The sequence below is a fragment of the Parasteatoda tepidariorum genome, chromosome 4, assembly GCF_982258835.1.
Source record: "Parasteatoda tepidariorum strain Cologne lab strain chromosome 4, Ptep-v5.0, whole genome shotgun sequence".
In the NCBI taxonomy this organism is placed as follows: Eukaryota; Metazoa; Arthropoda; class Arachnida; order Araneae; family Theridiidae; genus Parasteatoda; species Parasteatoda tepidariorum.
Window position 1 is genome coordinate 67,766,447 of NC_141758.1, and position 55,970 is coordinate 67,822,416.

Consider the following 55,970-nt stretch of genomic DNA (forward strand, 5'->3'; position numbering starts at 1 on the left):
TTATCATCTGAAATGATTGCCATTCTTCAGCCAATTTCAATTTTTAACTGGACCATTATTTTACGGGACTATAAAGTTTCAGTATAACAGAATTTTTAAGAGATGTTTTGTTTAGTACAACAATGTTTGCATTGTCAACGTCACTCACGCCAATGTGTTCCCAAACTTAATTGACCTTTCATTTTGATCATCGGTTGATGCTGCTGTATACATAAAGTTAAATAGTGTAAGTCTTAACCGATTTCCAGACATTCTTTTCTAGCTTTGAAGAAAGAAATTTAAATCGTCAACCTTATTGCATAATAACTTTCTACAAATCCTTTGCGTTCCGAAATCAAACTAAAGTCACAATTTTTGAGCGAAAATTCGAATTTGTCCTTTAGAGTAAGATCAATAAATTGATCACGTGGTATACCTTTTAATAAAAGAACGAATGCCATATGATGCAAAAACACTAAAAATGATATAACATATTTTTTATATTTTTCTGAAACTAATTAGGTAAAAATATCTATTTTATGTGAGAAAAAAATTTTGATTATTAAAATCACTTATAAAAACCGATACGATTTGCCTTCTAAATAAATTCAAATTCAATGTAATTTAACCTTCTGTTTCAAAGTAGACAAAGTATTTACAAATTAGAATTTTGTATACACAATATTTACATTTGTTAAGGTCAGTCACATCAATTTGTTTCCTAATCCCTAATTCAAAAGGAGCGTAAAATTGCTCTTTTCTGACTGATAGCATTTTTTTTATACATAAATTAACGCGTTATGTAAGTCAAGATCGTAAATTGTACATTTTGATTAGCTGTTAGTGCTGCCATCCATATAAAGTTAAATAGTGTAGATCTAAATCATTTTTTTCCTAGCCTTGAAGGTAGAAATCTGCATCAACCATGTAGTAAAATAATTTACTACAAATCTTTTGCTTTCCAAATTTGAATGTGATGATCAACGAAGCGGCAGATTATTCACTTTGACATCCGAACAAGAATCTTCGAAAATAAATTGATAACCTTGTGTAATCCGACTGTTCTACTGGCATTCGTGACAATATGTTGAAGTTTCTAAGACATAGGTGGCATCAAGGTCGCCCGAAAGATAGGTTTCGTACCGAAAACAATACTTTAATAAGACAGTTCTCTTTTTTACGCGAGAAAGTGCAATAAAACACCGTGAAGCAGGTCAAAATAATTCTCAACTGCTGTCATATGGGTATAAAAATATGGTCTGAAGTTTAGGGGAGGTGGTTATATATTTATACACCTATAAAAGCTATATTGGATGGCTTAAGTTATCAGTACACTGATCAGAAAGGTTTTAGTTTGGTAGAAAATAATCATGGGGAAATTGGTAAGTGATTGTCTCACATTTTGCTCAGGGGAAATTTTGGACTATTTCAAAAAAGACAACAATAGCTCAAATTTCATGAGAACTTAATCTTAGAGTATTAAAATAAAAAGAAATTTAAACAATGAATCATAAATTAAGTTTAATTTAACCGGGCGTAGATCTAAAAAATAAATAAATAAATTGATTAACAATTTGAATAGAAAATTGAATTAATATCTAGGTATAATGAATTGTAGTTTAATACTTATATGAATTCTCCTCCACTACAGTAATGTTACTTTAATATAAATTGAAAAAGCTCTAAATAAATAAAATTAGGAAAGAAAAATTGCAAATAAGTATAAAAATTGTGTCAACACATAAATTCAACTTCAAAGAAAACTTAATAACAATCTGTTTTGACAAAAAGTTTCACGTATATTTTGAAATTAACTAGTTATAATTTAATCCTTATTCATTTTGCTTTCATCTTGAAAAATAAATAACTTGCATCGTAAGTTTCAAATAATGAACTAAAGTTACTGTTATTCGACTTATTATGTTTGTATACTGAGTTCAAAGTGAGTTAGGTACCAACTTTTTATACTGTATGTAAAATATTGAATAAGGAAATCATCTTGATAAGCAATAACTTATAAGTTAGATATTTTTGTCCTAATAATGCATAATATTTTTTCATTGTATTATACAACTGGTTATATTCATGATAAGAAAATATATTTTATTTTATAATTTTGTAAGTTTAAATAACACAGAAAGTAAAGTAGGCATTGTATTTAGAAAATTTAACTTTTGGTGCAATGATTATCTTTTTTAATTTATGCATGCTTTAAGGTTCAAAGATTAGATTTTAAATATGCTTATTACCCAGTGCTATTTATGAAATTAAGTTACTAATTATATTATCTTATGTGTCTTTTTACTATTTTTTTTTGTATATTGATGCAATTTTTATCCCTCATATAGCAATCTGTTCCGATTTTTAATCCATTTGTTTTAAACTACATCAAAATTACACAATGGATATGCTCTTTCTATGTGTTAATTTAAACAATAGTATGAAACATAAATAATTATTTTTATATGAGTTACTTTTAAACAGAAAAAAAATGTGGAAATTATATTTCAGAAAAGCTTTAAATGTTACGAAAACTAGAAATTTTTTCTCTCCAAATAATCCCTGAAACTTTATTATTAAATTTTCAAAGCGTAATAAAATTAACTTTTCTGCAAAAATTATCAAAATGTTTTTGAAATGACCAAAATTATATTTTCAGAATATTTTTCATATTATGATTTTCTTAGGGGCATTTCAGTTTATAATTGTGATGTTTTATGCTATATGGCTTATTAAATGCTCCGTTTTTTATTTCACTTCCCCTTTTAATATTTATTATCTTGAGTAAAAAAGTGACTAAGAATGCAAAATGTCTATTCATGCCCTTCAGTAATAAAAATGATAAGTTTTTATTTTATTTTTACTTCTTTTTTATTAACATTTTTAAAACTTGTTCAAAATGTTATCTTGGTTAAACTGTATATTTCAACAAATACGCTGTTGGAATTATATAACTTGCTTCAACTTTTACGAAGTAAAATTTGAATAAATCTTTAATGTATGAACCATTGTTGCGACTAGTTTTATTATGAACTTTATATGCATTTTAAAGTTATAACTTTAAAATTCTTCCCTACAAGTTTCGTTTGCACAGCGATTTTATGCTTTTGTTACGCATATTTAAACTAGAAATCTGAATTAATCACCATTGACACGGCACTTCCGGACGGAAGAAATCTGGACGGATCATTTGACGGAAGAAATCTGGATTCTCTCTGACAACGGAAGTGCAATATAATATTTTCAAAATTGGAAACTTGTTAGGAACCAAAAGGAAATTAAAATTATAGAGAAATTCATGACTCTGTTTGGTTCTTCTGTGCTTCACCTGCAATAGATTCTGTCCCATGTGAATTTAAAACATAAGGATGTTGTTGATGGGCCAGCCAAATATGACAATTCCATGATTCAGGCTAACGCTGAACCACTGACGTACCTTGAATTGTACCAGATAAGTAAGACTTCCATAAAAAACCTCTTGAAAACAACCACCATCACATTGGTATCTTAGTGGGAGTCCTGGTGCTTCAAATAGTTTTAAAGGTTGCAGATGAGATCAGATTACTTTAGCTCGATTGTCCACTGGAAGCTTAAAGCCCTCATATTTCCTGTGGTCCTAAGGATTAAAGGAGAACGAGCCCATGGATTTGATCTGATTTAGATCAGAGGGATGCGTGTCATCATCATCATCAAACTAGAAAGAAAATAAAATCCTTGATGTATAAGGGAAAAAGTACATCGAGAAAAAAAATATGGCTAAAAATACTAAAATATGACAAAATTTACCGTGTTTCTGTCTCCATGGGAACGACAAAAAGCTCCGTAATTTTTACAGAAACGAAAAGTTACTTTTCTGATTTGCATTTTTCACTAAATGTGTGGTAATAAGAACTATAATTTTTAAAACCAGAATTTCCGATAAGCCATTACCATATCAGTTGAAAAATTACCAAATGAATGGTTTAAATTTCATATATTTTGGTTTTATTAACCAGAATTATGTTTTTATTTTATTTACTTATTTAAATTTTTTTTTTATACTCGAAACGCTACTGTTATACAGTACGGTAGTTTTTTGAAACTTCTTTTTTCTCCGTGTAGTTTTACTTTAGGCAATAACTGTTTCATATAAAAAGAAGTTATGCATAATTTTTATATAAAGTAGTTAATATAAAGAGTTACTCAAGTCAAAAGGTGAACATCACTGTTTGCAGTTGATAATAATTTTTTCATAATTATAATATTGTTTAATAACTTTTTAAAAATAATAATTTTTGAAGTTGTAATATCGCTTGACAAATGTATTTTATAACTCAATGGAATACTTTTTGATTCGTATGAACAGTTCCTAAGATATAGCAAAACGTAATTAAAGGATGAAATTAAAATTTAAAGAGCATAAACATTCGATCGATCTCCTAACTAAACTATTGAAATGATGTTTTCCAAATTTCTGCCCCAACTTCGTTCTTTGCAGTACGTGAAAAAAAATAATGTTCATTTAGAAAGAATATGCTCGTGTGTCTGATTTCATAATTTTACCTACAGGCAGCATATTTGAATTTCAGTGTGCGTAATAATGAACTGTTGGTAACGAATGTGTGATTGTGAAAACAACTTTGTGAAAATTCAATCATCAGATCAAAATTCATAGAAGGTGATTATTTTCTTTTCAACTAAGTAGAGAAGAACGTTCCTAAAAGAATCAGAAAAATTTTTCATTTTATTTTTTGAAACGTAAAATTTTTCTTTTTATTGATATCAAAATTAAAACAAACTTTTCATTTACGTTACAGAAAAGTCGTACTATTGAGTTACTTTCAAGCACATAGTGAAAATAAGTATGGCCGTGTTTCTGGCTCTAAGGGAACACCAAAAGGCTCAGTAATTTTCACCAAAGTAATTTGGTTAGGATTTTGGTAAAATTTACAATAAAATATAATTTTATAATGCGTGATAAAATTTGGTAATTATGGTAAAATTTGGTACTTTTTCATAGTACCTAAGGCCATATCATAAAAACCATTTATTTGGTTAAATTTACTTTTCAGTTTTGTATTTTATGGTAGTAAGAACTATAATAGTTAAAACTAGAAACTTTCGGTAAGCTGTTAGCGGTCAGGTTATCGTCCTATTAGTAAATTTGATTATGATAGCATACCTACAAACAACGTTGTCAGAGAAATGCACTCAAATCTAGCATTCATAAAATATGGCGATATAGTAGTGGACTTTTAGTATTTAAAACTTTTAATTATAGTAATAGTTTCTTTAAAAAATCTTTTTTTTTATCATATAGTGATTATCTCTAAAACTTTTTCTAATGATACAGATATCGATGTAAGGATGAACAAGTCTCATTGTTATATTATAATTAGAAAAAGATGCTACAGTTTGCAAACGCAAATAATTATTTGCTGCTAATTTATTGGTAAAATTTCAAAACTCTAAAACTATTGTAACGTTATGTTGACTATGAATGAAAGAATATCATAGTAATTTGACTATTAATTATTAAAAAAGCAAAAAAAAAAAAAGCTTTGGGTGTTACAATTTTTCAGAACAGCAAGCAAAGTGTTGTCTTCACTATAATTGAATAGTAATCCTTTTCTAAGAAATTGTTAAATTATAATTGCCGTAATAACATTTAATGTGTGCAATGTGTTATTATAAATGTAACACATTAATTTCTAATTAATATTGATGCTTAAATTAATTATAATTTTACAAAATGATTAATTATTATTTTTCGAATTTGCGCGCGCAAAGTTATGTTCGCAAAATTCCGGCAGCAAAGATTTGACTCAATACCACTAATAATATCAAGTGATAACTTTTTTAAATGTACGTAATGTATGTTTCTGGAATGATATTTTCATTTCAGTCTCTTATTTGATAAGAACTAAGCTATTATTTTAATGTTGTAGCGAGATAATATGAATTAAATTCTTGGATGAACTTAATAAATAAATGAATGAATTCAATTAATAAATGGATCAGAGAAAATGTATGAATGTAAATTTGAATAAAATGAAATAGATGAGTGAATGATTAAAAATTCGTGAATAAATAATTTTAAATAAATTATTGCGTCATTTAAATAAATTAATGAATAAGTTAATCACTTAATTAATTAGAAGCATAAACAAAGGTAGGGAAAAAATTATTACATGTTAGGCATGTTTAGTCGTTAGGGAATGCATGCATGAATGTATGAATAACTAAATGAGGCAAATGAAGCAATAAATAATTCAAATAATGACAAAAATAAACGAATAAAAATGATGAGTTAAATTTAAAGTAAGTCAAATTGGTTATTGATGAATGAATGAAAAAATGCTTGGTTAATTATTCACTACCAATTTTGCTTGCTAACTATTTTAAATAATTTTGTTACTATTGAATTTAAAAATTTCTTGGTATTAGCATTTAAGTGACTGCGTCACGGAAAAAAACTATTCAATCCCACAAAATGTACATAATTTACTGGCATTTCTGTTAATTTGTAATGAAGGCGTGATATTAAATTAAATTGAAAGTATACTGAAATAACAAAAAATACATACCTTCTTTCGAATTTAAAACTTAAATGTTATAAATATATTCTTAAAACTATATTCGTTGTAAAACTATTATTAAATACTACAACTTTTTACAAGCAACTCACAAGTGCTTTCAAAAATATGTTCTACGAGGTTTAAGGTAAATAAAATAAAAATTTCAGTAGGAAAAAGAGCAGAAGGGTATAAGATTATGCGTGATCAATAAATTAAAAAAAAATTATTTGAACTTCAAGTTTGTCAACTTTTTGGCCAGATTTTGCACTGACGAATGTTATCGCTTCATAAAATAGATTTTTGAAAAATACTTTGCGAATTATCAATATTTAAATAAAATAAGTAAATTATACCGACAATTTTGTTAACTTTTCAAGGTACTTACATGAACTGATTTTCTTTCTTTAACGTAGAAATTAGAATCAACAATTGTAAATTTCAGAGTCACGAATTAGGCTCAGGTTCAATTTATGCAGGTTTAAGCATTATTCTCTACAATTGCTATTTTTATTAGTAGATAAAATGAAAGAAAGTTCGTGAATAAATTGTAATGAATTTCTGAGTGCCGACTGTTTTGTCCTTGCAATTTTTCTTTTATTATTTCCAAATTTTTCATCACATTTTTACAAAAATGACTCAAGTCAATAAAATGAGTTCTTTAGACTGTCATGTTCAAAAATATAAATATTTCTAAAAATTGTATAAACTGCAATGCAATTATGAACAGACTAATTGTGAATTAATAGAATTCAGTCGTGTAATTTATACACGCAAAAGAAATTGGGAGCCGTTTGAGCATATTACGTTGAGACTGTATTTAACGACTTAATTTATTATTTTAAATTTATTTTCTCTTACTACTCAACGTGTCAAAATTTAGTGGTTAAAGTTAGTTATATTAAATTTTGAATTCTCTCCTTAGGATGTTTTCTTGGAAGAATACATAAACGAAGCAAATAAAAGATTCTAAAATTATTTTCTTTTACTTTTCAACGTATCGTGATTTGGGGGGTTAATATTAGTTATATTTTGAATGCTCTTGTTAAGATCTTTTCCTTAAATAATGCAGAAAAAGAAGTAAATAAAGATTTTAAATATTTATTTTCTTTAAGGATTTAACGTGATGAAAATTAGCGGTAGTAGAGCACTCAAAGTTATTAAGCTTTGAATGTTCTTGTTTAGATATTTTCTTAAAAGAATACAGAAAATGAAGTAAATTAAAGATTTTTAATTTACTTTCTCTTACTACTCAACATGTCAAAGATTAGTGGTTAAAGTTAGTTAGATTAAATTTTGAATGTTCTCCTTAGAACGTTTTTTCGGAAAAACACGTAAACGAAGCAAATAGAAGATTCTAAAATTATTTTCTTTTACTATTCAACGTATCGTGAACTAAGGGTTAATCTTAGTTATTAAATTTTTAATGCTCTTGTTAAGATCTTTTCTAAAAAGGAAACATATAGCTACGTGAATAAAAGATTTTCAATTTACTTTTCTTTTACTATTCAGCGTATCAGAAAGTACAAGCATGATAGTGTTTCAATTTTTTGCTTGTCTGGTTAAAAGGCAAACTGTGATGGTCATAAATTTTTCAACCAGTATGCATTGTTTTCACGATTGAATTAATATCGTTTTGTGAATAAATTTAAAAATATACGTTATTTATAGTGGAAAGTGAATTTTCAAATCTGTTTACTGTAAATAGTAAATGTCACGAATCTTTCCGCTTAACCAATTTCTGAAACAGGTAGCTTTTACTTTTGTCTTTTGTGTTGGAAAATAAGTTTCGATGAAATTGTTAAGGACATTTAAATAAATATTTAAAATTCCTATTTTATATTTAATGCATTTTTTTAAATGGCGTAAAATTTTTTAATAAAATATAATGTTTAATAGCAAACTTTTAGTAAATATTTAATAATCGATGAAATGTCTTTTTAGTTTCATATCCTAATTCTACAAGTTAGTAGAAATTGCTTTTATTTTATTTTTAAAATAATTAAAATTTCATATAATTAGTTGAAACAAAAATGTTTCAACATTATTCGTACTCAAATATAAAATATCGATTAAATGCAAATTTAGTTTCTGCTTATTCAATAGTTAAAAATACTTTTCTTACTTTAAAAAAAAATTAATCCCATCTAAAAATGACTGGACATTTCTCTTTACCTGTTATATTGTTGCAATATTATTATTATACTTACAGTGTATTATTATACCTACTATGTATTCCATTTTATTATTATATGTACTCTATATTTTCTTTAATTATTATATTTACTCTATATTTTCGTTAATTATTATATTCATTTTATATTTTCTTTAAGTATTATATTTACTCTATATTTTCTTAATTATTATATGTACTCTATATTTTCTTTAATTATTTTATTTACTCTATATTTTCTTTAAATATTATATTTACTCTATATTTTATTTAATCATTATATTTAGCATTATTATTTCATTGCAATTTTCAAAAATTATCTGAGTTTGTTGCCAGATTGATCCTGTTCTCAAAAATTTTCTAACTACAAAATAAAGAGGTTTGTTTAAGCACGTACACACAATCTTCAAAATAATATACGATCGTGTGAAGTGTACAAAAAGTGCTTTGCACTATTTTCTAACATGCCCCTCCTTTTTAAAGGAAATCCTGGATTCCTACTTTTGAAATTTCTAATGCGACTAATTAAAATAAATTTTTATTTTCATCTCGAACTTAATAAAATGATAAATACTTAGAAAAATCGGCTCAAAGATGAATCATAATAGGGTGAAAATTTTCTGCAACCCTATTAGATTGAATCCTGTTTCTGTTCAAGATTAACCATAGTATCATGTAATTTAGTATTAGCAATTATGTACAAGAATATTACCATTTACTTCGAACAATTGATTTTGGCGTGAAATTTGGTAATTTAATAGTTTTGTGCGGGTAAATTACCTTTCCGCAAAATATTGTATCGCAATTTTTACAGTAATATTAATTTGATTAGAGTGATGTAGTGATTTTACGGTAACTATTGCTGTAAAATTATGGTATTTCTTTTTATCGTAATTTGATCCGGAATTCTTTTTACGCAGCAGGCATAAATATTGTAATTATGAAAATGAAGGAAAATGAGCCATCAGCCTAATAAAGGGAACCGGTAGCCTACATTGGGTCGCGGAGTTTCCATAAAAACGCAGGAACCAATTTGATAATATTTTTTTAAAATTAAAGTTCCACCTTAATGTAAGTATGCTAACTTCATTAAGTATACTAAACACTAAAAAACGATCACCTGTTGTCAGTAATTATGAAAATAATGGAAGTTACCCAACGAAAGAGCAGGTCCAATGATTGAAACCTTCCATTAATACGGTTAAACTTAACACCATATTAAGGTTGACGCAAGTTTGGATGATAGTAAGGTCCAGTACTCTCCAAAATTTCCAGCATTAAAATTATATTGGTATTAATATACTTTTGTTTTCTAGGCGGTATTATTTGCTCTCGGTGTTCTAATATGTGCAATAGAACAGTCTTCAGGAATGGGAACATATTATTGGACCTACCCTGGAGCGCAAAGTGGAGCTCTTGCCTACCCCGCACCTGTACCATATCAACCATACCAGCAATTCGCACCTTATGCAGCTTTTGTTCCTGTTGATTGTGATGAGAACAAAGTAGCAGATGAAGGCAGCGATAGTGGTAGTAGTAGTAGTAGCAGCAGCAGCAGCAGCAGCGAAGAAAGTGGTGAAGCTCCAGGTAACCACAGCTTGATTATTTGCCATTTTTTTTACTCATTAAAAATATTTTTGGAGCAGTTCAAATACTACGTAAGCAACAAAGAAGGGGAGGAGGATTAATTTTGTTAAGGGTCGGAGGGGTATGAGCAATGTTTATGTAAAACACTAAAACTCACTGATTTTTAGTTTTTTTTAATGTATTTGGAAGCTCTTCCCCTTATTCGCTTCTTTGCGCTCCATTGGCGCAGTCAGTTAAGGTGTCACTCACACTGCTGATTGGAGATCTGGTGATAGTGAGTTCGATCACGGCAGCCGGCAAAACAAACGGAGTCTATGAGCAGAAAAATGCGCGTTAAATCTGTCGTGACTGAAAGTCCTTTTTTGGTTGTGGTGGGAAATTCAAAATGATAACTCAGCTGACAAAATTTTAACTCTGTAGTTGCATTTCAGTACGCAGTAGATCTACCAGAAATTTCTTTTAACTTCAAGTTTAGCAGTTAATAATTCTCAAACTAGTTATTGAATCTCATTTTTTTATTTAATCTAACTCTTTGTACATTTTTCTACAGACAGTCGTAATATAAAGTTTTTTGTTTTAATAGATTTTGAGCTGCAAAACAAATAGTAAAGTAAAACAAAAAAAGGGAGATAAAAATTACAAAAAAACTCATTTAAAATTACAATAGTTTTCTAAAGAATTGGAATTTAAAAAAACCCCCGCTGAATTGAGTTTCTAAAACAATATGGTCCTTTCAGCATGCCTAATTTAAACTCTGTAGTTGCATTCCTGTGGCCAGTAGAGCGGGCCGTGCGGTATTTATTCCAACAAGTTCAACAGTAAATAATTTTTAAACTAATAATTAAATCTTGATTTTTTTTATTTCATCGCAATCCCTGTGCACTTTTGTACACACAATAGTAACATTTCAAGTTTTTAAGTCTTATAAGTTTTTGCATAAAAAACAAAATATAACGTTAAGTTTGTACACCTGAAACAGCGACGGCGGACCTTAAAATTTTTTAACACACACAGAAAAAAGAAATTTTTTTTTTGCAAAGCATTGCAAAAGGAAAACTTTTAATTTTGAAATAAAAAAAAGTGTTTCAAAAAAGGCAAAAGTGGAAAAAGATTTTGACCACAAAATAATAACACAAACGATTCCTAATGACTGAAACAATTTGCAGCAAATGATCTTATGCGTGTAGTTAAATACGCTGAAGTTATAGAAAATGCTGGAGGAATAGACGCAGCAGAAGTTGTTTAAGATTTATATCGAGTTAAGTAAGAAAAATAAGCAATGACAAAAAAGACATGCCTGCAACAACATTGGGCATAATCTAATTAAGTTACTATGCGTAAAATTTAAATCATTTTACGCTTTAATTCTTCTGTTTAAACACATGCTAAAATGAAAAATTTCCCATTCAAAACTTTATAAAAATGAATTAAAAAGTCAATTTTGTTTTATATGAAGCTAAATCTTTTTTTTATATTTTATCATAAAATTTTAAATTAAATTATTACAGTAAAAATTAAGCAGAACACAAAGGGTGTTGCGACTGTTTTATGTAGGCATGAGAAGGATTTGAGATTTGCTTATTTTGCTAACCAGAGACAGGGGAGTTTTTGACCCTTGACCTGCATACTTATGTAATATTTTTACGTTTTTTTTGGTATTTTGAAATCAAATTTTAAAACATTTCGGAATTCCCCCCTTTTCTTTTTGGCTTGGAAATTTACGTTGATGCCAGAAGCTCCCAGGGCTGTAAATTTGATTAGATTAATTTTATTCTAGAAATGTCAAAGTTAGGAGGCAAATAGTCTCTTTGATTAATTAAAGTGAAATAAACTTTTTTAGAAATTTTAGTTTTTTAGCTATGGTTAATTGATCAAGTGGACCACTTTGATTAAATAAGTACATAAAAAGCTCAAATGATGTATATATATATATATATATATATATATATATATATATATATATATATATATATATATATATATATATATATATATATATATATATATATATATATATATATATATATATATATATATATATATATATATATATATATATATATATATATATATATATATATATATATATTATTATTATTATAATATAAAAATATATATTATATAGCAAAATATATATCTTTGAAGATTAAATTTAAATTTTAAATGAATAGCAAAATATTCAAAATTTTTGAATATTATCGGGAAAAATTCAGAGAATCTCAATATTAATCTAATAACGTAAATCTATTAATTAGAGTAATATTAAATACATTGATATTGAGAGTAACAAATTAACATTATAGGTCAATACATTTTATATGATATTTTATAAAAGTATTGTTTGATCAATTGAGCGATACTTCCTTGCTCTGTATGATAGGATGGTAAGGGTCAGTACCCTTGCTTAAAAATTAGTTTTTCCGTCATCTTTTTCTGGAAAATATTGAAAATTGACTCTTTTTATTTTATGTTGCCTTTCTAACTAAGAAATTTTTGCAAAATTCGGAGAGCTTACCAATACGGCTAATTCCCTTTTTGAGAAAAGAGTCCAGTACCCGTAATTGAAGGTGGAATTGAACATCTTGTAATGAACCTCACAGCAAAATTAATAGAGTAGACAGATTATTCATGCAACCAGCTGCCTTCTTTGAGATGGAAAGCTTAGTGCCTTTAATGATATCGACAGTCAGCGAAATAAGTCGAAGTTGAACGTTAAATTGAACTGCCCTTCTTCAAGAAAGAAGTCTACCGTACGTAAAAATATCGTCCTTGTAAAAGATCTTTACGATCATTGGCTGTCAGAGGTCAAATTAAAGGTGATATTTGTAGATACAGATCAGTTTGAAAATAATATACTAGAAATATTCAAACTAACGAGATAAAAGATAAAAGGTAGATAAAAAGTAGCTAATGAAATAATAGATAAAAGGTAGATAAAGGTAGCTTTAGATAAAAGGTTTAGTGCCTTTAATTGTATTGATCATCAGCAAAATAAGTAGAAGTTGAACGTTAAATTGAATGGCCCTTCTTCAAGAAAGAAGTCTACCGAACGTAAAAATATCGTCCTTGAGTAAAGATCTTTACAGTCATTGGCTGTCAGAGGTCAAATTAAAGGTGATATTTATAGATACAGATCAGTTTGAAAATAATATACTAGAAATATTGAAACTAACGAGAAAGCCTAATAGTAAGTATTAAGGCAGTATGTTAGCTTAAGTATTTAATAAATTTTTACTCTTCCGGCCATCAAACAAGTTTTGATGTTTAATAGTTTTGAAGGCTTACAAAGTTACTTTTTTATTCGAATTCAACTAGACTCTTCTTAAACAAAAATTATAAATTGCCAAAAAAATTTTAAACAAAATTTATTACGTTACCAAAACTAGACTTTTTCATCTGATCGAAATAAATTACAGTTATTCTTATATTATTAGGTGGATTTCAAGTATTTTCACATTGCGGTTTATACATTCTTTTTCGAGGTAGATATAGCATCTGACTAAGGTCTAAAAGCTTCCGAGTTCAATTCCAGTCTGCGTTAAAGGACATCTCTCTCGCCTTTCCTCCATATCAATGACCACGAATAAAGCGCAAACAATTTTCTCACTCCTTGTTTGATGACGGCACTAAACTACTTCACCTAGATTCGATAAAAAATAGCCCGAGTTTTAATAACGTCTAGGCTTGAAATTTTTACTAGTAAAGTATATTGCGAGAAAAATTTTTTGAGGACAAACTTGTGTTTTTTAGGGTAATAATAGCTTTACGAGTATGATATAGTTTCATTTTTCTGGTAAATGAATGGAACAGTCACCAGCCATTATCTAGTGATGATAGTTATAGTCAACATAATATTTTTGAGGAAATTCTTTCCATCAAATAATTAAAAATGGTAATTTTTCAATTTCATGAAATAATTGCTTGAAACATTTCCCAGGAAACAGTTTTATCTATGGCGAAAAAATTTTTGTGAAATTTTAGCATATAAACTATTAAATGAATGGTATGAGTAAAAAAACAGTTGAAATAATGCATTGCTTATGAGTATTTTATAAAAAACTGTCAGATAGTGGGGAAAATATAAGGGACATCTAATTAATTATATTCATAGATACTGAATAACTATGTATGAAACATGCTAGCATGTAACAAGAATAAGAGATATAATTGTAAGGAATATAATTGTAAGGAATAATATAAAACCAAACTGTAATATGATATCTGTTGTACTATTATTAATTTAATGTCCTTCATGCACAATATCGAAGGAAAACGGAATACTTTAATAACTTTTGATTTAATAATCCTATTGTAGTATACTAAAATGGAATTTTAATGGTTTAAGAGGTTATTAATGTGCTAGTTTATTTGTGCAGGTGATGCGAATCTACATAACGAAATTACAAACAAAAATGCATTTACTACTCTGATAAAACTTGCCATTTTTTGGTCTGATTTTGTATTTTTGACAGGGGTGATTGTGAGCCCAACAAAAAAATCCCGAAAATTTCTCTAACAAAATCATTAATCACGCTTTTCAAAAAATTAATGTCTTTATAATTTTAAATCATTGATATTTTTAAAACATGAAATTCTAAATAAATTATATGCAGCATAATTTAAAGGAATAATTATGCATAAGTTTACCTTAATCTCTAATCACATTTATTGTTCTACCGGAAAAAAATATTTTCAAATGAAAGAGATGCCAAGTATCAATTCCAGTTCTAATATTTCTATATAAAACATAAAATTTTTTTATTCATAAATGTGACGAATAATTTCCTGAAACTTCTAGACTTTCAATTTAAGGAAACTTCCGGATCGCGTTTACCGAAAAATCAGGAAATCCGGATTTTTTCCGGAGCAGAATCATCTCTGATTTTTGACTCAAAAAATATTGTGGGGTGGGTAGCCACATTCTGAAGGCAAAAATGGTTCGAATAAGTTAGTCAGTGTAGTAATTAAATGTTCATGTCTATTAAAGTTAACTTCCATTATTCGTATTAACATTTAGGTGAAATAAAATATTTTTGAACGCAGTTATAAAAGTTGTTTTTCAAAAGATATCGACACTGATTTAACGAATTCGCTAAAGTAAAATTACCAATAAAAAGTTCAAGTTTTTGATCAAGCAACGATTACTCCACATATTTAATCCAAATCCGCCAAACAAAAGTTATTCTTATTTAGAGGAGGAATGTTTTTGTCTGTTTTCGTAACTGAAATCGTCTGCTTTAATAAACTTGCATTTTTAAGGCTAGGCTTTTGTAGCATTCACCTATCATTAAATTAAAATTCTATCATTAAATTAAAATTTATTAAGGTGTTCTGCTTTTTATTTGCACACTATAAATAAAAATATTTTTGTATTACAACAAAAATATAAATGTCTTTACAGATTCAAGTAGCAGCAGTAGTGAAGAAGAAGCTAAACCAGAAGAAGGTGGTTCAGATGAAGCTCCAGAATCCGGTGAAGAAGCTCCTGAAGGTGAAGGTGGAGAAGAAGGAGGATCTTCCGAAGGATCAGGAGAGTCTAAGAGTGAACCCAGTGAAGGTGAAATTAAACCATATTTGTATATTTCCACACATTAATTTCCAGCCCAATTTAAAAAAAAAAATCTGAGGTTTGAAGGTTGAGGTTATAGATTAAAAACAAATTATTCAAATTTATCAATATTTTTAAAATTAATTTTTTTAATGACACGATAAATTTTTAAAATTAATTTTTTAAAATTATTTTTTTTAATGATGCGATGTGGCCATAGATGGCGCCACTGGAAAACAAGAACAATCGCACCACTTCTGCCCAAACTGGCATACGTCTACTACTACAATGATACGTTAATGGCATACGATGACAATTTTGGTCATGGTTTCCTATGCAATTCTTAATCCTTATGATATGATTATTGGCGAAATAGTTAATTTAAAGAAAAGGAACAGTTTCTTGAAAATGGAAAACCTTTGTGGGTTAATTTTTATATATTTCAAAAGTTATTGTATTGTTTGTACTCATAATAGTATGACGAAAACTAATAATTGTTCGTAATTTTTATTCAGATGAGAAATTTCACTAAATTTTTTTTTTTAAATAAGTATAATAATATTTTGTTTTTTGCTTTAACGTACAGTTTATTAAAATAAATAAGGGGAAATAACAAAGGGCAAAGGGGAATAAATAAAGGACAAAAAAAAGAAAGAAAAGTCACTGCAGTCGAGGGAAAACGATGATGACCGAACGAGGCAAATCAGGGGAGAATGAGCATTCGTATAAATGAAACAATACAGGGTTATTCGTAATTCCCTCCGGGGTTTCGAAGCGTTATAGTAAAAAAAAAAAAAAACGAAGACAAATGTGGCAAAAAAGAAATATGATATTATTCCGAAAATATTCAAGTTTTAATTTAAGCAGTTGCCGGTAGATGGCAGTAACATGTACCACTGAAGCCAGTTGTAGTAAAGGAAAATGGCGTTTACAGGCGGAGGGAATTATGAATTACCCTGTATTCCAGAGCACCAAGATGAGCTGTTTTGTCAGGGGTGGAAATATTTCCTTAGTAATTAATAGATAATAATCGATAGAAGGATATCTATTATAACCCTTAATCTATATTTTTATATCTAATACAATTTTAAATCAAAGTGTGTATTTTCAACTAAACGAATGTTTGATTTTTAATAACTTCGTTTAAATTTTAGGTTACTATAAAAATTGCTTAAATACTTTTTGCCTAAGAGATTATTTGGTAATATTGCCGAAATGTAATATCGAATTTTAAATTGTTATTTTGTATTTATTATCACAGTCATGGTGTGTCATTTCATCCTGATGAACGAGAATGAAAACTTATTCAATTAAAAGATTCCGAACTTGCCGAAGTTTTGGTTCCACGGTTTTAATTTCCGATTCTAATAAAATAAAAATTTTGACTTATGATTTTTTCCAGATTACCTTTGCAGCTTTATCCATAAACTTCGTTTTTAAGTTCTTAAATTTTAGGTTACTATAAAAATTGCTTAAATACTTTTTGCCTAAGAGATTATTTGGTAATATTGCCGAAATGTAATATCGAATTTTAAATTGTTATTTTGTATTTATTATCACAGTCATGGTGTGTCATTTCATCCTGATGAACGAGAATGAAAACTTATTCAATTAAAAGATTCCGAACTTGCCGAAGTTTTGGTTCCACGGTTTTAATTTCCGATTCTAATAAAATAAAAAATTTGACTTATGATTTTTTCCAGATTACCTTTGCAGCTTTATCCATAAACTTCGTTTTTAAGTTCTTAAATTTTAGGTTAATATAAAAATTGCTTAAATACTTTTTGCCTAAGAGATTATTTGGTAATATTGCCGAAATGTAATATCGAATTTTAAATTGTTATTTTGTATTTATTATCACAGTCATGGTGTGTCATTTCATCCTGATGAACGAGAATGAAAACTTATTCAATTAAAAGATTCCGAACTTGCCGAAGTTTTGGTTCCACGGTTTTAATTTCCGATTCTAATAAAATAAAAAATTTGACTTATGATTTTTTCCAGATTACCTTTGCAGCTTTATCCATAAACTTCGTTTTTAAGTTCTTAAATTTTAGGTTACTATAAAAATTGCTTAAATACTTTTTGCCTAAGAGATTATTTGGTAATATTGCCGAAATGTAATATCGAATTTTAAATTGTTATTTTGTATTTATTATCACAGTCATGGTGTGTCATTTCATCCTGATGAACGAGAATGAAAACTTATTCAATTAAAAGATTCCGAACTTGCCGAAGTTTTGGTTCCACGGTTTTAATTTCCGATTCTAATAAAATAAAAATTTTGACTTATGATTTTTTCCAGATTACCTTTGCAGCTTTATCCATAAACTTCGTTTTTAAGTTCTTAAATTTTAGGTTACTATAAAAATTGCTTAAATACTTTTTGCCTAAGAGATTATTTGGTAATATTGCCGAAATGTAATATCGAATTTTAAATTGTTATTTTGTATTTATTATCACAGTCATGGTGTGTCATTTCATCCTGATGAACGAGAATGAAAACTTATTCAATTAAAAGATTCCGAACTTGCCGAAGTTTTGGTTCCACGGTTTTAATTTCCGATTCTAATAAAATAAAAATTTTGACTTATGATTTTTTCCAGATTACCTTTGCAGCTTTATCCATAAACTTCGTTTTTAAGTTCTTAAATTTTAGGTTACTATAAAAATTGCTTAAATACTTTTTGCCTAAGAGATTATTTGGTAATATTGCCGAAATGTAATATCGAATTTTAAATTGTTATTTTGTATTTATTATCACAGTCATGGTGTGTCATTTCATCCTGATGAACGAGAATGAAAACTTATTCAATTAAAAGATTCCGAACTTGCCGAAGTTTTGGTTCCACGGTTTTAATTTCCGATTCTAATAAAATAAAAAATTTGACTTATGATTTTTTCCAGATTACCTTTGCAGCTTTATCCATAAACTTCGTTTTTAAGTTCTTAAATTTTAGGTTACTATAAAAATTGCTTAAATACTTTTTGCCTAAGAGATTATTTGGTAATATTGCCGAAATGTAATATCGAATTTTAAATTGTTATTTTGTATTTATTATCACAGTCATGGTGTGTCATTTCATCCTGATGAACGAGAATGAAAACTTATTCAATTAAAAGATTCCGAACTTACCGAAGTTTTGGTTCCACGGTTTTAATTTCCGATTCTAATAAAATAAAAATTTTGACTTATGATTTTTTCCAGATTACCTTTGCAGCTTTATCCATAAACTTCGTTTTTAAGTTCTTAAATTTTAGGTTACTATAAAAATTGCTTAAATACTTTTTGCCTAAGAGATTATTTGGTAATATTGCCGAAATGTAATATCGAATTTTAAATTGTTATTTTGTATTTATTATCACAGTCATGGTGTGTCATTTCATCCTGATGAACGAGAATGAAAACTTATTCAATTAAAAGATTCCGAACTTGCCGAAGTTTTGGTTCCACGGTTTTAATTTCCGATTCTAATAAAATAAAAATTTTGACTTATGATTTTTTCCAGATTACCTTTGCAGCTTTATCCATAAACTTCGTTTTTAAGTTCTTAAATTTTAGGTTACTATAAAAATTGCTTAAATACTTTTTGCCTAAGAGATTATTTGGTAATATTGCCGAAATGTAATATCGAATTTTAAATTGTTATTTTGTATTTATTATCACAGTCATGGTGTGTCATTTCATCCTGATGAACGAGAATGAAAACTTATTCAATTAAAAGATTCCAAACTTGCCGAAGTTTTGGTTCCACGGTTTTAATTTCCGATTCTAATAAAATAAAAATTTTGACTTATGATTTTTTCCAGATTACCTTTGCAGCTTTATCCATAAACTTCGTTTTTAAGTTCTTGAATTTTAGGTTACTATAAAAACTCGTTAAATTTTTTTTAACCAAAAAGATTATTTAGTAACATTGCTAAAACGTAATTTCAAATTTTAAATTGTTATTTTGTTTTTATTATTTTAATTGCATACGTTAATTTCAACTAAACATCGGTTTGCAAAAAATTGCCATAAAAGTAATTATAATTAACTAAAAAGTAAATATGGCACTTACTTAGCGTTTAATTATTATAAAATGGCAATTAAACTTCATTATCATTATGGTTTTGATTTTTACTCCTACCTTACTCATTGGTGATCCGTTAAATTTCTATATCTATTTTTAATTTTTTTATGGTTTAAATAAAAATATTCGACCTCCATTGTGCATCTTATTTTACTTAACTTATGGCAAGTACTCTGAAAATGCATATTAATAGCGGTTTTACGGTACTCTTTGCATGAATTATACTATGTTTTGAGAAGTAAAAAATATTTTTGAAGCATAAATTAAATTTTTTCTTTTGGGTATCAGGGGGCGGGGGGAGATGGAAAATAAGCACTCGCATTTTCAAAATCTTCACGTTGAATCCGGAAGAAAATTTTTAATAGTTTCAGCGAGTAAAAGCAACGTTCTTCCAGGTAATTTACAAAAAATGCATTTTTTAAATCATAAGTAACTGCCTGTTCTAACTATAACCTGTTCTATAAATAATGTTCTGAAAAATGTTAAGAAGAAACCAAGATAAAAAAAATGATGTGATTATCTATAAATGAAGATAATACATATATCTTTGATTGCCATCAGCATTAAACTCATAAAAGTTATACGTCATGTATTTGAACATTTTTTAATTACGTTAAATTAATGGTTATTTAACAGTAATTTTTAATTATCACCCATTCTTAATATTTTTATCTGTTATTATTTCATTTTCAATTTTAATTATTATTCAAAATTAAGTAAAATATTATTCGTATTACTTAATAATTATTATATTGAGTAATTGCATAGTATTACTCTGTTATGTAACGCATTATTATAAAGATATTTAAAGAACAATTTGTAGTTATAAAACGTAATTTTAATTTACTTTTATAAAGTTATCTTTCTTATTTATAAAATTCTTTTATTTGAACGTATAATCAGCTAATTTTGCAAAAAGTTTGTTTAGAATTAGCTTTTAGAATTAGTTACAGAATTAGCTATATTAGAATAGCTCAATAATCGGAAAAAACAAGATATCAAAAAATAAACAAATAATTAAACAAACTGAATTTTTTTAAATATTTTATAAACGTAGTTGAACAGCCGACTCAATTTTGAGTTAAAGACTACTAATGTTCTTCGCCGTAGTCTTGCAATTTTGAACGAAATCCAGAAGACAAGGAAACTCCTGAATCAAGTACTGGGAGAAATTTACCTTCATGGAGGATTTTTTGATGGAACTAATCCACATTTGCATTACACTGAGAGGAAGACCACGAAAGCCTTCCGTGGTTAGCTTGAAGGCAAGGGGACTCTTACCCATGATCCGTCTACCACTGAGGATATTTTATGTCAGTACTGTAGTCGGTACAAGCTGGGTGCTGAATGCGTTTCGACTAGCCATTCCAGGAATTCGAACCCGGTTAACCTCTGTGGAAGGCGAATGCTCTATCCCCTGAGCCACCACGACTCTCTTATAGTATATGGTAAAAAGGTTATAAGGAATAATGTGGGGTGTTAAATATTTTTACTGAGACAAAAAAAAGTTTTGTTTACCAAGTATTTTTACACTGAAACAAATGAGATCAAATACGAGACAATGTGACGAATTGTGCCGAATTTATAATACGTACAAAAAAGTACAATATTTAACTTGTGCCCTTCTACTCATCTGAAATTGCTATCTACATAAATAAAGAATGGTTACCTATGTATTTTTTACACATAAAAGTATGGGATGAAGCACAAAACTATTTGGAATAATTTAAAAGTCACAAAGGTTTTATGTATAAAAAGTACTATTTTTTTGTCTTGTACCCTGCACACTTTTTAATACTACCATAAAACTGCCTGTACAAATGAGGCATTGTTTCTTGCGTATTTTTTAACGCTTAATTGAGTTAGTGAAGATAAATGAAATTAAAAAAATAGCACATTTTACACATAGAAACCATTCTAATTTTTGAAATATTGTACTTAAAGAATACATATAAAAATATATTTCACTATTCTAGATAGCTAGTAGACAGTAAGATAAAAAGTGTACATAAGTACAAGTCACAATTTGCTTTTTTTATACATAAAATACCATGCAAAATTTGAACTGAAAGCACGTATTTGGATTCATACAATTCAGCATGAAAACAACAAAGAAAACAATACTTAATTTGTTTAGATAGCAAGTTCAGATTCTGAAATAGGTATAAAATGGAATTCCTACAGCTATATTTTTATGCTTAAAACACTTATAATTTTTTAATTACGAATCCTATCATCTCGATATTAGTTTCATGTAATTTAGCGCAAACAACTACATTGAAGACATTACCTTATGTGTCTAAATAGCAACAAACAGGTTTTACTTTGCACTTAATCCCTTTCCTCCTCTCCCATGAAAGCCAGACTTGCAAGATCATGGAAATTTTTTACCATTTACTATAATGAGGGTAGTCAACAGTTGCTGGTTTTAACTAGCTGTTTTTGGATGATCCTTTAAAACCCTATTTTAACTGTGCTATTAAAGAGAACTTACAACATTTTGATATTTGCTTAAAAATTTATTACAATAAACAAGTTAATAGTTTTTGAATGACATCGAATGAATTCAATTTCAAAAATGTTAATCGAGACGAGTTTGCTGCATTTATGTTTCAATTGTTCTAAATAGTTACAGAGACTTTATGCATCGTATTTTATGTTATATTCATTTACAGGAAATGATTTAGAAGCTGGCACAATAAGTTTTCTATTGTGAAAATCTTAAATAGACTTTTATGTGACCATTTACAGATCTTTTATGTCCTAAAAACTGAAGTGATTCCTTTCTCGAGAACAATGTCATTCTTTTGGAGTTATAGATACTTGCATTAAAGTTTAAAACTAGTGTCGCACGCACGCGAATAAATGACACTTTTTCGGTTTTTATGAACCTTCTTAACATAAAAGGGTTCATAAAAGCAGAATCACTCTTCCGAAAAGAGTAACAAAGCATATGCGCTTTGATTTCTCTCTTTCAGACTTAAATTTTAAGCAAATAATGTGAATTTTATTATGCTTTTATTACTTTTTATTTATTTCAATTATATTTTATTTTTGTTGCTTTTGTGTGTGTTTGTCAATGGAATATTGCAATCGAAATTTCGGCCACTTTTTGAAAAGCCATGGTATTCAATTCTTTACCGCAGTGCCGTTCTAGAGGACATTATGAGTTTTAATATTTTACTGACCACTACATGCAGAATTTAATGCATTTTATTGCCAAAGAAATTTATCGTTCGTCAATTTCGCAAATCCTTTCCGACGGACAAGAGTGCTCAAATCTCCTTCAAAGCTTTGTGCCTAATTTCAATGAAAGTTTCAATCGTTTTCTTTCTGCAACAATTATTACTGAAATATTATTGCTGCAGAAAAAAATTTCGCGCTATTTAAAATATCGACTGCTTTCCTACTATCTAGTGAGCTCAAATTTTTACTGAAGTTCTGCGCTGTATAACAATTAAAGTTTTAAGTGCTTTTTAAACGATCTAAGTCACATTTATTGACATTTTTTAGGTCTTTTAAAAGTTCTGCGTCTAAAATTTATTGAAAACATGAGTTTTCGCTAGGAGCTGTAGGGTTTAGTTCGTTTCAGCTTTACTTACACACAGGAAAAAAAATTGCTAAGATTACAGTACTGTATCGTAATGATATTTTTGATTAAAAGAAACCCCCGTTATTTAGGTTATACAACCAAAACATATGGTATTGAAGCCATCCATTTGTTAATTTTTTCATTCATATGGTAACGGTTTTCCGAAAATTATGGTTTTCATAATTATTGTCCGCATTACCGTACAATTAATAATAATAAAAAAAAATACAAAACTGAAAAGTAAATTAAACGGAATAAACGGTATTTGTGCCATGCTCTAAAGTATTATGATAAAATTACTAAAGTTTTCAAATTTACCAAATTTCATCACGTATTATAAAACTATATTTTATTGTTAGTTTTATCAAAATCATTTTCCAAAGCGCTTCGGTGAAAATTATCAAGAGTTTTGGTGCCAGAAACGTAATAAATCTTACCATATTCTGGTAGTTTTGACTTTACTTTTTTCCTCAGTGTATACATTACAATGTAATTAAAATTAATTTTCTTATAATTTTTTTTTCACTCTATGTGTGTCTGATTTTCGTGTTGTTATTTCAGGGGAAAAGAAAAAGAAAAAGGAAGAGAAGCCAGCACCACTTTTCCCACCAGTTACCTACAATTTTCCTGCTAGGCCAGTTCAACAATATGTCTATTCAGCGCCAATCAGCCAATTCATGCCACTCAGAACATATTCTGTTGTTCAACAACAGTCAGCTTACCCAGTTAAAAGTATGAATTCGTACTATGGTGCGGTACCTGTATCGGGAGGATATAATGCACCCGTAGGATATAATGCACCTGTAGGATATAATGCACCTGTAGTTAGTGGACCGATGAATGGACCTACAGTTGTGAAAAGTTATTCCCCAGTCACAAGGCTCCTATCCAGCGCGGTCACAAGAGTTGTACAATCTCCTGTTTCATATGTTCCATCAAATAGCTACACATACTGGAACCCTAGTGGCAATTTGGGGTACTATAAGAAGTAAAAGCACGTTAGGACCAGTGCTTTGATTACAGATTTTTATAAATTGGACTTAAACTGCTTTTAGAATATTGCATTAAAAGAAACGAAAACAAATTGATTTCGGGTTTTTTTTCGAGTTTTTATGAAATATATTTTTTTAATTTTAAAATTAAAGTCAAGTTTAAATTTAGGTTATGTAAATAAATTCATAAATGTGAAACGGTAATAACTTACGTGAAAATCAATGCCTAGTATTTTTTATAGCTACTTTGAAAACATTAAAAAATTGCTTTAAATGTTTTTTTTACATCAAGTTTGTTAACTGAATTAAAAATTCTTAAATATTAAATTATAAAAATTGAAGTTATGATCGTGTTGTGGGAATAAAATGTTTATTCTTTATTTCAAGATAAAATGAATATTCTCACATTATAAAAAGTTTGGTTAATGTGTTCATACAAATTTAATACATTTGTTGTTGCAAAAACCAAGATTAAACTCTAATTTTTATAATGTGTTCGAAAAATTTTCTAAACTAATTTCAGCATAGTAAAATGAGTTGGTTTAGTAATTTTTTCTTTTCTATATTTTATAAAACAATTTAAACTTTTATAGAAAACGTTCAGCACTGCCATTTTACCTGTAACTTAAAATAACAATGTAATGAACATGAAAGAGTTTTTTCTATGAAAAAACAGAGTATTATTGTTCATTAAATAAGAAAAATTTCGTTCAGAAAAGTCCACAAACTATATTTTTTATATTAACTAATAGAACTGTTACAAATAAAAGTACATTTTACTTATTCTACTGCCATTTATCATTTGTTATTCACCCGCTCCATTGATATCTTTTTGTTTTCGCGGTACTATGCATTTAAAACTGCTGTATGAGTGTTTATATTATGCTTTGATGAATGTCAAATGTGAATGTTTTGTTTACTGCATATGATTATTGTTTATTAAAAAAATAAACATAATATCACAAAAAGATATTTTCAATTGTTTCCATTTGTCTCTTTTATTTGATAAGTCATGCAATTATTCACTTCCTAAAAATATTCCTTATACAATTAAGAGGTAGATACTGGTTGTTCTAATAACGGCTGATGATTTAAAAATTCGTTGAAAAAATTGATATAAAATTTAAAAAAAATTGTTCAGTTCGATGCTTTCTGTTTAGAAGAACAATTATTTCTTCTCATTATGTTTAACAGTTAGTCACAATGTTTGTGAACAATTTCACTGCTTAAGCTATAAAACAATATTTCCTATCGCATGTCAAACCATTTCAACAGAAAATACTGTAATGCATCGTTTACTTTTGTCACCAGACAGCGAAACGTAATTGCTCAGATGGTATTAATTTTGAAAACATTGTAATGTAGGATTTAGTTAGCAGTACCCTCTGTTGACGAAACTTGAAACTAATTATGCATGTTGGCTAAAAATATTTCTTACTCTTAAACAGAGCGAACCAAAATTTCTATTAACTTGCGTTTTTCCTATAGGCTATATGACAAAAGATGAATAGATAACACTTTTTTTAGGAATAATATGCTCTACTTATCTACTTATAACTGTACTACTTATAGCAGTATCTTATTTACTTATAGCACACAAGTGCGAACAAAGAGGACAATTTATAAAGAAGTTTTAAAAAAGTTCATAACGGAACTTACAGTTTTCAGACATTACTATAAGGGCCATATTTTAAAATTGTGCCATTCACTGTAGAGTTGCACAATAAATTGGCCTGAAAATAGCAGAGTTCTCAAGTTTTAAAGGAAAAAGAGAGCCAATACTTACATTATAGGGAATAATTCAGAACGAGATTTCACGAAATTGCATTGAAGCGCCTATCTTCAATATTTTCTGTAAAATCCATATTTTAAAATAGTGTTATTAACTTATGAGAAAATTAAAAGTTTTGAGTTAAAATGTGAATAAATTTTTACGCTTCAAGGGTGGTTTAGAAATTTCACGAATTTGTATTTTCAAGTAAAACGTATATACAAGTATATACAAGCAGCATAATTTAGTTTTGTAGGCTTTATAGTGTGTTCTAGTTAGTCTGATGTTTCTCCTTTACACTTTGGGTGACTGGTATTTGTCATTTTCGATAAACAAAATTAATCTTAAACAATTACAAATCAATTACAAACAAATTACAAATCTTAAACAAAAATTAAAATGATTTTTCAGCAAAACTTTCTCGCTAGAAATTCCGATTTTCTTAAACGTTTTGAAATGAATTTTCATACTTTTGCTGAAAATAGCGTCTTTGTAAGACTCCTGGCCCTTTCAAGGTTTCGTTTTGGGGCCTTATTTGGAATACAAAGTTCCTTGCCTTCACAATATTTGCTCACAATTGCTACAAATTTTTTGATTCTGTCATTTAATTTATCTAGATGGTGTTTTTAAGCCTGTCATGTATTTTTCGGCATACATATTTCCTAGCTTTTTAATTTTCTTTCTTTCATAAATTTATATTCATATTTAAAATTTTTTAATCGCTCTTTAAACAAATACATCAGTAAATTTTTATTCGATATCCCAAAATGAGCTAATATGAGATCCTATTTTTTAACTTTCCTTTTATTTCAATATTAGTGCACAATGAGCAAGAAAATAAAATGACCAACCTGAATAACTTTTGATCTAATGATCGGATCTTCTTGTTTTAGGACACAACTTTAATGGTTCGAAGGGACTACCTAAACATGCTAATTTATTAATGCAGACGATATTTTAAGATATGACATTAGACAAAAATGTACTTTCTATGAATAAAATACCAATTTTTCAACAGATTCGGATTACGGCCACCCCCTAAATATTGGGGTAGCCGTAAGAGATCTCCAAAGTTTCGATCTTTTAATATTAATTTCACTTTTTGCGTTTTCCCCCATATCTAGAGAGCCTTTTAAGCGAATTAAAATTTTTTTCGTATACAATGATGAAATTCGTTCATCCAAAGATAATAACCATGCAAAAAATAACTTTTGGTAAATATTTATTATTATTTATTATTTTATTTTATAACAGTTGGAAATATTTTGAATTGAAAGTTATACAAATGTTTACATCATTTGAAAGAGTGTAATTTTGCATGGCAAAATACAAATTCTGAGCAAAATCAGTCGAATAATATCTAAGATATCGAATTTCAACAAAAAGTTGTGTTTTCGAAATTCGACTTCTCAGGAACTATTCGATCGATTTTTCAAAAATTCTGTATTTTGCCCCTCAAACTTGCATTCTTTAAAATGATGTGAACATTACATTCATTACTCTGATTAACTCTTACAGATTAAAGAGCTCTTTAGTTCCCCACCTGATTATCATAACCATTGTAATTTAATACTATCAAAATTGAGATATTAAATTTTAAAGCTCATAAGTTTAAAAAGCAGAGATGAATGTATCGATTCAGCGGGACTGGTGTGAAAATTATTATTCATTAAAGTATGAAACTTTCTTCAATTAAATTTTTAAGTTTTTAATGGACTTAATTTCTTGATAAACCTCTTCTAGTTAATTTGAATCTTTAATTTAATATTATAATCCCAACTGCGTTCTTTTATCTACATTTCAATGTTTAATAAACAACATTGCTACATTTTCAATTACAAGGCCAGTGTTTAAGTAGTATGAACATTTTGAAAAAGATGGAAGATGGAAAGCCCAATACAAATGTTAAAAAAAGAAAAAAAAAAAAGAAATGGTGCTCTAGCTCGGAACTGCTTTCGCATTTTCGTCGGATTAATGCGCAATACGATCTCAGCTTGCTCGCTTATTGGATATAATTTGGAAATATTGAAATGAAAACTTTTATTATACCAATTATCAGTTGTACCAGATAATTCTAAATTGATAGAAATTTCTTAAAATTATAAGTAAATAAATATGGTAAACTCTGTTTAAAATGCCAAATTATATAAAGCGAAATTCCTTCTAAAATACTGTGAACTGTACAGAAATCTACATTAAGTAGAATAAGTCGAAATCTGCTTAACATGTAAACGGAAAATTGGTGAAATATTAAAATAAAGGAAGCAAAAAAATTAAAGAAAATAAAAACATAAGAGAAAGCATTAAAGAAGACACGAAAATATATGAAAATTTATCTTAGAAGAAAAGTTTTCCCGATTTGTCTAATGATTCCTGTTTTTACATAAATGCTTATTTATTTCTGATGACGAAATTTATGCTATTAAATAAACTGATTCATTGAGTTTCACAATATGAACGTCATGAAGAAATAACAGTAACAATGATTAACTTAGAAAGAAGATGGAATATCTGGCGGAAAAAGATGGAAAGCTCGGGGGTTAAATTTTCAACGGTCCTTAGCGACTCGCTTTCTTTTTCCTTTTGACTGTAGTGGGTCGGAAATACAATGCACGCTGTTTCTATTATGAAAAAATTGCTTCTTGGACACAAAAAATATATTGTTTAAAGAAAATGCCAAACAGAAGAAGCTGAATTACAAATTCGTGGCCTGTAGAGCATGGAGAAGTAGTGCCGATGCCTTACGCACCAAATGGTGTGAAGCACCAAATTAAGTAGGTAAATGGCTTCTTCTTCAAACTAAAATACTATTCAATGCAAACTAAAGAACAACATAAGAAAAATGTATTTTACATTGTGTTAATAATAAAAAAAACATTTAATTAAGTAATGATAAAAGTTATAATTACCCTTTCTAAGAGCCTTTCCTTACAAGTTTGTTAAGATTATTTAACCAACAAGCCATAAAAATCTGCGTTTGCGTAAAAATGGAAAACTTTCCATGAAGAAAAGTTTGCTAGTCACCAATCGATTTCATATTAGATCTGTAAAATATTTTTTATAGAATAATTCAGAGAGTACAGGAGTTCTAAAAACCTTTCTTTCACAACATTTAAATTATTTATCGCCAGTGACGGCACATGCCTTTTATTTTTTATACAATAATGACACTATAAATTTTATTTTTAAAATCAAATGTAAGATCTCTTCTTGAATTAAAATGGTCATTCACATTATTTTGAATGAAAAGGAAATATTTTAAATCAGAAACGTTATAAACATATTTTCTTTTTCTAAGGCGATGACAACTTGCGCGTTCAAGAGCTATTTTTACCCATTAATAATGCAGTACAATGCATTTATTTCCATAACTGTCACTTCAACGATTTTTATAAAGTTAAAAAATGAATAAATCTTAATTTTTTTAAAAAGAAATTCAACTGTTTTCAAAAAAATATGCAAGCATTTCTTAAAAAGATTTGAGTGCATAGATAAGCGAAAATTGCAAATTATTCAACATCCATTGAAAAAGAATATTTTGAAACAAAAATGATATCCTTTGTATAATTTGTCCCAGACGCTTAAAATTTGAAGTTACAAGAAGCGTCAAGGTTTTCTAGAAAGTAGGTTCTTCTGTAAAACAATGCTTAAATTCAATATTTTAATCCTCGTTTTTAAAAATTCATATAAAATACCTTGTAGTTGGATAGGAACAATTATAAATTTTTGACGCTGTCAAAAGTTTGAGAATTTATAGTTTAAAATGACTGAATTAATATTTTCTACCTATATAAGACGCGTCAGTTTGCCAGGTAGTCACAGTTAACTGAAATAAGTAGAAATTTCTACTGCTATCGAAAGAAATTCTACATTGGATAAAAATGGGCCAACTGGTAAGCATATTTTGACATATAGATCTGAGACCCGAGGTTTAAATGGTGGCAGAAAATGGAATTCACACTTGTAGGTTAGAATAGTAAATGTAGGTTAGAATAGAGGTTCCCAAATGGCGTTCTGGAAGTTAGGACATTTGTTTTGACAACATTAGGACATTTGTTTTGCAACATTTGAAACCTTTAATTATTGTTAGACCCAGTCAACAATCCATTATTGATTTCTAAATTTGACTGCAATTTGAAATTATTTAAAGTAAAATTCTATTGAAAAATAAATGAATAACTTTTTCAATAAATGTAATTTTTCTGATAATAAAAAATTTCATAAATTAGAAAAAATATTATGCATTTTTAAAACTTTCATTATTATTTTCTATCGCACTTTTCAAATTAAAATAAAATTACCAAATTTCTTAATAAAGAAATGTGCTTCTCTGATACCAATTTTCAACCTTTACAGCAGTTCTTTTCAGTCTTTATTTCAAAGACAACAATATTTCTGCTTGTTTTAATCAATTTTGACTACAAGCATATATTACACCAAAAACAAATTTATAACTAGACTACCATATCTCTCTGAAATAAAACTCTCATTCTTGACAATTCAGCAATCTTTAGGCTGTATTTCCTTAATTTTGAGAATCATTTTGTCACGAAATCACGTGATTTGTGACGAAACGCAAGGTCTTTGTGTGACGAAAATGCTTCCTCAACTCAAAATCTCGTCATAGTGTAGTATGGGTGATTATTAACTAGATCATAGAAATTAGAGCCGACCGGCCTGTGTAGGGGGCAGGGAACTGCCCCTGCATCAGAAAGGTCCTGGGTTCGAATCCCGGGCAAGGCATGGATGTTTCTTTCTCTCTCTCTGTGTTCTATGTCCTTTCTCCTTTGTGTGTGAATGTGACTCGCCCTATAAACGGGTTGTGATTGTGTGAATGGCGTGGCAGAAGTCGAATTCCTGGCCATAGATGGCGCCACTGAAAAACAGGAACAATCGCACCCCCTCTGCCTAAAACAGGCATACGACAAAAAAAAAAAATCGAAACTAGAATAAAGACTAGACGATCGACCAGATATGTGGAACCATGGTCAAGGATTCGACCTCGTACCAGAAAGATCCTCGTTTCAAACCCCGCATCGGGCATGGATGTAATTTATCTCTTTGTTATATCTGCCTTTATTGTGGTGTTGTTGGGTGACATTGGTTCATCTATATGGTGTTCACGATAAAGTGATTATTATAAAAGTTAGAAATATTCAGCACTACGGTGTTTTTACTTTGGAAAAAAATTTAATGAGGAAGTATGTCTTTAAATTTGACGAAATACGTTGTCTCAAAGAAGTGAAGATAGTCATTTTGCCACTTCGATGAAATTATCGCTTGGAGCATGTACCAGGAAACAGTTTCGTCAGAAACAAAGAAAGATTCGTGATATTTGAGTATCCATTTTTTACAGGGTAGATACAGCTCTAAGACTTCGAATTTAATAGTCAAACATAAAACTTAAGATCATATCTCATTGCTCTCATTAAGTATTTAGAAAATTTAGTTTTTTATTAGAAAATACGTTCGTAATTGTCTTTATTTACTTTGTCTATGAAGTTGGGGCTCTGCCAAAAGAAGAAGCCTTGAGAAATTGAATTTTAAAAATACGACATAGTTAAAATTTGATTTCTGAGTATCTGTTTGACCGATTTCATTCAAATTCTGTACTTTGCTATTTAAAATTACATTCTTTAAAATTATGTAAAAAATTTCATACTTTACAGTTATAAATTGTTTCGACTCTTATTTTGAATAAAATAGTAAAAATAATAAATATTTACCAAAAGTTATATTTTTAATGTTATCACCTTTGGATAAACGAACTTTATAGTTGTGTGTAAAAAGTTTTCTATTCGCTTAAAAAGTTCTCGAGATATGGCGAAATATGCATAAAATAAAATTAACATTAAAGGGTACAAACTTTGGATGTCACTCCTGAGCAAACTAGGGGGACCATATTTTCCAGATTGCGGCTATCTTTCATATTTTAGGGTCACAAATCCGAATTCGTCGAAAAAAAGGTATGTTTATTCAGCGAAAGTATGCTTTTTGTGTCTAATTTCATAACTTAAAATATCGTCTGCACTAAATAATTGACATATTTGAGGTCACAGCATCAAACCATTGAGTCTTAGAACGTGAGGATCCAATCATTAGATCAAAAGTTATTTAGGGTGGTCCGTTTTTTATTTTGCGCATTGTACAACTAATTAAATATTTCATTTGCTTAAAACTTGCGTTAAATATTTTTTCTTTCAAATTCTAAATTTAATTAAAATGAATTTATAATTTAATCATTAAAAGACGGCCACATTACTAATTTTTGAAAGAAAACAAAATGCAATTTGAGTGAAATAAAAAGTAACAATGTTTGCATGAACTTGATAATTAAACTACAATAAATTTTAATTACATTAGTACCTAGATTTTGTGTAAGGCTAACTGGTAGAGCATTGTTTTAGATTGAATCGGTTAGAGAATACTGATTAGGTTTGCCTGGACAGCAACAGACAGTGGTATCTTAGAATAAATTGAACACAAATAATAATAATAATAATATATATATATATATATATATACATATATATATATATATATATATATATATATATATATATATATATATATATATATATATATATATATATATATATATATATATATATATATATATATATATATATATATATATATATATATATATATATATATATATATATATATATATATATATATATATATATATATATATATATATATATATATATATATATATATATATATATATATATATATATATATATATATATATATATATATATATTTTATTGATGCAGGTTTTGATTAATTATGCATGTATGATAAAGCCAAACTCTGATATGTTAATGTTTATTATTTTCCCTTGATAAAAAGTAACGTAAAATGTACTAATATTTATTTCTTTGATTCTAATTTTTGCAGTCAATACTCCTATCACTTGGAGTTTTAATATGCGTGGTAGAACATTCTACAGGCATGCCGCCGTATTACTGGAATAATCCCTATATGCAAGGTGCTCTCGGTGCTCCCTATATGCAAGGTGCTCTCGGGGCTCCCTATATGCAAGGTGCTTATCCACCCATGTTTCAGCCTTACGCTCCTCTTGTGGCTATAACAGTAAAATGTGAAGAAGGAAATGAAGAAATTGAAAGTGAGTGGCCCAACATATTTTTGATCTACTAATAGCCGTGTTTTTTTGATTTTCTATTTGAGTTATAACAAACTAAAAATAAGCTGTCGCGATTTAGTTTTTTTTTGCCGTATTTTACTTAAAAATATCGCCATAGCCTAAAGTGATTAATTTTTAATTAGACTTTAAGATTTTTATTCGAATTATATATTCTTGACACATCTATAGTTTGATTTAAAAGTCCAATTTTTAACTTAAAACTATAATTTTTTGCAATTTTTTTTAAAATCTTTGCTTAAAAACATTTATTTAAAAAATTTTTTAGTTTTAAGGTAAGTTAAAATAGTAACCTCTAACATTTCGAAACCTTTAATACCTCAATAGTACGTAGTATTAATTTAAATTGCGAGTTTTGGGCAGTTTTTTTTAAAAAGAAATATTGAATATACTTATTTATTTTAATCATAAAAGTATTCAATAAGATATGAGGCATGTCAATTTAATGAAGGGACAGAAACTGAAAAATAATTACTCTAAAAATTGAGTATTTTTAAGCTGCCTTTTTCTGTTGCGTGCCCTTTCTTATCCATAACTATTCTTCATGAATTTTCTATTACAGAAAACTATGAGCTAAATTATCAAGTGATAATTTTTTTTCACGATTTTCACCCTTTAAATCTACCCGATGCATCAACAAATTTGAAACATGTTCACTCTAATCTTTTAATTCAGAATTGATTTTAGGTCAAGTAACGTTTGACGCGTTAACATTTGCGGGGTGTTATAGGAAATTGTCACAAATTGCAGGCAATGAGGGTATGGATATTTCTTTCATTTGCTAATTACTTAACGTTTAAAAAAGAGTTGTATCATAACTTAAGATACAAATATAAGTACTTATCTTAAAAATATGTCATTGAAGACATATTTATATTATTTCTGAAAAATAAGTTCGAATAATTAAACACTTGAACTATCACATTTTCTTTTCTGAAAAGATGAACCGTCTTTTTAAACAAACGTTAGACACAAATAGGTTGAAATCATCGGTGAAGGAAATGTCAGTACATTCGGCCGAGACAATTTAAGTAGGTGTAGAGTATAACAATCAATGGCCTTTTATCTAGAAAAATAAAAACATTAGCTAATAGAATAACGGGTAAGTGGAAGCCCAACAATGGTTCTTTTCCTTAGAAAATAAAATCAGTTAAAGGAATAGCGGGAAAGGGGCAGCCAGGTTATTAATCCGGTTGTTATTAATAATAACCACGTCACTAATAACCAGCATTCTATATTTTGATTTTTCCTTAATCTATCATCAGACAAAAAGACAACAATTGCAAATAAAACTTATCCCGACTAATAAATTTTTTTTTTTAATGTAAAGTATATTAGAAGTATTATTTATATTTTAAAACTAAACTATTTTGTATCATCAATTATGAAATCACCTTCTCAGGCGAGAATGCCTAGTGAGTCTTTTACCTTCCACCATTTGAGATGAAACAATTTTCGAAAACCGCTTTAAATGGTAACGCCTAATGTAGACATCAATTGATTTTTGTATTTAAAACGATGAGGAAAATTATCCTAAATAACTACAGAGGATATTCCAACAGGGTGACAACCAACTACGTCGAGCAGGAAACGATAGGACGTGACTATTGAAACTTTGCGTTGTGGTGCCAAATTGTCTTTCTAAAAGAATTGAAATTTCATTGAAATTTTATAAAATTTGTTTTTTAATTTTTCATTAAAGATTCAGTATTTACTATGTCGTGACTCATTACATAGTTAGTATATGTTCTTTAACTAGATATTCTAAGAAGAATTATTTCTTTAAAAATGGTTTTCTATTTTTTAACTTGTTTTAATAACACGTTAAAAAATTTTGTTATTTTCAGTTATAATGATAACTATAATTTTTCTTTCAATGAAAATAATTTTGGAGGAAATTTTAAAGAGCTAGCTATTTCTGCTTCATGAAAGCTCTATAAAAAATTGGTGATAATGGTGATAGTAAGTGATAATGAGGAAACTGATAGACAAAATTATAATAAGTAAATGACACCCTCAGAATTAGGTACACCAGGTACACCGAATATTTAATTGCAAGAAATAAATTAAGAAATAATGATTGGATTTAAGTTCAGTTTCAATCTGTGCATAAATACCCTATTAACTATGAGTTCTAAACATTAATAAAACATTGTTCATTCTGAATTATTTGTAAGATATTTGCTTTGGTAGGTTAAGCATGAATTTTTTTTAAAAAATTGAATTTGCTACTCTTTAAATTGAAAAAAATTAATTTTATATAGTTTTGCTTCGAATTTCATAGTATTTCATTTGTTTAGATTTTGAGATCAAGGAAAAAAATCATAAAAGCCGAACGAGGAATAAAAAGAAAGAGGAATTGAAAGAAGGAGAAAAGAAAAAGGGAAAAGAGGAAATGGGAAAAATAGAAGGCAAGGAATACGAGGAAAGGGAAGAAAAACATGAAAAAGAAGAGCCAAAGCAAGAGGGCAAAGAAAAAGAAGAACATAAAGAAGGCGAAGAAAAAGAACTTGTAGAGAAAGGAGAGAAGAAAGAGGAAAAAGGGGAAAAGAAAGAGGAAAAAGGGGAAAAGAAAGAAGAGGAAAAAGGGGAAAACAAAGAAGAGGAAGAAAAAGGGGTGGAAAATAAAGAGAGCGAAGAAAAAGAGGAGGAAAAGAAAGAGAGCAAGGGAGAGGAAAAGGAAAAAAAAGAGAATGAAGAAAAAGAGGGTGGAGAGAAAGAGGGTGAAGTGAAAGAAGGTGAAGAAAATAAAGGTGAGATGAAGGAGGGAGAAGAAAAAGAAGAGGAAAAGAAAGAGAGTGAAAGTAAAGAGGATAAAGAAAAAGAGGGCGAAGAAAAAGAAGGAGAAGGCAAAGAGGGCGAAGAAAAAGATGAAGAAAAGAAAGCAGGTGAGGAAAAAGAAGAGGCGGAAGGTGAAAAACAGGAAAAGAAAGAGGGCCAGGAAAAAGGAGTGGGAGAAAGTGAGGAAGAGGAAAAGAAAGAGAATGAAGAAAAAGAAAGTGAAACGAAAGAGGGTGAAGAGAAAGAGGGTGAAGTGAAAGAAGGGGAAGAAAAAAAAGAGGAAAAGGAACAGGGCGAAGAAAAAGGAGAGGAAAAGAAGGAAAGTGAGGGTAATGAAGAAAAGAAAGAGAGTACGGAAAAGGAAGAGAGTAAAGAGAAAGAGGGAGAAGAAAAAAAAGAGGAAAAGGCAGAGGGTGAAGAAAAAGAGGGCGAAGAAAAAGAGGGCGAAGAAAAAGAGGGTGAGCAAAAAGAGGGTGAGCAAAAAGAGGGTAAGAAAAATGAGAGTGAAGAGAAAGAGGGTGAAGAAAAAGAAGAGGAAAAGAAAGAAGGTGAAGGGGAAGAAGAGGAAAAGAAAGAGAATGAAGAAAAAGAGGAGGGAAAGAAAGAGGGTGAAGAGAAGGGAAATGAACCGAAAGAAGGTGAAGAAAAAGAAGGAGAAGAAAAAGAGGAAGGGAATAAAGAAGAGAAGAAGAAAGAGGGTGAAGAAAAAGAAGGCGAAGAAAAAAAAGAGGAGAAGAAAGAGGATGGAGAAAAAGAAGAGGAAAAGAAAGAGGGTGAAGTGACAGAAGGTGAGGAAAAAGAGGAGGAAGCGAAAGAGGGTGAAAAAAAGGAAGAGGAAAAGAAAGAAAGTGAAGGGAAAGAAGAGGAAAAGAAAGAGAATGAAGAAAAAGAGGAGGGAAAGAAAGAGGGTGAAGCGAAAGGAAATAAATCGAAAGAAGGGGAAGAAAAAGAAGGTGAAGCAAAAGAGGGTGAAGAAAAAGAGGAGGAAAATAAAGAAGAGGAGAATAAAGAAGGCGAAGAAAAAGAAGAGGAGAAGAAAGTGGGTGGAGAACAAGAAGAGGAAAAGAAAGAGGGTGAAGTGACAGAGGGTGAAGAAAAAGAGGAGGAAGCTAAAGAAGGTGAAAAAAAAGAAGAGGAAGAGAAAGAAGGTGAAGGAGAGGAAGAGGAAAAGAAAGAGAATGAAGAAAAAGAGGAGGGAAAGAAAGAGGGTGAAGAGAAAGGAAATGAACCGAAAGAAGGAGAAGAAAAAGAAGGTGAGGCAAAAGAGGGTGAAGAAAAAGAGGAGGAAAATAAAGAAGAGGAGAAAAAAGAGGGCGAAGAAAAAGAAGGCGAAGAAAAAGAAGAGGAGAAGAAAGAGGGCGGAGAAAAAGAAGAGGAAAAGAAAGAGGGTGAAGTGACAGAAGGTGAAAAAAAAGAGGAGGAAGTGAAGGAGGGTGAAAAAAAAGAAGAGGAAAAGAAAGAAGGTGAAGGGGAAGAAGAGGAAAAGAAAGAGAATGAGGAAAAAGAGGAGGGAAAGAAAGAGGGTGAAGAGAAAGGAAATGAACCGAAGGAAGGAGAAGAAAAAGAAGGTGAGGCAAAAGAGGGGGAGGAAAAAGAGGAGGAAAATAAAGAAGAGGAGAAAAAAGAGGGCGAAGAAAAAGAAGAGGAGAAGAAAGAGGGTGGAGAAAAAGAAGAGGAAAAGAAAGAGGGTGAAGTGACAGAAGGTGAAAAAAAAGAGGAGGAAGTGAAGGAGGGTGAAAAAAAAGAAGAGGAAAAGAAAGAAGGTGAAGGGGAAGAAGAGGAAAAGAAAGAGAATGAGGAAAAAGAGGAGGGAAAGAAAGAGGGTGAAGAGAAAGGAAATGAACCGAAAGAAGGACAAGAAAAAGCAGGTGAAGCAAAAGAGGGTGAAGAAAAAGAGGAGGAAAATAAAGAAGAGGAGAAAAAAGAGGGCGAAGAAAAAGAAGGCGAAGAAAAAGAAGAGGAGAAGAAAGAGGGTGGAGAAAAAGAAGAGGAAAAGAAAGAGGGTGAAGTGACAGAAGGTGAAAAAAAAGAGGAGGAAGTGAAGGAGGGTGAAAAAAAAGAAGAGGAAAAGAAAGAAGGTGAAGGGGAAGAAGAGGAAAAGAAAGAGAATGAGGAAAAAGAGGAGGGAAAGAAAGAGGGTGAAGAGAAAGGAAATGAACCGAAAGAAGGAGAAGAAAAAGAAGGTGAGGCAAAAGAGGGTGAAGAAAAAGAGGAGGAAAATAAAGAAGAGGAGAAAAAAGAGGGCGAAGAAAAAGAAGGCGAAGAAAAAGAAGAGGAGAAGAAAGAGGGTGGAGAAAAAGAAGAGGAAAAGAAAGAGGGTGAAGTGACAGAAGGTGAAAAAAAAGAGGAAGAAGTGAAGGAGGGTGAAAAAAAAGAAGAGGAAAAGAAAGAAGGTGAAGGGGAAGAAGAGGAAAAGAAAGAGAATGAGGAAAAAGAGGAGGGAAAGAAAGAGGGTGAAGAGAAAGGAAATGAACCGAAGGAAGGAGAAGAAAAAGAAGGTGAGGCAAAAGAGGGGGAGGAAAAAGAGGAGGAAAATAAAGAAGAGGAGAAAAAAGAGGGCGAAGAAAAAGAAGAGGAGAAGAAAGAGGGTGGAGAAAAAGAAGAGGAAAAGAAAGAGGGTGAAGTGACAGAAGGTGAAAAAAAAGAGGAGGAAGTGAAGGAGGGTGAAAAAAAAGAAGAGGAAAAGAAAGAAGGTGAAGGGGAAGAAGAGGAAAAGAAAGAGAATGAGGAAAAAGAGGAGGGAAAGAAAGAGGGTGAAGAGAAAGGAAATGAACCGAAAGAAGGACAAGAAAAAGCAGGTGAAGCAAAAGAGGGTGAAGAAAAAGAGAAGGAAAATAAAGATGAGGAGAAGAAAGAGGGTAAAGAAAAAGAAGGCGAAGAAAAAGAAGAGGAGAAGAAAGAGGGTGGAGAAAAAGAGGAGGAAAAGAAAGAGGGTGAAGAGAAGGAGAGTGAAGAGAAAGAGGGTGAAGAGAAAGAGGGTGAAGAGAAAGAGGGTGAAGAGAAAGAGGGTGAAGAGAAAGAGGGTGAAGTAAAAGAAGGTGAAACTAAAGAGGGCGAAGAAAAAGAGGAAAAAAGCGAAGAGGAGAAACAAGAGGGTGAAGAAAAAGATGAGAAGAAGAAAGAGAGTGGTGAAAGAGGGGAAAAGAAAGAGGGTGAGGAAAAAGAGGAAGAAAAGAAAGAGGATGAAGAGAAAGGGGGCGAGGACAAAGAAGTAGAAAATAAAGAAGGTGAAGGGGGAGCGAAGGAAGACGAAGAAAAAGAAATCGAAGAGGAAAAGAAAGGCAAAAAAGGAATTAAGAGAAATAAAACCAAAAAAGGTAAGATTTATAATTTCTACTAAATTATTAATTAAAATATAAATTTTCTAAATAAGCGTAACCATAAACATTGTTTTAATGAAAATATACTTAAGTTGAAATGATTGATAAAAATTAATTTTTTAAGCGTATTTTCAGTTTTTATTCTCAGTTTTGATAAGCAAAGATGCGTAACAGTATTAAGAAGCAAAATATTTGTAATGAAAAATAAAATAAAGCAAACATAATTAATGCCTGACAAAACTATTTAAGTTAAAATCTATTTAATTCTCTCTATCTCTATAAAAATAATTGAAGTTAAAGTAGTAGCTAAAGTTAACAACTATCTACTACATTTAAGCTCAATATTGTTTCTGTTTTACCTTACATATTTATATTTTATCCGTTTTTCTCTTCGGGCATGTCTGTGTCTCTTTATTTTAAACATTTACTTACGTATATATCAATGCAACATAGAAATCTTTTCTGCTAATTAAAAACATTTATTTAAATGATTTCTATGCCCAACAAAAGGCAACTAGCTTTTTAGCATCATTTTTAAAAATAACCTGCATAATCAACATCAAAATCTTTAATTTAACCTAAATATAGTTTTTAGTTTTAAGGATCACTTCACTATGTATGCAAAAACATTTATTTTTAATTTATACATAATTATACTTTTTTTCTTTTCAGAGCAAAAGAAGAGGAGAGAAATGTTTCCATTTTTTCCTCCTTTCGCCTATCCCTTCCCAGCTAGACCATTTCAGCAGTACATGTACTCTGCACCAGCAGTACAGCCGTACTCTGCGCCAGCAGTACAGCCGTACTCTGCGCCAGCAGTACAGCCGTACTCTGCGCCAGCAGTACAACCGTACTCTGCGCCAGCAATACAGCAGTACTCTGCCCCAGTAGTACAGCAGTACTCTGCGCCATATATGTCACCATTTGGAGCTTACCCGGAACCCTATCCCATGAAAAGCAGCTATTCTTATTTTTTTAAGTAGAATATAATACCTACAAAAGATTAATAATGACTCTTTAGATGAAGCAAAGTCAACAACTATATATTACTAAAATCAAAGTCTTATTCTAATTTATTAACTAATTTTTTATTGTCTTTGTAAGACTGATAGTACCGATAATTAGTTTTAAATAATAATAATACTTTGATAATTTGTTGCAGTTCTAAGTTTTTTTTAATTTATATGTGAATTTTTAGCTCGTATGTGAGACGTATACAAAAAATATTTCATTATAAATAAATGGAAAAATTATTGTAAAATGAAAAATTTTGAAATGTAAAAATTATTTCATCAAATAATTTGGTCTAGAAAAGGTAAAGGTTTTTAACAAGCCTCCGAGTCAAAATACTCATCGTATCTGTGATTTTTGAAGTAAGAAAAGACTCACGTTTCTTGCATGTTTCTTGTGTGTATGGTTTCAGGATAAAGTTTTTATTATTCTGTAAGTAAATGTTGGTTTATTAAATGAAATTGTTAGTGGAAACTGATTTTTTTTATGTGAAATAAAATATTTATATGAATTGATACAACGTTTTTAGAGACTTGCAATTACTAAAAAAAGTAGACAGTAGTTCAAAGCAGAATAAAATCCCGTTCCTGAATACCGATACTGCTTTAAAATTAGGTTCTTGATTTAAGTAGACATTATTCACTAGCATACTATCAAAAAGCATACTATCAGAAATAGTATGCTTTTTTCAATTTTTTGTTCAACAGTTTAAAGAAACAGAAAATGACAGTGTAACACTTAAAAATAAATCTCTTGTAAGAATTTTGTAACGCTGTTTAGAAAATGATAAAAATAAATACACTCATGGACAAAAAAAAATTAGCGCACCTTAGCTTGGTACAATAAAATCATGATAATAAAAATATTTTAAAACCCATTTTTGAGCTACTTTAGTTTATATTCTTCAACCTTTCTTTAATTTTTCGAAATTTTACAGATAAAAAGAAAAACACGTTTCAAGTAAAATGAAAATGTATCATTAAAAATATTAATTACAAAAGCAAATAGCTTTAAGACATGAAAAAAACATTTAAAATTCGTATCCTTCTAATAAATTTATCTTTTGATTTAGGAAGCGCAATTACTGTTATTGATTACATTTAAGTACATTCAAATTCAATTCACAACTGGTGACTTTCAATATTTGGGCTTGGAGTGAAATAGTGATAAGCCACAGTTTTTCCACAGGTAGATTTAAAAGAAAAAATCAACTCTGCACCTTAGTACTGTTTTCAGATAGATTCATTACAAGTATACAGAAATTTTATTTGGTAATACCAGATTACTCAAGAAATCTGATTGCCTAGATGAAAATCGTGATGATTTTTCCTAAGAACTCTTCCATGAATAATATGAAAATATATTATTATATTGCTTCAATATATTATAAAATATATTGTTATCTTGCTATGAATAATATATTATTATATTGTTTCAAGTTCTTAATTTGTATTGGAGGCATGCGTTACTCATGATCGAATAAATTATGAACAACTATAGAATAAAAATATTTGGCCTTTTCTTCATGACCGTAATTCAAAGAGTGTAAGCCACGATAAAAAAGATAATTATTAGTTTCCTTAGAAACATAACTGTTGGAAAAAAACTACATTTAACAATAAACTAAAAATTTAATATGTCGTTTTATTTTTGTTGATTTCCACTTTTGAACTATTGAAATTGAGTTTTCACTAAACTATTAATCAAATCACAGAGAAATGCGAAGAAAGTAAAATCAGCATTTAGGGGTCCAAACTTTGGAGCGTTTTCCTAAACAAAATATTGGGACCATAATTCCCAGATTGCGGCTACCTCCTATATTTTCAGGGTCAGAAATCCGAATGCTTTCAAAAAAAGGTATGCTTTTTCATAGAAAGTACGTTTTTGTATCTGATTTCGTAACTTAAAATATCGTCTGCACTTATTAATCAGCATATTTGAGATCATCCCCACGAGCCATTAAGATTGGATCCTAGAACGTGAAAATCCGATCAATAAAATCAAAAGTTATTCAGTGTGGACCATTTTTTTGCGCACTGTACATCATACCAATAAATAAACTGACATTCATAAAAACAATTTAACGTAAAATTCTCGGCTCAATGGGATTTTAGTTCGTAAAATAAATTTTCGACTGGTCATTTGTAATGTTTAATATACAGCTTTATTTCCGCTAACATAGCAACTTTTGGTGTCAATGCTTGAAAATATTAAAGTTCACCTCAATAGCGTATGCTACCACTATACATAGTGATATTCGAATAAACTATTCATATCCAAAAAGAGTAAAGAATGTACAAATTTAATAAATTAATTTTTAAACTGTCTCTCATAAAGTTAAAAATATAAATATGTATTCATAAATTAAATTCTGGAAAAAAAATTAAAGCTCAGTTCGGGACTTCGGGAATAAATGATATCTTCAAAAAAGGACATTCGTATAATTCATTTATGTTAAAAAGTGTAAGTTTAGAGGTGCAAATTTGCAAAATTACTTTCTAACCTGTTTTTTATAACATTAGACAAGCAGTTACACTGTAAAAAATTTCAGATCAAATTACTGTAAAAGGCACAGGCACTCAGGGTGTACCATAAAATTCACTTTAACCGGATTATGTTACGTAACAAAAAATATGATATAAAGTAATATGATATAAAGTAATTTATGATATAAAGTAATTTATGATATAAAGTAATTTATGATATAAAGTAATTAATAATTTTCTTAAAATCACAGAATCACTCTAATTAAATAATTATTACAGTAAAAATTATGGTTTAGTAATTTGCGTCAAATGTATCTTACAGTATTCGGGTGAAAAGGACGATAAAACCAGGATTTTACTCTTGCCAGATTTGCTCATAAAACGTTGACATAAAACTTTTTTGTCACAAACGTATAAATGGTACCTATTGATGCAAATATTCATACTTTTTGTTCAATTTATAAGCAAAATACACTTAAAAATATAAATATTTATACAATTAGCTCATTTTGCTCAACTTAGTAAAATATTAATGTCAGTTTGCAAGGGCATTGCAAATTGTAATTTTCGGTAAGTGAAAATTCCGATTTCGTTGAAGAAAATTATTAATTGTACTGAATAATAAATTTTTATTTTTCTTTATTTTATACATTTAATTTAAAATCTTCTTGATCATATTGTAAATACCTTATTAATTAAAACAACATAAAAATTATCTGGTATTCATTAGCGTATAAATGTAGCTGATGAAATTTAAGAAATTTATGCTTACAGGTATTGCTGCAATTTTTATTTCAATATCACTAGGAAAAAACTTCTTAAAAATATGTGGCAGCTAAAAAATATTCATTATTTTTCTAATACAGATCAATAAACAAGCATATATCTCATCTTTAAATCAAGTTTACTAACAGCTAAAAAATATAATTGCTATAACTAAAGTTTAATTTTCATGTATAAAAGCCAAGCGAAGTTTTAACTCTTTCATTCATTTATTATACGAAAAAGGAGCAATGAGATGTTTAATTCAGCAAAAATGGCGGAATATTGAACATAAATTTGCTGAAATCTTTTAAAATAAATTTATTTGTCAAATTTAAAAATGTAAGATAAAAAATCGTAATCTTTGTAGAATAAAGTATATATAAAAATGCAATTCATTTGATTCATAAAAAAATTAATTAGTCAGTTTTTACTATTTTCCAAATATGTTAATTTTTTCTATTAATATATTATTGACTTTGCGATTTTATGCTTATAATTCTAGTCATTACATAAAACAATTAATGAACCATTTGATAAATGAAAATTTAAAAAAAAAATTCGCTGTTAAGATGAAGACATGGGTAATTTTTTTACTATCTCACGAGCTGAATAGCAAATAATGTGGTGATCGGCAAATAAGGTGATCGGGTATTGAACAAAAGCAGAAAATTCTCGGCATTGAACTCCGTAGTAAATATAATCCAATTTTCTTTTAAATGATAGAAGAATATTTGCCATGGTTGTGTCCAAACGATGTAAAGAGAAGCATTCAATTTCTGTTAATCTTTCTGAATTGTATAAAAGCACTAGAACAAGAACACTAGAAAGCTAGACTTTTAGAATTTTTCTTTTTATTAAAGAAATATGCAAGGGATTTTTGAAGATGAGCTAATTGATGTTTCGTCCCGCAATTTTTGATAAAACTGGCTCGTATGTACAACAAAATAGGAGCTCCATGACAAATGATTGAAAAATTGGCTTTTCAATGTCAAAGGATTGATATGTAGAGGAAGAATTGTGGAATGGATACTTGAAATTTAAACAAAGGTGTAATATTGACTAATTATATTTCTGTATTCCAATAAAAGAGAAAGAAAACGAAATTTCGTAAATATGCCGAATGGTCAGTCAAAATTTGCCGAATAGTGAAAATCTTTGGGAGGTATCTTTGACCTCTTCTGACCTCCCGTCCCGACACCCCTACCAGTTTGATGATAAACGAGAATATTTTTTCTTTATTACACTGTGAAATATTATGGTAAAAAGTACCACCACTACCACTCTGCGTGCTGGCACCCTTTATATTAAAATCCAATTTAACCGAATCATGTAACGGAACAACAATTCTGATATACCATAATTTTTACAGCAATAGTTACCGTAAAAATTACTGAATCACTCTAATTAAATAAATATTACTGTAAAGACTAAGGTATAATATTTTGCATTAAAATTGTATCTTACAGTAATATGGATTTTATGGATTATGTACCCAAAGTGGTGGTACTTTACATTGTAATTTGATCGTGAATTTTTACACAGTAAATTTTCAAAAGAAAAAAAAAGAAGAAGAAAGATCGAAAAAAAACGCGAGTTTTACCAATGCTAGAAAACAATAAGAGATCTTTAAAGATCTTGAAAGAGGTTTTCCTTAGTTTACTTAGTTTCCTTAGTATAAACATAACACAGAAAAATTTATTATGAAAACTAAGCTTTGTTTAACAGTTTTTAAATGAATTAACAGTTTTCGAATTTTCTAAAAAAATGATAAATACATTAAAAAATAATTAAAATTTTTAAAATGATAACATTTAAAAGATACTATGACTTAATTGTATTTAAATTTTTTTTGATAGTTTCTTGAAATAAAAGCAATTTAAAATTAAGAACATCAATGATTTCATACAAGAAATGAGCGATAAAAATAAATTCAAAATAAAAATCCAGCAAAGGATTCAGTTTGAATAAATTTCTGTTACAATGTGCTGAAAAGAAAAGTAAAAAAATTAATTAAAAATTTTAAAATAATATTAATCGAACAAAAAATTCAAATTGAATAAAAATCTCTGTTATAATGTGCTGACATATGAATTAAAAAATTAATCAAGAATTATAATATTTAAATTATAATATTTAAAAAATTGCGCGGCTTAACATGATTTAGAATTTTTTTAAATGAATATTATTATTGTTTGAAATGTGCTATTAAAAAATAAATAATAATTTAAAATAAGACTATTGACAGTTTGTTGAAATAAAAGTATAATATTTAAATTAAGAACATCAAAGATTTCATGCAAGAAATAAAAGATAAAAAAGGAATTAAAAAGAAAAAATCTGATGATGAATTCAAACTTAATAAAATTTCTCATACAATGTACTGACAAATAAATTAACAAAAATAATTAAGAATTTAAAAATGATAACATATAATAACTGCTTTGGCCTAACATGATTTAGAATTTGTAATTTAATAATTTTATTTTTTTAACCGAAATAATTATTTAAAATAGCACTTTTGAAAGTTAGCTGAAATAATTGTATAATATTTAGAATTGAGATCATCAAGGATTTAATCCAAGAAATGAACGATAAAAAATAGATAAAAATTCAACATTAGTTTTTAGTTGAATAACTTCATTTTTTAAATTATTCCTTTAAATTATTTTTCTTTAAAAATAAAAAATTATTTCGAATAAAAATTTCGACAAATAAACAAATTTATAAAAAAAATGCTGAAATAAAAGTATAATATTAAAAATTGAGAACATCAAAGATTTCACACAAGAACTGAGCGATAAAAAACAAATTCAAAATAAAAATCCAACAAAGAATTGAAATTGAATAAAATTTCTGATACAATGTGCTGACAATGAAACTCAAAAGCAATTTATGCCTTATAATATAGCAATATTATACATATGACAATCATCATTTCACTTTTTGTTCACTGCCACAGTTGCTATTTACCACATAGAAAGCTCCATAATCCTTTTGTGTAAATTACGTGTAGAATTGAAAAAAATCAGCATAATTCGTTTATAAATCATCCACTTTTGAAAATTGAATACATATATCACAGAAAGTGTGATATTACCCATTTTCTCATTCGGCAGGAATAAACTTAAATAAGTTGAGATATCCTTGTGTAATCACAACGCTCTCTCAGCAAATGTGACAATAAGCTTTTCTCAGACATTCTCTGCATCAAGGCTTTTTTTAACCAAGAGCCGCTGTCTGCAAGACAATAGTTAAATTCAACACTACTTTAATAATTTTTTTAAACGCGTTGAAATATGATGTGCTAGGTCAATATATTATTAATTCTTGCAAAATGCATATGAATAAGGTAACAGAAATCTGGTTGAGACTTATTATTTTCTACTATAAAAGCGTTTGCTAGACAGTTACAATTCGCAGAGCTTAACAAGATACATCGCTATCTGAAAGGATTACTAAACAAACGGACGTTAATATGGGAAAAGTAGTAAGTTTGAATAACTTTTTATTTAATTTTAATTATGATTATAAAATATTAATTAGTTATTTGCAAACAATTAAAATAAATTAAAAACTAATACTTTTTCAAAAAAAAAATTGTTGAGAAAAAATAATTGAAGTAAATAATACACTTGAGCACTTGTAATATTTCTTTTAAATGTTTACGTTATGACAAAAATGCAAATGAATGTTAAATTATTATTTAAAAAATATCTTCTTTCAAGTTTTTTTAATCATAAAAATATTTTTGATAACTTTTTTAATTTCAGGGCTAAATTATATGACTAAAAATAAATAAAAATCATTAATCAAATTGATACACAATCTGTAAAATATTTTATAGGGTAAAATATTTAAAGCTTAAAGGCAAATTTATAAGAATGTATTTATAAGAATGTATTTAGAGATTATATCTATTAAAACTTCTGAGAAGGATTATTAATTTAGAGAATGCATGTTTAGATAAGGTTTAATTAAAACAAATTATTTGTTTAAAATATAGAAAATAAGAAAGAGTGAGATAAAATTATTTTAACTAAAAAATATCAATTTAAAGGAGATATTAACTATTAAATTTCTGATAAGTTTGATGCAAAAAATCAGGCAATAAGTAGATGAGATATTAATTAGTTAATAAATTACTGAAATCTTTATATTTACGAGTAAACAGAAGAATATCGTCTAAAATTGATAGCAGTTCATTGAAATTTGAGCTCAACTAATTTACAAAAGAGAATTAATTGCTTTACTTAGTTGATTAAAAATAATTTACTTAAGAATTTAGGAAAAATGTAAAAAATAACTTCACTAGATTAACAAGCACTTAACTTTTTTGTGTATCTCAAGTCAACCACAACCAAAATAAAAACTATCTTATGTGTATTTGATATTAATTAAATTTAAATTTCCCTAAAAAGTTCTTTAAATTTTATTATCACTTATCTATATAAATGTTACGAAAACAAATATGGGATACACGCCCCTTTAATTTCCATGAGGAACAATGAAAAATATTTAGAATTTTTTAAAATTTAAAGAAGTGCCTGTAAAACCTAAAGTTTAGAACTGTAATTCTAATAAGATTGGGATGTTTATTCTGTAATTCCTTCCATGGTAAAAATAGGACTTGAATAGAACTCTAACAGTTAAATTTGTACTAGATTGCTATATTCCTTTATTTAATAAAGTCAAAGAGTGAAAAACTAAATTCTAAGTTGGTTTTTCAACACTTTGACCAACATTATTAATTAAATAATTATGTAAGAAAACATGAATAATTGGCGGAATTACTTATCACTAAGTATTAATTGGATTGAAATATGATAATAGGTTCAGTAAATTACATTATAACAGGATAGTTAAAGCAAATAATGGTAGAAATTTTGAATTATAATAAGATAATCTAATAATATTGCAACTTCTTATTTTTTAAAATATTTTTTGATAAATAATAGTAATATTTCAAGGAAAAATTGCCTTAATTCAAGCGTAGACTATTAAAAATGCTTTTTGTCTTTTTGAATTAAAAGCCGATTATGAGTCTGTAACTCTGCATACAAATTCGTGTTTTCATTAATTTTGGGTAAAACATGCTAACAGTTTTTTGGCACAAAAAATAACAATTAATATATTATTGTTTATTACTATTTATATTTTAAAAAGTATATATATATATATATATATATATATATATATATATATATATATATATATATATATATATATATATATATATATATATATATATATATATATATATATTCTTAATAGTATATATCCTTTTATATTTTAAAAAGTGAACTCTATTTTAAGGATTTACTATATAGATTTGTTTCTTTACAGTCGGTTATCTTTGCCTTTGGAGTTTTGGCATGTTTATTAGAACAGTCATATGGTATGGGTACATATTATTATTCAAATCCCTATGCATCTTCATATTTCAATTCTTATCCAATGCCATACCAACCATATCAACAATATCAACAATATGCTCCTGTAGTAGCTATTCCAGCAGAATGTGAGGAAAATGAAAAAGGTGAGTGCAAAATAATATTAAAAGTTGATTGATTCGTTTTTGTTTGTTCTTTTTGTAGTTAAATGGGTTTTTGTTTTGTTAAATAAATTGTTTTATTTGTCAACTATATAGTTCATGTCTATCTAATTTTACTTTTATTCTAATTCTAAACTTATTTTAAGTAGTTGGACATAGCTGAATTCCAATTAAAGAAAAACACCCTGAAAAATGTATTATTAGAACTACCAGAATATGGTAACATTTACCGGGTTTCTGGTTCCATAAGAACAGCACAAGAAAGATAATTTTTACCGAAGCGCTTTGGCAATAAATTTTGATGAAATAAACAATAAAATACGGTTTATAACCTTTGCCAAATGTGGTAAAATTTGGTTATTTTATCAGGATACCTTAGACCATGGTGCAAAAGTCCCTTATTCGGTAAAATTAGCTTTTCATTTTTATAATTTTACTCAATGTGTGTTAAAAAGAATTATAATTTTAAAAACCAGAACTTTCTGTAAATTGTTACGATACAAAGAGAAAAATTAAAATTAAACGAATGGTTTAAATACCTTATAATTTGGTTTTATTATAAGAATTATGCTCTTTTTTAACCCGAAATATCATTATCATACAAATGTAGTAATCTTACCAGTATTTTTTCTCTGAATTTGAACTGAACCAGAATTTGAAATCTGAATGAAATTCTACTTTATTATAAAATAGATTTATTATGGATTGTATCAGAAAACACTATAGTTGAAAGTTGGTCTAGAGCCAAATGTAATAACCGTCAATATACTTAAACAGTAAGTAACATTTGAGAAAGAATAATAAAAAAATTTTTTATTGCTATAATAAGACTAATATTGGATTTTTTCAAAAAAATATTTGGTGAGGGACTTAAAATTATTTTTCTGTAATACACTTTGCAAATTGTTGATTCTTTTAATTTTCTCATTTCGTGAAAAGATAAGTTAGTTTAGATGGAAGTAAATTACAGTGGACATCAATAGCTACTTAACACTGTTTATATAATAATTAGGACGATATCACTTTATGAAATATTTTCCAAGAAACTCAATTTTATTTTTTTATGTTGATATTTAAGAAACTGTAATACCGTCATTTCCTTAATTTAATGTGAATATATTTTGTAAGTGTCAATCAGTGTCTAAAAGTAGAATATTTTACCATTTTTTAACTTTTAAAAAATACCTGGTAAAAGCTACTTGTTTAAGAAGCCATAAATTTATGGTTATATGTTACATGCAATAAAAAAATGAGACAATCTGTGCCTTTAAAATGAAATCTTATTCTATTTTTCATCAATTTTTCATTGAAATTTATTGTGCACAGAAAAAAATAATAAATTAAATAATATGTAATTTTTTATGAAACTGTGTTTACACAAGTAGTCAAAATCTATTTTTATTATTAATAAAATTGGTAAATCTTAGAAAGAAACAGGTTTTATTTCCAAAATATTTTAGGTAATTAAAAAGGATTTATTTAGTAATATTCATTAGTACAAAACAATATTATCACTGACAAGAAAATTTTCCTTTGCACAAAATTAACTTTGGTTCAATAAATTTTAATTATTATTCGCTAATCTGGAATATGGTATAGTTTATTATTCAGGATAAACAGTCTTAAAATAAAGTTATAAGGTCACGATTGGCTGTTATTAATAAGGAATTAAGGTAAGTAAATTTTATAACAATAGAAACACCATCGCTGAATTAAATATGCAAACAGAAATGTAAAATTTAATTAAATTTTAAACTAATTCTCCTTTTAAAATTTGCTTTTGCAATTTGTTGTTTAATTATACAAAACTGAAGAAATATTTTGGCTATTTTATTTTTAAAAATTTTATTCATTTAATAGAAGGTAAAGAGGAAGGTGAAAAGAAAGAGGAAGAAAAAGAAGGTGAAAAAGAAGAGGGAGAGAAGGTGGAAAAAGAGGAAGGAGAAAAAGAGGAGGGAGAGAAGGAAGAGGGAGAGAAGGAAGAGGGAGAGAAGGAAGAGGGAGAGAAGGAAGAGGGAGAAAAGGAGGAGGGCGAAGAGAAGGAAGGAGAGGAAAAGGAGGAGGGAGAGGAAAAGGAAGAAAAAGAAGAGGGCGAAAAAGAAGAGGGTGAAAAAGAAGAAGGTGAAAAAGAAGAGAAAAAGGAAAAGAAAGAAAAAAAGAAAGAAGGTAACGAAGAATTAAACGCATATTTTGAAATCTTATAGCATTAATAGTTTTTTGTTCTTAATTACATTTAGTTAATACTAGTTCAGTTAATGTGTGTTATTGCTATGTTTTCTATTTTTCATTAATTTGTTAAAAATTGACCTGAATGAAAAATCTGCAAAGTATATTTGTGGATGTTAATTTTCTTTCATTATGTAAATTTTATAAGAGCGTGCAAATATTTATGTATTTGTACAAAAATGCTCAGAGAAAAATGTAGCAATAACACAAACTACTCAGTTCAATTTTAAATTCTATGAGCCTACATTAAAAATATTTTATAAAAATTGAATAATATTTATTGCAAAAATATGTTTGTTTTAGTTAACATTGATATTTTCGACTTAAAAATTATTTATAAATGTTCTCAATTTTTAAAGGAAAAAATACGTCTTATCTTTCATTCAGAAATCGGGAAGTTATATTGAATCGAAAATTAAAAGGTCTTATTCGTTTATTACACTTTAGAAAATACTTTTAAAAGCAATATTAGGATTTTTTTGACGAAAATATCGAAACTTATTTGTCAAAAAAGACCGAAAGTGCAACGAATTATTTTTATTTTAAATGATAAATATAAAATAATAGCTTTTATCAACAAGTTCATAGTGTATTCTTTATATATATAGAAAACATTCCTGCAAAATTTCAAATATTTGAAATTAAAATATTTTGAGATATTGTATTTAGAATGGAGACAAATAATTGAAATATTAGTTATATGAAAAAGGAAAGAACAAATGCATAATTAATTCATCAATTATAAACTCTTTTTTTTAAAATTAAAATAAAATTAATTAACTATTAATAAATAAAAATTAATTGACTATTAATAAATAATAATTAATTAACTAATAATATAATTTAAAATAAAATTAATTATTTTATTTGACGTAGAAATAAAACTGTAAAGGTTTTATAAGGAGAAAAGTTCATAGTTTTATTTAATATTAAAAACAGAAAAATGATATTTCAGTCAAAATTGGCTTAATAATGGTTTTCGAGTACCATAATTAATTTTTCAAATCAGTCATTTACGCTTGAAATACCATACTAATAAAATAGCTCTACATTTTTTATGCCATTTTTTCTAATAACAACTTTTGTGATTATAGAAAAAGAGAAGAAGACAGCAAGATATATTCTGATTCGACCTCCCACTTACACCTATCCAGCAAGATCTATGCAGCCGTACGTATATTCCGCACCTTACATGCCTTATAAAACATATCCCGAATCATATCCAGCTAAAGCTAGTTACTCTTATTATTATTAGAGTCAATTGTCAATGCATACGAAGAATATGCTGCTTGAATGTACAACTCATCTGTTCTCGTCTACAATTTTGAGACACCAGGCATGTATTTTATCATCAGCTATTCCACTGTGCTCCTCAGAAAATCAATAGTATATGAAATCATCAAGCAGTGAATAGACTTTCTGATAATTTGTAAACTCGTGCATTGTTCATGTTATTTTGATATTAGAGTTGTATTTTTAATATAGCTTTGAAATTTGATTGTGATTCTTTTGTATAAAAATTTAAATATTATTGCGTAAAATTAATTACATTGTTATTTTTAAGCTGAGCATTGTCTATAAAAATCAAGTTTGTAAAAATATTTGCTTGTTTTTGATGTTTATAAAGTTGTTAAATTCTGCGTTTTGTTTTAAATAAAAATCCTATTTCCTGAAATGGAATTAATTTTCGTTATTATATTTTGGATTATAATGTTTATCAAATGTTTTGGCTAAATTTTGCTGAAATTTTTTTTAACGAATAATACAAAAATTTGAATTATCAAATTGGAAGTATTATTAATTCTGAAAATCTCATGTGGGACAAGATTACATGCGAAAATGATAACAAGGTAGGCTTTTATGAGGAATAAATAAATTGAAAATGATATTTGTGTTAATTAAGACGTTTTCTAGACGTATGCATTTCAACAACTTTTTAAAATTCCTGCTTTATTTCCCATTATTATGAAAACTCATTAAAAGGCTTTCTTCTAAGTGACTATTTGTAAAACTGCAAAAATTTAATTCATAAAAATGCTTCAAATTTTATTTTCATGTCAGCAATTGCATACTTTAATTGGATATAATTTTACAAATTTTTTTTTATAGATGTAAATTAAAAAACGGTAAATTGTAAATAAAGTAAATTGCAAAATGTTTGAATAATTTATATACTATTTCATGTTTATCATACAATTTTATTTAATGAAAAATATAATTAAGGAACACTTTCTTATATTTTTAAGCCTTAATGAATGAATGATTACCAAGAATGTTTGCATGATTTATCAAGGTTAATAGACATTTTAAACAATTAAAAAATTCTGCAAAAGGATTATAAATTTTTGATAATTGCGCAAATTAATTTATCAATTTGAATAAGGTAAAAAACTATGTTTTAATTTAGAATGTTACAGTTTTTGTCTGTATTTAATCTTGCCAATTACTTGCCAAATCTAACCTTACAATTAACTAATGCAGTTTACCAGCTAAAAAGTTTACAATTGATTAACTTGACATTTAAATTTTTGTTTTAGATTAATACAGATCATTTATACAATTGAAACTTTTTAAGGAACCCTAAAATGAAAACTTCGAAAGATTTAAAACTAAATTAAATTTTTTTGCTTGCATAGAGTTTCCATCAGTTTCTTTCTATCATCATCTATTATATTGAAAAAAATTTAGTGCATAATTTTGCTTCAACTGATTCGGCTAAAAGCTCTTGACCACGTCAAAACAAGTACAAGAACAAGTGTGAGGAATTTTTTTTTGTCATAACTGTAGCTCAAAATAAATTATGAATTATATTTGATAATTAACTGCACAAATTTATTTACGAATTCAAACTGTAGTGTTAATTATTGATGAATGTAATTTTGGACTCACCATAGCTAAAAAAAACGATAAAACATGATCTCAAATAATATTTATGCTAAGACTTAAAGGGCAGTAGATCAGAGGATAGTTTTTTTCTTCAAGAAATCTAATTTCTTTGCATCAATTATACATATGCAAGATATTTTATGAAATAAGTTTCATAATAATATTAAAAAATTATGAATACATATTATTTAAGACGCTTTTTAAATTATACCTAATTAAAAATGATTTTTCCGCTTATATTTATGAAAAAAACAATTGTAATAATTTTTACAATTTTTATAATAGATCACAAATATGATTTAGTATTAATGTTACCGTAAAGGTTTTAAAAATATACCATCCAGGTAAAAATATCTTGACACCGTCAATTCAACTTTTTAAAGTTTTTTTGTTGTTGCTCAAATGTTAAGTTTTCAATGTAAAGAACTATAAATAGAGTAATATTCAATGATTGAACTAAGTAATTATTCGATATAGTGTTATACTATAAAGTGATTTCCATGAAAATAATATTTATATTATCATTTCGTTTTCTACTTTTATGATAACATGCATTAAAGTATTATGCATGCTTTTTCTGTGATTTTATTTGGTTTAAAATTAATTTTCTTGCTGAACAATCGATTTCTGCTTGAAATATATTATTTGCATTAGCAAGTAATTTTAAAATTACATTTGAAATTCAAATGTAAACTATATGATTTACAATTATATTATTTACACTTCAAAACTAAGTGAGTTTGGTATTACAAAAAATAAGTATTAGGCTTATTTGACTTTAATTGCTATCCTGTTATTTGTTGAAAATTATTAATGATGAAAATTCACGTAGGTGAGTCATATTTACTTTGCATTTTTAGCCGATGATGATAATTCATCTCTTCAGTTTAGCAATTTATGTAACAAGAAGATATTCAGATTAAAGCCAACAAGATTATTTAGAGCATTACTTTTTTAAATTATTTTTTATAAAATGATTTCTATGAAAAGTTGCTGCTTATGCATCAGTTTGCGAGGAACACACTTAAATAGAAACAATCAAATTCAAAGATTCAGTTTTAAGAAGAAAAAAAACAATTCGAACAATTTTAAAGTAATTACGATACCAGAAAATTGGACAAGCAGTGGGTTCAGACTAGTAGATTCATCAATGATTAAATTAAGGATGGGGTTTAGCGTTATTTCAAATAGAGAGGCATTAAAAAAAAAGGAATATTCATTTATTAGACTACATAGAGAAGGACCAAAATAACTACTTTTTCAACCTCTTCTAAAAACCAGCAAGTCTCATTCCATTCTTAAAAATAAATAAAAAAATTTTTTATCTCGCGTTTTCTATATTTGTGTTTTACAAACCCTATTTAGATATTACATCTCAATTTTTAACCACTACGTTTTGTTATAAATTCAAATTTTAAATTCTAATAAACTTAAATAAAATAACTACTACATGCAAGTAAAATATTTAAGACAACAATAAAAAATTATTGACGTAAAAAGTACC

General features: G+C 28.0%; 3 protein-coding genes and 1 long non-coding RNA gene across 9 annotated transcripts; 3 read left to right on the top strand and 1 right to left on the bottom strand.

The window, feature by feature from the left end:
• Nucleotides 1-1,167: 1,167 nt before the first annotated feature.
• LOC107449197 (uncharacterized) lies at nt 1,168-25,466 on the top strand. Its single transcript, XM_016064670.4, has 4 exons — nt 1,168-1,361; nt 10,023-10,293; nt 15,695-15,850; nt 24,068-25,466. The coding sequence occupies exons 1-4, from the start codon at nt 1,350-1,352 to the stop codon at nt 24,496-24,498; spliced, it is 870 nt and encodes a 289-aa protein (XP_015920156.1). The 5' UTR covers nt 1,168-1,349; the 3' UTR covers nt 24,499-25,466.
• LOC139425723 (uncharacterized) lies at nt 4,553-29,389 on the bottom strand. The gene is made up of 3 exons (XR_011636884.2): nt 29,179-29,389; nt 26,285-26,350; nt 4,553-4,675 (listed from the first exon to the last, which is right to left on the bottom strand). It is a non-coding gene; the product is annotated as an uncharacterized LOC139425723 (long non-coding RNA).
• Nucleotides 29,390-30,006: 617 nt separating this feature from the next.
• Nucleotides 30,007-41,030, top strand: LOC107449175 (uncharacterized). 5 transcript variants are annotated; one of them, XM_087161305.1, is made up of 5 exons: nt 30,007-30,162; nt 33,176-33,404; nt 35,741-37,909; nt 37,985-39,538; nt 40,214-41,030. In XM_087161305.1, exons 1-5 carry the CDS (start codon nt 30,151-30,153, stop codon nt 40,522-40,524), a joined length of 4,275 nt encoding a protein of 1,424 aa, XP_087017431.1. In that variant the 5' UTR covers nt 30,007-30,150; the 3' UTR covers nt 40,525-41,030. The 5 variants fall into 5 exon arrangements, with proteins under 5 accessions (XP_087017431.1, XP_087017430.1, XP_087017433.1 ...); XM_087161304.1 differs by having other exon boundaries at nt 35,741-38,839; nt 38,915-39,538; nt 40,214-41,029; XM_087161307.1 differs by having other exon boundaries at nt 35,741-37,009; nt 37,340-39,538; nt 40,214-41,029.
• A 5,921-nt stretch (nt 41,031-46,951) lies between these two features.
• Nucleotides 46,952-53,260, top strand: LOC122271671 (uncharacterized). 2 transcript variants are annotated; one of them, XM_071181592.2, is made up of 5 exons: nt 46,952-47,290; nt 49,147-49,339; nt 51,215-51,520; nt 52,675-52,750; nt 52,836-53,260. In XM_071181592.2, exons 1-5 carry the CDS (start codon nt 47,279-47,281, stop codon nt 52,906-52,908), a joined length of 660 nt encoding a protein of 219 aa, XP_071037693.1. In that variant the 5' UTR covers nt 46,952-47,278; the 3' UTR covers nt 52,909-53,260. The 2 variants fall into 2 exon arrangements, with proteins under 2 accessions (XP_071037693.1, XP_071037692.1); XM_071181591.2 differs by having other exon boundaries at nt 46,960-47,290; nt 52,675-53,260.
• Nucleotides 53,261-55,970: the final 2,710 nt, after the last annotated feature.

Excerpts from the sequence above, each read along its gene's own strand:
- LOC107449197 (XM_016064670.4), top strand. Across the intron at positions 10,294-15,694 it reads AGAAAGTGGTGAAGCTCCAG|ATTCAAGTAGCAGCAGTAGT; the intron begins GTAACCACAGCT and ends ATGTCTTTACAG. Across the intron at positions 15,851-24,067 it reads TAAGAGTGAACCCAGTGAAG|GGGAAAAGAAAAAGAAAAAG; the intron begins GTGAAATTAAAC and ends TTGTTATTTCAG.
- LOC107449175 (XM_071181582.2), top strand. Across the intron at positions 33,405-35,740 it reads AGGAAATGAAGAAATTGAAA|ATTTTGAGATCAAGGAAAAA; the intron begins GTGAGTGGCCCA and ends TCATTTGTTTAG. Across the intron at positions 39,539-40,213 it reads GAGAAATAAAACCAAAAAAG|AGCAAAAGAAGAGGAGAGAA; the intron begins GTAAGATTTATA and ends TTTTCTTTTCAG.
- LOC122271671 (XM_071181591.2), top strand. Across the intron at positions 49,340-51,214 it reads ATGTGAGGAAAATGAAAAAG|AAGGTAAAGAGGAAGGTGAA; the intron begins GTGAGTGCAAAA and ends TTCATTTAATAG. Across the intron at positions 51,521-52,674 it reads GAAAGAAAAAAAGAAAGAAG|AAAAAGAGAAGAAGACAGCA; the intron begins GTAACGAAGAAT and ends TTGTGATTATAG.